The sequence below is a fragment of the Salmo salar genome, chromosome ssa07 (genome assembly GCF_905237065.1).
Source record: "Salmo salar chromosome ssa07, Ssal_v3.1, whole genome shotgun sequence".
NCBI classification, from domain to species: domain Eukaryota; kingdom Metazoa; phylum Chordata; class Actinopteri; order Salmoniformes; family Salmonidae; genus Salmo; species Salmo salar.
Genome location: NC_059448.1, coordinates 47373256 through 47445344, shown reverse-complemented (window position 1 = coordinate 47445344; position 72089 = coordinate 47373256). Strand labels below are relative to the sequence as shown.

The window sequence follows — 72089 nt, the reverse complement described above, 5'->3', positions numbered from 1 at the left end:
CCAATGAATTCAGATTCCCTCCCTCTTGCGAAGATTGCATCATCATCCCCTTCATTTGTGTCACGTCCTGACCGTAGTAAGATGTTATTTTCTATGGTAGAGTAAGTCAGTGCGTGACAGGGGGTGTTTTGTGTTTTTCTATGTTTTCTATTTCTATGTTCTTAGGTTCTAGTTTTTGTATTTCTATGTTGGTTTGTTTGGGATGATCTCCAATTGGAGGAAGCTGGTCCTCGTTGTCTCTAATTGGAGATCATACTTAAGTAGGGGTTTTTCTTCCTGGGTTTTGTGGGTGATTCTTTTTGAGTAGTGTTTGATTCTCCTCTGTGTCATGGTTTGTTGTTTTTGTCTGGTCAGTTATTTGATGTATTGCATTAGTTTCACAGAGTAAATAAAATGTGGAACTACACACACGCTGCACCTTGGTCCTCTCCTTACGACAGCCGTGACAATTTGAGGAAGATGACTGATTCAATATTTTATTAATTCAATGTTTTTTGTGTGTATAATTATTATTTTTTAAAGTTAAAATACCAACACATTATTTAGTAATGACAGAATGCATTTGACATTTTTGTATGACTTAATACAATTATTTTATCGATAGGAGTTGGTTATACATTGATAAGCACATCAAAGCACACCAAAGACGCCATTACGATAAGTAGTAAAATAAAGACTGCACTTCTAAAAGCCTAATTCACACTATAGCCTACTAGATTTGATAGATAACTTTTCCTTCATTTTGATTTCAGCACTGACTTGCCCATAGATTGATGGTTTCAACATTGTTTCAATAAAGAGTTTGGCGTTCGACCAGCCACGTGCAACATGCACGCTCAGTTACAAGACTGCTAGAGTTAGCGGCAGCCGGGCAAGAAGTATCCACCGTCACAGTACAGATGAATCCTGAGCTTCAATGTGAAGCTAACTGAAGCTTGTTAGCTTTAGAAAACCCTTAGTAGATCTAGCTTTCTTCGTAGGATAGCCCGCATGTCTTGCCATGAGGTGTTTTGACTGATATCACGTCTATGCTAATATGGCAAAGAATTTGCTAGCTATCTAACCACAACTGTAATGAGGTATTTGAAAGACAAGTGCTCACTGTGTAAATTAATTTATGCTTTCAATAAATATTGAAGACAAAATATAGTTTACACATCAACAATTAAGCCAACACCATCTGTTTAGCCCCATAGTTGTGCACGCGTTGGTTTTGTTGCTAAACAACAAACCCATCTATGGTAAGAGATATTCATATGGGCTGGTATCCTGGTAAATTTACCCGGTTCCAAATATATTCTCTGAAGTTGTCTGTTTAGTCATTAGTTTGTATTATAGAGAGCCAACTGATCCCAGGAAATGTTTTATATTTTCACCTCTGATCTGTCTAGATATAGCCACCTCCAGCAGTCTCCTGTCTGAAGAGCAGTTATTGTGCTCTATCTGTCTGGATGTGTTCACTGAGCCAGTCACCACTCCATGTGGACACAACTTCTGCAAGGAATGTATAAGACAGTACTGGGATAGCAATGACCTGTGCCTGTGTCCAATGTGTAAGGAGAAATTACATAGAAAACCTGCGCTTCGCATCAATACTTTCATATCTGAGATGGCTGCTCAGTTCAGGAAGTCAGTTGAAGTGAAGGCCACCAGCAGCCGAGATCAATGCCCTGTTCAACCCCTTGAAGTCCCCTGTGACATCTGCACTGGGACGAAGTTCAAGGCCCTAAAGTCCTGCCTGGTGTGTCAGACCTCTTACTGTGAGACTCACCTGGAGCCTCATCAGAGAGTCCCAGCCTTAAAGAGACACAAGCTGATCAAACCTCTGGAGAATCTGGAAGACAGGATGTGTAAGAAGCACAACAGACTCCTGGAGCTGTTCTGCAGAACTGACCAGACATGTCTTTGTGTGTTGTGCTTCAAAACAGACCATATGGCTCATGACATTATCACTATAGAGGAAGAGTATGAAGAGAAGAAGGTTCAGCTGGGGAAGACTGAGGCAGAAGTGCAGCAGATGATCCAGGAGAGACTGCAGAAGGTTCAGGAGATCAAACACTCAGTAGATCTCAGCAAGAAAGAGGCACAGAGAGAGATATCAAACAGTGTGCAGGTCTTCACTGATCTGGTGCGATCCTTTGAGAGAAGCCAGGCTGAGCTCATTGAGATGTTTGAGGAAAACCAGAAAGCAGCAGAGAGGCAGGCTGAAGGGCTCATTAAAGACCTTGAGCAGGAAATCAATGTGCTGAAGAAGAGAAGCACTGAGCTGGAGCAGCTCTCACACACTGAGGACCACTTCTTCCTCCTCCCCCAGAGCTTCCCATCTCTGTGCAACCCTCCACCCACCAAGGACTGGTCTGAGGTCTGTGTTCACCGTGATATTTGTGTAGGGACTGTGATGGGAGCTGTATCTCAGCTTGAGGAGGCACTTATGAGAGAGGTGAGGAAGTTGTGTGATGCTGAGTTAAAGAGGATTCAGCTGTATACAGTGGATGTGACACTGGACCCTGATACAGCATATCCCGAACTAACCCTTTCTGAGGATTGGAAACAAGTGAGACATGAAGGCACACAAAATAAACTCTCTGACAACCCAGAAAGGTTTGATTCTATTTGTTGTGTCCTGGGAAAGAAGGGGTTCTTCTCAGGGAGATTTTACTATGAGGTGACGGTTCAGGGGAAGACTAAGTGGGATTTAGGAGTGGCCAGAGAGTCCATCAACAGGAAGGGAAAGATCATATTAAAACCTCAAAATGGATACTGGACTGTGGTCCTCAGGAATGGGAATGAGTATAAGGCCAAAGCAGGACACCCTGTTACCCTCTCATTGAGAAAGAAGCCCCAGAAGGTGGGGGTGTTTGTGGATTATGAGGAGGGTCAGGTGTCCATTTATGATGTGGAGGCCAGGTCTCATATCTACTCTTACACTGGTTGCATATTCACTGAAAAACTACATCCATACTTCAGCCCCTGTAGTAATGCTGGTGGTAAAAACTCTGCTCCTCTGATCATCTCTTCTGTCAATCTCCAAAATGGTTAGCTGATTGTCATTCTTTAGAGGAGGCTATGGTATGAAATGTAATTCCACACTTTAAAAAAATATGACCTTTGTCTTGTGATCCCTCCGTCATTCTAAATATGAAATAAAAAGTTAATGTACCACCAATCTTTAAGCAGTTAAGAACAGTTTGATTGATCAATTGCTTAATAAAGTGTTTACTGAACAGTGGGCTTTTACATGTAATGCTGTACATTAGTTACTAGATGAAAGAAAGCAACTGACCTATTGTTTTACATGTTAGAGTATGTAATTGTGGTAAGTCAGAGGAACAGAATGACCCTCACCACCCCTCACACACTGTAAGACCTGTGGAGTGTTGTGGTATCTCCTCTTCTTGGCCAGAATAGAACCCTGATGATTTTGAGAAATGATTTAGACTCTGACGGTGAATGTACACTAGATAGCGGTAAATTGCCGCGTGCCACTTAGGCCGCCCATTGTGACTCACTTGTGGGTGTGCTGGCAGTATATGGCAGCATCCAGCAGCATGTTTGATTGTGCGTCAAGAATTCAGCATAGCAAGTTTGTATGAAGGTCTGGTTATTAAATGGGTACATAGTTCAATAGTGATATCCTTGAAAACGCTTTAGTGACAAATAAACTTTGCTGCCCTGTTTCCAACTGTCCACATGGCTGGGAGAACCTTTTCGATTAAGTAAATACATTTCGAAAATGAAAAAAAAAAAGATTTATTATTAGCTAACTAGCTACAGTGCAGGCTAACTCAAATGAGCTGCTAAATGAGCTAGCTAGTTGGCTAGCTAGCTATCTAGCCAACTTAACATACTGTATAGATGGCTAGCTAAGTGAATGAAATATCACCATCTACCTAACTTCATATTAGCTAGCTATCTTGATGTATTTATCACTGTAAAAAAAAAAAACTCCAAATGCATTTGTAGCTAGCTAGCTAACAGCCATGGAGGAGGGTGATAGGATAGCAGCCCCAACTGTCAGTGAAAGAGTAGGCTATTTTGGATAGGGCAGGTACTTTTGTGTAGTTCCTGTCCCTAGAAGTGAGGTTGGAGATAATAGTAACATAATATTCAGTGCTGTGTAATATGACTATAATGAAGTCTGTTTCTTGTGAGGTTTTCTGTCCTCAGATAAAGAGAGCTATGAAAGCCTGTCAACATATGAAGAGGTCCCAATGAAGAGCAGGGGTTCTCAGTCCTGGTCCTGGGGACTCAAAGGGGTGCACATTTCTGTTTTTGCCTTGGCACAGCACAGCTGATTCAAATGGTCAACTCATCATCAAGCTTCAAGTGGTATTTATGTATTCATTTGTGATGCTATCCTTGATATGATCCTGTTATTGTCACATGCTACACATGCACATGAGTGCCCATGCATCTATCAATCCAATGTTATCACTTTAGTAATCCACATTGACCTGGTGACATAAAAGTCTACTAATTACATTGTCTTCCATATTCCTACAGACACCTTGTAACTGAAGATTCCTTCAAACTATTGCCTACAGTTAACGTGTAGGGCACTGCAAGGTTGGGTGACCAGGGCCATCTGGGACTGCCTCCTGGAGGAATTCAGGTGTGTGAAGGCTACCTGTGTCCTGCATAACTTAATGAGGATGGACACGAGGACCAGGAGGGGATCTGCAGCTCGCTGCCGTGTGTCAGAGGAGAAGACTGCTGCTCTACAGGATGTTTCAAGGATGGGGTCCAACAACGCAGCAAGAGAGGCAATCCGTGTGTGGGAGATCTTCACCTCCTACTCCTTCAAAGAGGGCGCTGTTTCCTGGCAACACCATAGACTACACTATGCACAACCAAAGGCTCTTTTAAGAGCCATTCACACTGCAATAAGAGAATTCTTCCATTTACTTAGCTATGTCAACTGCAGTTATTCCATTCCCAGTTTATCTCCCTTTGATTTCTACTTCTCAGGTGAGGGTGCTGTTTAGGTAAGGGTGTGATGTCTGCACAAAAACAAAACAGACTATTTTAAATCACCCATGTTGAAAAAATGTATAACAATTAGACACCCTATAACCCACACCTACACACTCATGTATCAATCTGATTGATGGATTGTGTTGTGCAGTAAGCAGGTTTAGGTGTATAACTGTGGCTCCTTCCACCTTCAAATAATAGGCAAGAGGGCCAACCATGGAGAATAGTAAGACACTTCATTATTTCTATAACTACACTATATTGTTTGTACTTGTGTGTCCGTTCATGTTTTTCAGCATAAAGTACTCTGCAGCCACTTAGTGTGGTGTGGACACCAGGTGAGGCCACACACACAGATTCCTGTTGAACAATGTCTCTTTAACTACCTTATTTTCTCAAGTCTCTCTCCTTCACTTTATCCCTCTCTTCTCTTCTCCCTAAATCCTCTAGGTTATATCAGCTGTGTCGGTGAACCCCTTCCACATCTGAACTGGTTACATAGAAGGCACAGCATGATCAGAGGTGAGAGGTCACTTGGTCAGGTCAACAGGAAGTATTATTAAAGAGATACTTTATATTGAAATACAGATAGAGACGCAGTATTCCCAGAGTTAATGATTCAAGGTCAGTTTTGCATTTCCCCTCCTGATTATTATGATGACTAACAATGTTAGAATAAAAAATAAAATCACAAGGCTTAAACATACTCTCTCTGTTCATCTGTCTCTCATCTGCAGATATGTTTTGATGTGAGAGAGGATGCCAACCCCCAGTCCCATCATTGCCACCTCACCCGCTTTTAAAATAACCTTCGGGCTGGCTAGAAACAATTATGTAATTTTGATGAACTGAGAGAATATTTGGGTTGCACTGTGATTCATCAATCATATGCTGCCTTCCCTGCTCTTATGTTCGTACCTCTTTCCCTTTCTGTCTTTTACACCTCCTCCTCTTTCTCATAATGCACAACAGATGTGCATTGAAGTACAGATTGAACTTGTATTTATAACACTTGGATAATGAACTTCTTTCAATAAAGTGTTTCACATTCTCTACTGGTTGAAATTAAGTCTCTCATTTGATGAAATACTACACCTATCCTGTTTCAGATCAATACAGATGAAGGGCATTAGATATTGAGATGAACTGGTTTTAGATTATTTACATTTTCGTTATTTAGCAGACACTCTTATCCAGAGCGACTTACAGTAGTGAATGCATACATTTCATTTCATGCATTTTTTTTATTTTCTTTTTGTACTGGCCCCCCGTGGGAATCAAACCCACAACCCTGGTTTTATACACACCATGCTGACGTTGCAAACACCATGCTCTACCAACTGAGCCACAGGGAAGCTTCATGATGCATAGGAAGTGTAGTATACTGTTTTTGAAATTATATTTCTGTATATATGAATTACAAATCAGCCTTTAACTAGTTAAATCCTGTTTCTAGTCTATTAGTTGCAATGTGTAACTATTGATGATCCCAGGACCAAGATTGGTAAACACTGTTGAAGTGTATAATTGTAATACATACATGCAGACACAGCATCATTCAAAGACTGGAATTTGATACTCCTGGTATTGGATATGACTGAAAAATAATCTCAAAGACATTCATACCTGCACCTTGATTTTCCAAGGTAGAGTACATGATCCGTGAATATCTTAAATGTACAGGCTACAATGTGGGGATCTCATGCATGGTAATAACTACATGTATATATGACTTGCATCCTTTGCAAAAAGTTATATTATATTCTACTCAATCCATTGGCTTCATTAATGTCCTTCAGACTGTTTTGAAGTTGATACAACTGGCTATCATAGCTAGGTTCTGAACTAATATGTATACTAAACGTTTGGGTCCATAAACAGATCGGCTAGATAGCTAGCTACACATCCTTAGGCATACAGGTATTTTTATCCTCCACTGCACAATAAGCAAGAACATAGCTAGCTACGTTATTTCATCTATCTGCATTGCGTGGCAAATATCAGCAAGGCAAGATTACAAAATTGTACATTCAATTTTCAGTAAATGCTTTAGATAGCTAGATTATTTACGTCCACTGTTACACAAGACGACAGCCTGATTTGCTGGTTGTTTCAGGAGTCCCTAAAACATGAAACAACCAGAATTACAACGTCATACTTATGTCACAACACCCATAAAGCTAGCTGGCTAATATTGGCTAATGTTAGCTAGGCTTGCTAAATTGCGATTTTCGTAAATTAACTTTATGATAAAGAAATATGCATAATAGTTTGTCTCTACATTAACTAACATATTCCTGTCAACTGTAACTTTTTTGCATGATTTGTTATGACGTTATAATCACATTTGCTTCAATCCTAGTATTTTTTGTAAGCCATCTTTACTGAAGAAAGTCTCTAGCCTTGGGTCGCATAGCGTCAAATTTGTCATGGGAACCACTCGATATGATTGGTGTGAGAGAGGATGCCGCAGCAGTTGGGAAGAGTTTATATTTTTCACTGCCTCCCATGCCACCTTCACACCGCCCAAAGGTACCCGCCCTCTCAGCTTCTCACCGCTTTCCTTCCATTGAAATGAATGGGAAGCGGTGATTCACCGCATGGCATCCAGTGCTAGTGTATCATGCCCGGAACTGCTTTGACTCTTTTCATCACATGCGCTGCTGCTACTATTTATTATCTATCCGGTTGCCTAGTCACTTTACCCCTACCTAAATGTACATATCTACCTCGGTCACATCATACCCCTGCACATCGACTCAGTACTGGTACCCTGCGTACATAGCCAAGTTACTGTTACTCATTGTGTATTTATTCCTTGTGTTATTATAAACAAAATACCTTTTCTATTTTTATCTCGGCATTGTTGGGAAGGGCCCGTAAGTAAGCATTTCACTGTTAGTCTACACCTGTTGTTTACAAAGCATTTGACAAATAAAATTTGATTTGATTTGAGCATCTAATGTGTTTTTTTTGGTTATTTCTCATGCATCCCATGGAGATGTCTCATCAATTTATTTAACCAGGTAGGTCAGTTGAAAACAAGTTCTCATTTACAACTGCGACCTGGCCAAGATAAAGCAAAGCAGTGCGACAAAAACAACAATACAGAGTTACACATAAACAAACATACAGTCAATAACACAAACGAAAAGAGAAATCGAAAAATCTATGTACAATGTGTGCAAATGTAGAAGGGTAAAGAAGTAGGCAATAAATAGGCCATAGAGGTGAAAATAATTACAATTTAGCATTAATACTGGAGTGATAGATGTGCAGATGATGATGTGCAAGTAGAGATGCTGGGATGCAAAAGAGCAAGAGGGTAAGTAATAATATGGGGATGAGGTAGTCGGGTGTGCTATTTATAGATTGGCTGTGTACAGGTACAGTGATCGTAAGCTGCTCTGACAGCTGATGCTTAAAGACTCCAGCTTCAGAGATTTTTGCAATTCGTTCCAGTCATTGGCAGCAGAGAACTGGAAGGAGAGGCGGCCAAAGGAAGTATTGGCTTTGGGGATGACCAGTGCAATATACCTGCTGGAGCGCGTGCTACGGGTGGGTGTTGCTATGGTGACCAGTGAGCTGAGATAAGGCGGGGCTTTACCTAGCAAAGTCTTACAGATGACCTGGCGATGGATATGTAGTGAGGGCCGACCAACGAGAGCATACAGGTTGCAGTGGTGGGTAGTATATGGGGCGTTGGTGATAAAACGGATGGCACTGCGATAGACGACATCCAGTTTGTTGATTAGAGTGTTGGGGGCTATTTTGTAAATTACATCGCCGAAGTCAAGGATCGGTAGTATAGTCAGTTTTACGAGGGTATATCTGTCGGCATGTGGGAAGAATGCTTTGATGCGAAATAGGAAGCCGATTCTAAATTTAATTTTGGATTGGAGATGCTTAATGTGAGTCTGGAAGGACAGTTTACAGTCTAACCAGACACCTAGGTATTTGTAGATGTCCACATATTCTAAGTCAGAACCGTCCAGAGTAGTGATGCTAGTTGGACGGGAGGGTGCGGGCAGCAATCAGTTGAAGAGCATGCACTTAGTTTTACTAGCATTTAAAAGCAGTTGGAAGCCACGGAAGGAGTGCTGTATGGTGTTGAAGCTTTTGTGGAGGTTTCCAAAGAATGGCCAAATGTATACAGAATGGTGTCATCTGCGTAGAGGTGGATTAGAGAATCACCAGCAGCAAGAGCGACATTGATATATACAGAGAAAAGAGTCGGCCCGAGAATTGAACACTGTGGCACCCCATAGAGACTGCCAGAGGTCCGGACAATAGGCCCTCCGATTTGACACACTGATCTCTATCTGAGAAGTAGTTGGTGAACCAGGCCAGGCAGTCATTTGAGAAGCCAAGGCTATTGAGTCTGAGAATAACAATGCGGTGATTGATAGAGTTGAAAGCCTTGGCAAGGTCAATGAAGACGGCTGCACAGTACTGTCTTTTATCAATGGCAGTTATGATATCGTTTAGGACCTTGAGCGTGGCTGAGGTGCACCCATGACCAGCTTGGAAACCAGACTGCATAGTGGAGAAGGCACGGTGGGATTCGAAATGGTCGGTGATCTGTTTGTTAACTTGGCTTTCAAAGATTTTAGAAAGGTAGCGCAGGATGGATGTAGGACTATAACTGTTTGGGTCTAGAGTGTCTTCCCCTTTGAAGAGGGGGATGACCGCGGCAGCTTTCCAATCTTTGGGGATCTCAGACGATACGAAAGAGAGATTGAATAAGCTAGTAATAGGAATTGCAATAATTCTGGCGGCTAATTTTAGAAAGAGAGGGTCCAAATTGTCTAGCCCAGCTGATTTGGAGGGATCCAAATTTTGTAGTTCTTTCAAAACATCAGCTGTCTGGAATTGGGTGAAGGAGAATCACGGGGGGGGGCGGGCAAGTTGCTGCAGGGGGTGCTGAGATGTTGGCCGGGGTACGGGTAGCCAGGTTGAAAGCTTGGCCAGCCGTGAAAAAATGCTTATTGAAATGAACGATTGTCGTAGACTTATCGGTGGTGACAGTGTTTCCTATCCTCAGTGCAGTGGGCAGCTGGGAGGAGGTGCTCTTATTCTCAATGGACTTTACAGTGTCCCAAAACCTTTTGGAATTAGTGCTACAGGAAGCAAATTTCTGTTTGAAAAAGCTAGCCTTTGCATTCCTAACTGACTGAGTATATTGGTTCCTGACTTCCCTGAAAAGTTGCATATTGCGGGGGCTATTCGATGCTAATGCAGAACGCCACAGGATGTTTTTGTGCTGGTCAAGGGCAGTCAAGTCTGGGGTGAACCAAGGGCTATATCTGTTCTTAGTTCTACATTTTTTGAATGGGGCATGCTTATTTAAGATGGAGAGGAAAGCACATTTGAAGAGCAACCAGGCATCCTCTACTGACGGGATGAGGTCAATATCCTTCCAGGATACCCAGGCCAGGTCGATTAGAAAGGCCTGCTCACTGAAGTGTTTTAGGGAGCGTTTTACAGTTATGAAGGGTGGTTGTTTGACAGCGGACCCATTACGCACGCAGGCAATGAGGCAGTGATCGCTGAGATCCTGGTTGAAGACAGCAGAGGTTTATTTAGAGAGCAAGTGGGTCAGGATGATATCTAAGAGGGTGCCTATGGTTACGGATTTAGGGTTATACCTGGTAGGTACCTTGATCATTTGTGTGAGATTGAGGGCATCTAGCTTAGAATGTAGGACGGCCGGGGTGTTAAGCATGTCCCAGTTTAGGTCACCCAACAGTACAAACTCTGAAGATAGATGGGGGGTGATCATTTCACATATAGTGTCCGGGGCACAGCAGGGGGCTGAGGGGGGTCTATAACAAACGGCAACGGTGAGAGACTTGTTTCTGGAAAGGTGGATTTTTTTAAGTAGAAGCTCGAATTGGGCACAGACCTGGGCACAGACCTGGATAGATTGACAGAACTCTGTAGGCTATCTCTGCAGTAGATTGCAACTCCGCCCCCTTTGGCAGTTCTATCTTGTCAGAAAATGTTTTAGTTAGGGATGGAAATTTCCGGATTCTTGGTGGCCTTCCTATGCCAGGATTCAGACATGGTTAGTACATCCAGGTTGTCGAAGTGTGCTAAAGCAGTGAATAAAACAAACTTAGGGAGGAGGCTTCTAATGTTAACATACATGAAACAGTTACAGAAGTCAACAAATGAGAGCGCCTGGGGAATGGGAGTGATGCTGGTGGCTGCAGGGCCTGGGCTATATAAATACATTTGATTTGATATGGTAGTAGGTGGGTTAACCTCTACATCACCAGAGGAACAGAGGAGGAGTAGGATAAGAGTACGGCTAAAGGCTAAAAGAACTGGTCGTCTAGTGCGTTCGGAACAGAGAGTAAAAGGAGCAGGTTTCTGGGTGCGGAAGAATAGATTCAAGGAATAATGTACAGACAAGGGTATGGTAGGATTTGAGTACAGTGGAGGTAAGCCTAGGGATTGAGTGACGATGAGAGAGGTTTTGTCTCTAGATGCACCATTTTAGACAGGTGCGGTCACCGCACATGTGGGGGGTGGAATATAAGGGCATCTAAGGCATATTGAGCAGGGCTGGAGGCTCTACAATGAAATAAGACAAAAATCACTAACCAAAACAGCAATAGACAAGGAATATTGACATTAGGGAGAGGCATGTGTAGCCGGGGCTAGCAGCAGGCTAGCAGATGGGCCTCAGTGGGACGTCGCAATGGGAGAGCCTGTTGAAACCCCCTCGGACGGTTACGTCGGCAGATCAGTCGTGATTGATTGGCGGGGCTCTGTGTCAGCAGCAAAGGGTCCAGGCCAATTGGCAAAAGAGTTATTGAAGCCCAGGAATTATCTGATGGATTTCTTCAGCTAGCCAGCGGTGGTTCTAGACCATTTCAACTGGGGGGGCCAAGCTGGGGCCAGTTGTACTGTTAGAGGGGCCAGTTACATTAGACGTTATTGTTGTCATATCGTTTTCTTCACTGCATTGCAGGCATTAGCAGGCAAAAGACCATGTTCATAATCATCATCGTTGCCACTGTCTAATAACGGATGTAAAAAAAGAACGATAGCAAAAATCAGTTATGTAAAAATTATTTCATACTCCACATTTAGGGGGGCCACAAGGGGGTCCAAATTTGTTGTCACAGGGGCACTGCCCCCCCCCCCAGAACCGCTAGTGGCTAGCCGGGAGATGGTCCTAGCTCCAGGCTAGCTCAAGCCTAACTGGTGCTTGCTTCCTGACAGAAACGCTTCGGGACAGAAACCCCCTCGGTCGGTTACGTCGGTTAGACGTAGATCAGCGGTTCTCCGTGTCGGCAGCAAAGGGTCAAGGCCAATTGGCAAATAGGTAATTGAAGCCCAGGAATTGCTTGATGGAGCACACACATTTTTGGGGGGTCCAAGTGTCTGTGTGTACTTGTGTCCAAGAGTGTGTTTGTGTCTAAATGCATGTTTGTCCAGACCCAGACAGACTCTGGTGAGATGCAGAGAGCAGCACCAGGCTATGACCCAGACAGACTCTGGTGAGATGCTGAGAGCATCATCAGGCTATGCCACAGACAGACTCTGGTGAGATGCGGCGAGCAGCATCATGCTATGACCCAGACAGACTCTGGTGAAAGGCAGAGAGCAGCATCAGGCTATGACCCAGACAGACTCTGGTGAGATGCAGAGAGCAGCATCAGGCTATGACCCAGACAGACTCTGGTGAGATGCAGAGAGCAGCATCAGGCTATGACCCAGACAGACTCTGGTGAGATGCAGAGAGCAGCATCAGGCTATGACCCAGACAGACTCTGGTGAGATGCAGAGAGCAGCATCAGACTATGACCCAGACAGACTCTGGTGAGATGCAGAGAGCAGCATCATGCTATGACCCAGACACACTCTGGTGAGATCCAGAGAGAAGCAGTAATAGGCTATATCTGGAACGGTCTGTTGCTAGGTTTCCCACTGTCACCTGGAGATAAATCAAAGCGATGCTCTCCACTCAGGGAAAAAGGTCCAATTACTCTGCTCATACTAAGTGACTGTGCTGCACCAGCCTGAAACTGTGCTAAAGGTGCCAGACAAGTGTTGACACTATGTCCCAAGCACAACAGTTATTGTTAGTGACTAGCAATCACACCTATCATAGCAGAGAGATGCATACATTAGGGAGTTTTATATAAGTATATTAGGTGACAGTTAGGCTTGTTATTCAAGTCAATACGTTTTCACAGGGATTCATTTCAGTTGTCCCCAGGCTCATTTGCTACCGCATATAGACAGAGAGAGACAGAGATGGAGTAGATTAAGTTGATGGTAAACCAAATGGACCTCAAGCAGAGCTCCTAGTACAGTAGCACCATATTGAGAATGATTCAACATTGAGAATGATTCAACATTGAGAATGATTCAACATTTTGAATGATTCAACATTGAGAATGACTCAACATTGAGAATAATTCAACATTGAGAATGATTCAACATTGAGAATGATTCAACAATGATTCAACATTGAGAATGAATGATTCAACATTGAGAATGATTCAACATTGAGAATGATTCAACATTGAGAATGATTCAACATTGAGAATGATTCAACAATGATTCAACATTGAGAATGATTCAACATTGAGAATGATTCAACATTGAGAATGACTCAACATTGAGAATGATTCAACATTGAGAATGGTTCAACATTGAGAATGACTCAACATTGAGAATGATTCAACATTGAGAATGACTGAATGAGTTTTTGAGCTGCGAGCGGTCAGACTTATTGAGATGAATAGTAAAGTTAGTGACCTGAAAGCGATGTGCTTTCTGGACAAACATAGTGGGCTGGATCCCCTATTCCGTCTCTAATGTGAATATTAACCTCCTTCGTCATCCAGCTTAAGCGGAGAAAGGATAGCTTTATTTAGAGAGCACAGAGGTGCTTGGATAACATTCTTTTCTCTCCACACAAACAGCATTTACTCTGTTCACATTTTCTCAATGAAAATACCTTTTTTTCCCCCAGTTTGCGCCTGGGTTGTAAGAGAGAGAGATGTGATTTTAACCTCCATGGGGCATATTATGAAGTATTACCACCCACAATGTTCAACATTTGCACAGATATTAAAACTCTTGTATGATTCCTTCTCTGTATGCAGTTTCATTACCTGGTCCACATTCTTACACTGTACAGATATTGATAGATGTGGACAGATTTGAGTTTTTCTTTGTTTTTCCCTGCACACATTGGTCAAGTCTTGGCACCTGATAACAGGTTTCTACATTCCTAGAAAAGACATCAATAGATAATAGATTTTTCTATCAGCATCTTTCATTGTCCATTGAACAGAAAAAAATGATTTTCTTTCTAAATCTTTCTATTTGTACCGTACTCTTTGATGGTGAAAGCCAAAAGCTTAAAAGTGAAAGTATACCAACAAAGGTGCTGAGATTGTGAAAGCAGACACAGATACAGGACTCTGTTGGAGAGGTTCACACGTTGTCAGAGACAGTCTCTCCCGGGGTCTGTGGTTCATCTCCTCCCTGTGGTTATGTGGTGCTATTGAACTGACCCCTGGCCTTGGGCGCCTCTCGACGTGTCTCCAAGTGCTACTTCACTCCGCTCTCCAACTGGCCAATGGTCTCTTCCTTATCAGCTCCTGTCGTCCAGAGGGATAATTATGGGATGTTAGGGGGTGTTCTGTGGCTGATGGACAGCTACAGTTATTTGCTCCAAGGTATTTTTCTTTATGGGAACTTTCCACTGTAATGCTCATCAGACCAGTAGGAAGGAAATGGTCAGTACCATGCTAAAAGCAAGGACGACTTTGTTATTCTCTAATCATCCTCCATGAGAAAGCGATGACATGAGGGTGGTAATAAGAAGGATCTTCCAGGGGTTGATTGCAAGGCACAGTATATGAATGGCTAGCCATTAGACTAGCTGAGCTAAACATCTTATTCAGCATGCAGCAGATCATGAAATGTTTAGTGGATCATTGTTTTCCTGACAGTAAAAGTCAGGTAAGATACTAAACACTTTTTTAAATGTATCAGTAAATAGCTACATTGAAGCATATAACCACTCCTTTGGGGAATGTGCATAATCAAGAGGGCCAGCGGTAACATCATGTTCGTAGACCGGTAAAAATAAACCCATGACCCTTTACAGGTGGGGATGATGAATGAAACCGTGGCAACGGATCATACAGAAGGGTGAGCAGCCATCCCTGTCTGGTTGGGGCCACCCCAGGGACCCTGCTGACTTTCCTCAGCTTGTTAATTATCACCCTTTCAGCTGTGTTATGTAAGAAAGAAAGCACCAGGAAGCTGAATGATGAAAGGAAACATTCCTGGATAGTTTCCCCACTAATAAGGGACAATAAATTCAGCCAAGAAGTGGAAATGAATGAACAAGCGCTTGAGTCACAAATGTTTGATATGGAGAGAGGTTGAATTGCATTAGAATGCAACAGTTATTCGTGGCCTTCTCAATACTAACCTCTAGATATTGAAAGGTGCTCTTGCAGGCTGTTATAAAATAGTTTGACTGTTACAAAACAGTTTTAATTTGACTGGTCATGGGAGAGAGTAGATCGACAGGTTGATTCAATATTTGTTCTTTCCTTACTAATGAGCTACGTTCGGCATTGTTGGTTTAGCTTGTGTTTCTTGTATTTGGCTTAATCATTTCAACATCTTAATCATAATTATCATCATCCTCTTCATCTTCATCATCAATATTATGGTAATTGTTTTCAACTCTTGATTATCATCCTATTTCCATCAGGGTCCATCAGGGTTTAACACTATCCTTCACTACCATACTTTATTTATATTTGGTAAGGAAATGTAACCTTGCAGTTTGTTTTAGTAACTGGTCATTATGTCAAAGCAGGTCATGAAGTCGTCCTCTTCCTCTCCCTCGCTTCAACAGAAAAAGTAAAGAAAATTGTAGAAAGCGCAAAGTTGATGCTATAACAGAGTAGTAGAGAGATACAGGCTAGCAAGGCAGTGAGAGCTCAAGCTTCCACATTCAGGTGTGGTGGCTTCTGGTCCAGACACTCGCAACTGCCATTATCAAATCCACTGATCCTGACAGTTTCTCCTAATGGGTTTATCCTCAATGTTCTGGACTGTACATTAAAAGCATGGTCTTATTGGCTATGACAAGAAATAACCCCCCCCCCAACAATTTTTTAAAATTAATAATTACACACTACACATGAAATGGAATCCTATAACACAGACTGTTAACCAAACACAACTCCTGGAAAATGACAAACATCAGTGTCCACATCACAAGTGTTTCTAATTGTTCCTTGGTGTACACATCACTGACAAACTGAAATGGACCACCCACACAGACAGTGTGGTGAAGAAGGCGCAACAGAGCCTGTTCAACCTCAGGACGCTAAAGAAATTTGGCTTGTCACCTTAAACCCTCACACATTTGAAAGCATCCTGTCGGGCTGTATCACCGCCTGGCACGGCAACTGCACCGCCCGCAACCTCAAGGCTCTCCAGAGGGTGGTGCGGTCTGCCCAATGCATTACTGGGGGCAAACTACCTGCCTTCCAGGACACCTACAGCACCCAATGTCACAGGAAGGCCAAAAAGATAATCAAGGACATCAACCACCCGAGCCACTGCCTGTTCACCCCGTTATCATCCAGAAGGGGAGGTCAATACAGCTGCATCAAAGCTGGGACCGAGAGACTGAAAAACAGCTTCTATCTCAAGGCCATCAGACTGTTAAACAGCCATCACTAGCACATTAGAGGCTGATGCCTATAGGCATAGACCTGGAATCACTGGCCACTTTAAGGAATGGAACACTAGTCACTTTAATAACGTCTGCATATCTGGCATTACTCATCTCACATGTATATACTGTATTCTATTTTATTCTACGGTATCTTAGTCACTTAATAATGTTTACATATCTTGCATCACTCATCTCATATGTATATAATGTATTCTATACTATTCTATGGTATCTTAGTCACTTAATGTTTACATGTCTGGCATTACTCATCTCGTGTATATACTGTTTTCTATACTATTCTACGGTATCTCATTCACTTAATAATGCTTACATATCTTGCATTACTCATCTCAATATATATATATATATATATATATATATATATATATATATATATATATACTGTTTTTCTATACTATTCTACTGTATCTTAGTCCATTCCACTCTGACATCGCTCGTCCATATGTATATAGTCTTAATTCATTTCTACTTAGATTTGTGTGTATTGGGTATATGTTGTGTAATTTCTTTGTTATTACTTGTTAGATATTACTGCACTATTGGAGCTAGAAGCACAAGCATTTCGCTACACCTGCAATAACATCTGCTAATCATGTGTATGTGACCAATAAGATTTGATTTGATTAGATTTGATAAGTCGGAATATCACCTAACTTCCTTTGACAATTTGTACAACATGTGACCAGCTCATCTCCAGCTGTTTATTTTCCATTCAACATGTGTTAGAGCCAGCTTATCTGAATTCACCACAGGGGCATGTTGAGGGTGTTGCTTAGACAGATGGATTTTGATGGGGATTTTTTTTATTATTGTAATTAAATCCCGGGGCGAGGATATCAACTCTAGGGGGTTAAAGTCAGAAAAACCTGCCCTCTACCTACTCCTGAAACAAGAAATGTCTCCACTTCAGTCCAATTTAGTGCTCCGCTACAACTTTAAGCAGATCAACTTGACCTTTAGCTCCTGTGGATAAAAGCTTCTAGCTTGCTCCCTATTGGTGCCTTCAATCAAGGACATGAGACATTAGAGTCACTCTAAAGTCACTCTCAATTCATTCGCTCTCAGGCCATTGCTGTGCACCAGAGTGCAAAGGGGCAGTGTTACCATCTATACCTGCGGTGCTACCCATTCAACCTAAAACCCTTCCATGTCAATCTCCATTATGATGGATCAGTCATATCTTCTTTACACAACTGCCATAGCCATGGTCTTTAAAGACAGTCGTCATACATACAATGTATACAGGAGGATACATTCATCTACTGTACGGACAGACAAATATGGGGCGTAAACGGTTTTCATTAGGAATGAACAATAACGTACTGTGCAATATACACAAGGTACTAGCACAAACTGTACTTTCAAACTAATGCTAATTTACATAGTGTGATTGCTACAGTCAAAAAGTCAGCACCAAGTACGTTCACATGATGAGTACCCTCGTAATGACTCCATACTCAGGATTCCATATGGATTTCGGAATTAAACAGACCATTGAAGCAATTTTCTGATTATCTGCATTTCAAAACATGTGTTTACTGCTAGTACACAGCGGTCATGTTGGTATACATTATGCCAGATGGTGAGATGCTGGAGGATGGGCATGAAATGCAACACACAAGAGTGAAGTCTATTTGAGCGTATAATGGCTCTGGTATGTTAGCATGGCAACAGCATAATGGCTGCCTTTTGGGCAAGATGTGAAGTTCTAGAACATGTAATTCTGTCCTGTTGTTGTCATAAGTGGTCCATTGACCTAATAGCCAATGTGCTCAGTGTGTCTCACTGCCAACGGCAAGGAGTCACATAATACACAGCTGTGGGAGGACATGGGCACTAGATGTTTTTTCATACACTGTGTGGTAGAACCACAGACTGTACATTATAAAGGGTCAAGCTAGAGCACTGTGTGAGAGATAGTTCAATGCTGCATGCTGCTCTTAGCACTGTGCAATAAGAGCACACACACCTTCCTTTGCTTCATGCGAAGTACGTTTCCAAGATGGCGTAGCAGTTGGAAGTGTGTTTTGTCTTGTCCCGTGTAAATATCGTTTTCCCTCGTTTCTTTCGTAAATATTTCGTATATATTTTAATCTCACTTTCCATCTACGGACTGAATATACTCTCCTGCAACCCTCACCCAATGTGGTACGGATCTGCTATTTTTATACATTAGAACCGGAACCCCCTTCAGCAGCTAGCCAGCTAATTAGCTACTAGCTAGTAGTCAGTTAGCCACTGCTAGCGGTCTTCACCGTTAACTCAGACATCAGCAAGCCTCAGCTCGGTCAATACCTGCCAGTCTGCACAGCGCGATATCAACCCAGAGCATATCGGAATGCTTTGTCTCTACAACATCTCCGGATTCCTACCGCAAGCTCTGAACCTTTATACCGGATCATCGCAGCTAACTAGCTGCAATCCGAGTGGCTACCCCTGGCTAACGGAGCTAGGCCCATCTCCTGGCTAGCCGAAGAGGTCACCAGCCAATTCTTGGGCTACAATACCTCTTTTGCCAATTGGCCTGGACCCTTTACTGATGACACGGAGCCCCGCTGATCCATCATGACTGGTCTGCCGACGTAAGCGTGGTTTCAACAGGCTCTTCTGTTGCGACGTTGCCGGAGGCCCATCTGCTAGCCCCGGCCCGCTAGCCCCGGCCCGCTAGCTGTCTGAATTGCCATGTCTCCAGCTCGCCTAGCGTAGTAGCGATTACGGAATCGGCTCCCTGAGTCATCTATTGCTACTCATTGGACCCTATGATCACTCGGCTACACATGCCTCTCCCTAATGTCAATATGACTTGTCTATTGCTGTTTTGGTTAGTGATTATTGTCTTATTTCAGTGTAGAGCCCCCAGCCCTGCCCAATATGCCTTAGATAGCGCTTTGTTCCACCCCCCACACATGCGGTGACCTCACCTGGCTTAACTGGTGCCTCTAGAGACAAAAACTCTCTCATCATCACTCAATGCCTAGGTTTACCTCCACTGTACTCACATCCTACCATACCCTTGTCTGTACATTATGCCTTGAATCTATTCTTCCACGCCCAGACATCTGCTCCTTTTACTCTCTGTTCCGAACGCACTAGACAACCAGTTCTTTTAGCCTTTAGCTGTAACCTTAGCCTAGTCCCCCTCTGTTCCTCTGGTGATGTAGAGGTTAACCCAGGTCCTGCAGCCCCCAGCACCACTCCCATTCCCCAGGCGCTCATTTGTTGACTTCTGTAACCGTAAAAGCCTTGGTTTCATGCATGTTAACATTAGAAGCCTCCTCCCTAAGTTTGTTTTATTCATTGCTTTAGCACACTCCTCCAACCCTGATGTCCTAGCCTGAATCCTGGCTTAGGAAGGCCACCAAAAATCCTGACATTTCCATCCCAACCTACAACATTTTCCGACAAGATAGAACTGCCAAAGGGGGCAGAGTTGCAATCTACTGCAGAGATAGCCTGCAGAGTTCTGTCATACTATCCAGGTCTGTGCCCAAACAATTCGAGCTTCTACTTTTAAAAATCCACCGTTCCAGAAACAAGTCCCTCATCGTTGGCGCTTGTTATAGACCCCCCCCCCCAGCCCCCTGCTGTGCCCCGGACACCATATGTGAATTGATTGCCCCCAATCTACATTCAGAGTTCGTACTGTTTGGTGACCTAAACTGTGATATGCTTAACACCCCGGCTGTCCTACAATCTAAGCTAGATGCCCTCAATCTCACACAAATGATCAACAAACCTACCAGGTACAACCCTAAATCCGTAACCATGGGCACCCTCTTAGATATCATACTGACCCACTTGCCCTCTAAATAAACCTCTGCTGTCTTCAACCAGGATCTCAGCGATCACTGCCTCATTGCCTGAGTCCGTAATGGGTCCACAGTCAAACAACCACCCCTCAACACTGTCAAACGCTCCCTAAAACACTTCAGTGAGCAGGCCTTTCTAATCGACCTGGCCCGGGTATCCTGGAAGGATATTGACCTCATCCCGTCAGTAGAGGATGCCTGGTTGCTCTTCAAAAGTGCTTTCCTCATCATCTTAAATAAGCATGCCCCATTCAAAAAAATGTAGAACTAAGAACAGATATAGCCCTTGGTTCACCCCAGACTTGACTGCCCTTGACCAGCACAGAAACATCCTGTGGCGTTCTGCATTAGCATCGAATAGCCCCCACGTATGCAACTTTTCAGGGAAGTCAGGAACCAATATACACAGTCAGTTAGGAAAGCTAAGGCTATCTTTTTCAAACAGAAATTTGCATCCTGTAGCACTAATTCCAAAAGGTTTTGGGACAATGTAAAGTCCATGGAGAATAAGAGCACCTCCTCCCAGCTGCCCACAGCACTGAGGCTAGGAAACACTCTCACCACCGATATATCTATGATAATAGATCATTTCAATAAGTATTTTCTACGGCTGGCCATGCTTTCCACCTGGCTACCCCAACAGCTCTGCACCCTCTGCAGCAACTTGCACAAGCCAATTTGGACCCTATCTTTCTAAAATTATACGCCAAAATTGTTGCAACCCCTATTACTAGCCTATTCAACCTCTCTTTCGTATCGTCTGAGATCCCCAAAGGTTGGAAAGCTGACGCGGTCATCCCCCTCTTCAAAGGGGGAGACACCCTATACCCAAACTGTTATAGACCTATATCCATCCTGCCCTACCTTTCTAAAATCTTTGAAAGCCAAGTTAACAAACAGATCACCGACCATTTCGAATCCCACCGTACCTTCTCCACTATGCAATCTGGTTTCCGAGCTGGTCATGGGTGCACCTCAGCCACGCTCAAGGTCCTAAACGATATCATAACCGCCATCAATAAAAGACAGTACTGTGCAGCCGTCTTCATCGACCTGGCCAAGGCTTTCAACTCTGTCAATCACCACATTCTTATCGGCAGAATCAATAGTCTTGGTTTCTCAAATGACTGCATCGCCTGTTTCACCAACTACGTCTCAGAAAGAGCTCAGTGTGTCAAATCGGAGGGCATGTTGTCCGGACCTCTGGCAGTCTCTATGGGGGTGCCACAGGGTTCAATTCTTGGGCCGACTCTTTTCTCTGTATATATCAATGATGTCGCTGTTGCTGCTGGTGATTCTCTGATCCACCTCTATGCAGACGACACCATTCTGTACACATCTGGCCCTTCTTTGGACACTGTGTTAACAAACCTCCAAACGAGCTTCAATGCCATACAACACTCCTTCCGTGGCCTCCAACTGCTTTTAAATGCTAGTAAAACTAAACGCATGCTCTTCAACCGATTGCTGCTCGCACCCGCCCGCCTGACTAGCATCACTACTCTGGACGGTTCTGACTTAGAATATGTGGACAATGACAAATACCTAGGTGTCTGGTTAGACTGTAAACTCTCCTTCCAGACTCACATTAAGTATATCCAATCCAAAATTAAATCTAGAATCGGCTTCCTATTTCGCAACAAAGCATCCTTCACTCATGCCTCCAAACATACCCTTGTAAAACTGACTATCCTACCGATCCTTGACTTTGGCGATGTCATTTACAAAATAGCCTCCAATACTCTACTCAGCAAACTGGATGTAGTCTATCACAGTGCCATCCGTTTTGTCACCAAAGCCCCATATACTACCCACCACTGCGACCTGTATGCTCTAGTCGGCTGGCCCTTGCTACATACTCGTCGCCAAACCCACTGGCTCCAGGTATTCTATAAGTCTTTGCTAGGTAAAGCCCCGCCTTATCTCAGCTCACTGGTCACCATAGCAACATCCACCCGCAGCACACTCTCCAGCAGGTATATTTCACTGGTCATCCCCAAAGCCAACACTTACTTTGGCTGCCTTTCCTTCCAGTTCTCTGCTGCCAATGACTGGAACGAATTGCAAAAATCCCTGAAGCTGGAGTCTCATATCTCCCTCTCTAACTTTAAGTATCAGCTGTCAGAGCTGTACCTGTACACAGCTAATCTGTAAATAGCACACCCAATTACCTCATCCCCATATTGTTATTTATCTTTTTGCTCTTTTGCACCCCAGTATCTCTACTTGCATATCATCATCTGCACATCTATCACTCCAGTGTTAATGCTAAATTGTAATTATTACGCCTCTATGGCCTATTTATTGCCTTACCTACTCTTCTACATTTGCACACACTGTACATAGATTTTTCTAATGTGTTATTGACTGTACGTTTGTTTATGTGTAACTTTGTGTTGTTGTTTTTGTCGCACTGCGTTGCTTTATCTTGGCCAGGTCACAGTTGTAAATGAGAACTTGTTCTCAACTGGCCTACATGGTGAAATAAAGGTGAAATAAAATAAAAAATCTAATGCTGTCAGAGATAATAAGGACATGCTGAATGTGGTTCAATCAATGAGGTAGAAAAAATTGTAATGACATACTTATAGTAATTCCATGTAGTTCTGTAAAGAGCAAGTACATTCATATGTGTCCCATTTTCAGCTGCCTGTTATTACTGTAGGTAGTTACAGCATATTCATCATATCTTAGTCAAGACCAGGTGACTCATTTCCTTACAGGTCTATCCCTAAGCTGTAAGAACTGCTCCAGCTCCACCTGCTGGTTCTTTGTCTCCTCTGTCAATCAGAGCTCCGTTGTCAGCCGTTCTCTACTGGATGTGCATGCTTTTGCTCTACCCCGAACAAACACTTACCTGTTTCAGAGCATCCACTGGTTTGTACAAAAGGATGCAAACAGATCATTAAGTCCATGCATATCTGAAACAACAACAATTACAAGCATATCGCTACACCTCAATAGCATCTGCTAAATATGTGTATGTGACCAATAAAATTGATTTGATGTAAGCCTAATGCCAGTGAATATCAGCAGCTGATTTACTTACGGTACCTACTTTTGTATAATAATTAAATCCTTTATCTATTTAACCTGCGATTTGATGTAAGCCTAATGCCAGTGAATATCAGCAGCTGATTTACTTACGGTACCTACTTTTGTTATAATAATTAAATCCTTTATCTATTTAACCTCCTCCGGGTAATGAAAGTTCATTCAAGTGGTGATTTTCAGGAAGAGATATAAACAAAAATATGTTCACATTCCTCCAGACTTAATGGAATCTTCCATGAGGATGTGTAATAAGTGAACGATAGAGTTGACTGTAAATTAATTGCTGGATCCACCCAGTTGCCAAGGTGATAGCCACAAGGAATTTATTGTTTCAGGAATGTGTTGTTTTTGCAGTGCTGCTGGCTATGTTGGATATATTGACAGTATCAATTATGCACTGTGACTGTTAAAACCACTAGAGAGAGCCATTTAGCTTCACTCCAGCAGTGGCAGTCAGAATTGATTTCATGCCCAGCAAAGGTTAGTTGACTATACTCCACTCCGTGGTGAAGGGAGTTTCTGGTTACTCCACCAACGGAATAGAGCAGAGTCCAGCATTGTGGAATTCAGCTTTGACTACATCGATACGTCTAAGGTCAATACTTCAAAAAATTTAAATTGCGAAATGCCTACTGTGTACCTATGTTTGTCCTCTGTAGTTGCGTGCCTTTGCTAAAACCCATACATTTTCAATAAACGTTAATCAAATACAATCACCAACAGTTTCCTTGTTGAGATTCAATTGGCATATAACGTTGTTGCCATTTTAGAACAACGGCAATGAGCAAACAGTCGGGGGTTGGGAGCCTAGTCTCTGCTCCACTCTGTTGGTGGAGTCATCAGAAATGTCTTTCACCGTGGAGTTTAGTATGCTAAGCAAAGGTATGCTCAATTGGCTGTTGGTTTATTAGTTTGTATTTTATTATTATTTAACCTTTTATTTAACTAGGCAAGTCAGTTAAGAACAAATTGTTATTTACAATTACAGCCTACCCCGATCACTGCCGGTTGTGATACAGCCCAGCATCAAACCAAGGTCTGTAGTGATGCCACTGACACTGAGATGCAGTGCCTTAAACCGCTGCGCCACTCGGGAGCCCAGTAGTATCTTCCCAGTAGTATCTTCTCCTTTGACAAAAATAGGATTTAATCCTGTGTCAATTTGCCTGTTGACCACTGTTATTTTCAGAGTGCATCCAATGTCCATAACTCCCCAACTCTAAACTCATTGTACTGATTACTGAAGCCTACAGTAGAATGCTCACCAAGCTAAATTACGTTGCGTAGAGACCATCATTATCAGAACCTAAAAGGATGAAATGATGTCCTACATCATAGCCGCTCAAAGATAGAGACAAGGAGCAACACTCATAATGTACAGTTTTTGTGTAAAAACCTGACAGATATAATCTGATAACCAACCGTTTTCTAGACAGTTTGGTGGAGCAACAAAATAATATTAAATAATATATATTTTATTCCCTCCAAAATGAAAACCAATAGTCCGCCCCTGGACAAGGCAGTTAACCCACTGTTCCTAGGCCGTCATTGTAAATAAGAATTTGTTCTTAACTGACTTGCCTAGTTAATTAAAGGTTAAATATTATTATTTTTCAATCCAAAAGTAATTTTGCCTACACAGGGTTGAAATTGGATTGAATAGCAACACTATGGAGTAGTCTGTGATTGGCCTGTGTTGGCGCATGCGCAGTGGGATATACGGGAAACTTGTGGAAGTTGGGAATTCGCTATGCAGCTCTATCAAAAGGTGTTGCGTACGGCTCGAGAGAGCACTGAAAAGTGAACTTTTGGAATAGCGTTAAGGTCGCCCTTCAAGAAGTTGACGCCTGTGAAGTTATTCCTTTTGTATTGGGTAAGTTTTTAAAAAAGTTTTTTTTAATGTGAAAATTTGTATTTCAGTTATAATGGACCAGTTTTTTTTGTACTTTGACCGTGAATTGTATGGGTTAAATTTAGTCTGCGCCATTGGATTATTTATGGACAAAAACAGTAGTTTTCCTATTAAATTGAAAAACAATGGAAAACTTTTGAGACCAACTTTCTTGGAAAGTTATTTTCTCATTGACTTACGATACTGCTGTGCACAGCTGTCAGTAAGTTAATCAGTTGATGAGACCACAAAGCGTTGGCAAGCTGACGAAAACAATGAATGGGCAACAGTTTGATACATTTTCACCTTTACCACAACTCGTGATTATGGTTACAGTGTAGCAATGAGCAATAACATCACTAATATTAAAAAGTGTTGCATACCACTGAAGTTTTTACATGGTACCATTGAAGTTTTTACAATGGTCAGTGGTGTAAAGTACTAAGAAAAAATACTTGAAACTAACGTTACCACTTAAGGATTTTTTTTTTTGGGGGGGTGTGTGTGTGTGTGTGTGTGTGTGTGTGTGTGTGTGTGTGTGTGTGTGTGTGTGTGTGTGTGTGTGTGTGTGTGTGTGTGTGTGTTTGTGTGTGTGTATCTGTACTTTACTATTTATATTTTTGACAACTTACTTCACTACATTCCTAAAGAAAATAATGTACTTTTTACTCCATCTTCCCTGACACCCAAAAGTACTCGTTACATGTTGAATGCTTAGCAGGACAGTAAAATGGTCTAATTCACACACCTTATCAAGAGAACATTCCTGGTCATCTCTACTGCGTCTGATGTGGCAGACCCACTAAACACATGCTTCATTCGTAAATTATGTCTGAGTGTGTTTCTGGCTATCTGTAAATAAAATGGTGCCTTCTGTTTTGCTTAATATAAGGAATATGAAATTATTTATACTTTCACTTTTGATACTTAAGTATATTTTAGCAATTACATGTACTTTTGTTAAGTATATTTAAAACCAAATACTTTTAGACTTACTCAAGTAGGATTTTACTGGGTGACTTTCACTTTTAGTTGAGTCATTTTCTATTAAGGTATCTTTACTTTTACTCAAGTATGAGAATTGGGAACTTTTTTCCACCACTGCATATGGTATGCACACCTCCGGTAGGTAGGTTAACATTACCTTCAGTTCAGGTAATTTCATTAACTGTAGACCTATTCATAAATGGGGAGATTCATTCTTGCAATTGTGGGAGACAAGGACAAGTTAGTTCAACAATGAAAGCATCAGTTGCAATGGTGAATACATCTTTTATCTAGAGCCCATGTCAAATTCATTCATTGTGTCTTTACATTTAAGGGCTCATAGTTTAATTGGTATTACTCTGTAGTCTTACGTTGTCCAGAAAAGAGCGCTCCTTCCTGAGATATTGTCTGTGTCCTGGCTCTTGGCTCTCTCTCTCTGTGTATTGGGTGGGGTGGGGGGGCTGAAGGCATAACAAAGGATTTACTCTCAGACAAAGACCTTGATTCAGTCTGCTGCGCTCAGACCAATTACTGTATTTTAGATTATATATATATTTTTTTGTCAAATGTCCTAAGGATAGCATGCAGTCACATGTATTATACAGCAGTGTATCCAATGACTGCAACATTATCAGGCAAGGATAATCGTTTGAAATCTGTATCAGTGCTGCAAGACAACATATTCTTCACCACAAGTCCAGCTGAAAGTTGTTGTCCAAGCCAGGTACAGCTGTAAGACCAGACTTCCAAGGACTATAGTGACAGCTTTATGTTGACAATTGTGCCCTCCAACCTAATAGCAAGGAAACAATCAACTGCGTGTCTCTCCTTTTGAAGCAAAGGTTTTTCAAGGAAATGTCAATTAATCTATTTCAGCATTGTGTGCAGAAAAGTTTTTGGGACATTTTTTTATTTTCCTCAGGCAGTGTGTCCTGTCAGTTGTTTGTCCCTCAGGCAGAGTTGAGTCAGTTCCAGCAGAGGTGAAGTTCATTGATATAGCGTGGGTTGGTCCTAGTTCGTTGTGAAGAGCAGAGAGCAAAGTATTTTAGCCTACAGCTCCTTCATCCAGTGTTCAACTGAGTTATTTGACCGACCCAGCTATCCTAGCTACGTGAAGTAATAGATGTCTAGCATCTAGCTTAAAAAACCCTTCCTTCAGCTGCACCCATTCTACCAGATTTTGTTCTGAGGCCGTTCTCCACCATTCAGACCTACTTTGCCTACACGTTGACATTCCATCCATACTTCAGGTGGACTACTCCTGTGGTGGTGTATTCTGAGTGGTGGGACAGCTCCTGGGCTCTTGGTCAAACGCAGAATGTTGTGAAGCAGTTTGGGGCATTGCTGGAGTGGACCTGATCCTTGTACTTGACATTTGAATGTGAAGACTTTGTTTCTTTCATTGCATTTGTTGTTGAATTCTTATACACATTTGCATTTACAGTAGCCTAAATTCCTGACTGGAATAATGTGCTTTCTGTTCACACTAAACCTCTTTGACAAGATCTTTGGCTTGCGTCACATACCAGTAGTTGCAGGGCTCTACAGTGCGACCATTTATTCACCACCATTTTATTTGAGAAATTAAGGATTCAAGCTTTAAAACCTCAAATATTTTTCATTGTGCTCCTATATTTCTTTGTGTGCTCCTGCATTTTTCAACTTAGGAGCACATGTGCTCCTTGTAAAAAGGTCAGTGTAGAGCCCTGAGTAGTAGCTGGGAAAATGGCAGTGTGACTGAAAGGAAGACATTTCTCAAGCATGTGACAGGAAGGACTTCCTAACAGGACAAGGCGAAGGTCATCCTGAGTGCAGGGATGCTTTGGCCAGCAGCCTTGTTCACTATATAGCCTAGCCTAACTTCAGAGATGATTGTCTCTGTATTATTTGTATTCAGTCATGCCAAGCTTTCAGGGCCTGCTTCAAAATCCATATTCATTCTACAGTGGCAGCTAGTCAAACATCTGCATCATAACTACAGCTAATGATGACTAGCCCCAGGACATACATAGGAAATGCATAATTAAACTGACATTCAGTTTCTTCAGCGTGGCTATTAGTTGGAATGATGTGTATTTGTTATTGCTCTGTTCAGAATGGCAGTGTGTTGAATAATAACACCAGTCTGTTTGGAAGGGGTCTTTGAGGCCTACAAGTCACCACAACCAAGAGAACAACAAGGCCAGTCAGACATGTAGTAAGATGTCCAACACAGCATTTTCTCCCTGTACTCTGCCCTGCCTGTGACGTTGCTCCCCCCCACCCCCCAAGTGTGTGTGTTTTTGGCTGTAATTTAGTCGGGACATGTGTAAAACGGCTGTACCTTGTGTTCTCTGTCCCTCGCTTTCCATGTGACTCTGTGCAGGACAAAGAGCTGTTTGTGTGCCATGTCTACAGAGCCGCGGCCACCACGACCACAGGGGTGAAGTCTCAGCCTACTATTACTACTGCAACCTGACCACTCCAGACATGACAAAAGGACCATTAGACATCTAAGGAAAATAAGCATTCAAACAAGCCAAGGGGTTTGGAATAGTTGGATGCTGTTCAGGAATTGGTGCACGTTTAGTGTAGTTGTTTTTGTTTTGCTTTACTTCCTGGCACTGAAGACTGAAAGCACCTGAGGTTGTGTTTTTAGGTGCTGTATGACCAAACCAACATCCAGTACTACTGTTAGGACATTCATAATTTGTATGACTGAAGCATTGTGCCATATGGGGTATTTCAATTCTCTACCTTACTTTGAGCCCCTGTTAAACAACAGCTTACCAGCTGAAGGGGAGACAAGTGCATAGGTCAGTTTAGTTCTGAAGGACACATCTGTGGCACAGCTGGAACTCTATAGCTACGTAGCTATTAGTGTGTGAGAGAGAGGCTCGTCAATGGGCCAGGCGGTGTGTTTTTCTTTTCGTAAGTCTCCCCTCCCCCTCCATATCTCTACATCTGGTTGATGTCAAACTGTGTAAATAAACCAAAATAATGTCTACCCAATGATTTCAACGGCAAACCTGAGCCAAATGGGTTAGCTCTCACTTACAATGCACACATTCAATAATGAGAACTTACTAGGAGATTGAAATGTATTTTTTTCTAGTGGTAGACCTTTGTTTTGTCTGATGACTTAGAAGCTTTGATGCTTTAAAAAGGAAGAACCCGCTGGTTGTTCAGAGGGGTTGGCACCCAATGTGCAGTGTAGTGGATTGGTTGTTATCCGTCAGTAAGTGAGATTATATTAGGGGAAACTCCATGGTAATGGAATTACGCTGACAATCAGATGTTTCACTTTAAAATGTATACCAAACAAAAAAAAATACATCTCAATTGAGATGGTTTGGGATGAGTTGGACCGCAGAGGGATGGAAAAGCAGCCCAAAAGTGCTCAGCATATGTGGGAGCTCCTTCAAGACTGTTGAAAAGAATTCCAGATGAAGCTGGTTGACAGAATGCCTAGAGTATACAAAGCTGTCATCAAGGCAAAGGGTGGCTACTTTGAAGAATCTCAAATATAAAATATATATTGATTTGCTTAACACTGTTTTATTTCCCCCCATAGTTTTGATGTCTTCACTATTATTCTGCAATGTAGAAAATAGTATAAAAATAAAGAAAACCCTTGAATGAGTAGTTGTGTGTGTGTGTGTGTGTGTGTGTGTGTGTGTGTGTGTGGGGCAGAGCACATCTGGAAGAGGTTTGAAGGAATCCAGGGGGAGTACTGGTCATACAGGTCACAGAGATGCCAGTGTCGGTTACTGAACTGACACCTCATACTGAGCACTGAACTGCTCTGGAATGAAACAGTTTCAATGCCTTACCCACAGTAGAACTGTCTGTGTAGCCTAGAGCCCATAACTTTTTCTGTGGAGACTGTGGTTTTAAAACTTGCTTTGGGTGAATCTGCCAGCCACTGAGTGATATAACAGAAATGGAAAACTCTTTGCTCTTCACCATAAAGTGGTACTTTACTGGTTCAGTGAGTCATTGTGAGTAGATGGGCTATGTGGTGTTAATTCCCACTACCCGTTTTAACAAAGACACGCATTACAATTGTACTTGTTTTTCCATTGTGTCCATTGCGCTCTACTTTCAAAAGGTATGCTTCAGTTGATTTCATTAGGTCCTGATTTTAATATTAGATAAAGACCATGTTCTCTTGCTATTATTTAAATGTAAACTGCCCCTTAGAACCAACTTAGGCTGTTTAAACCAGATATGTGGCATCGGTATGAGTCTGGAACATCAATTCAAATGTATTTATATAGCCCTTCTTACATCAGCTGATATCTCAAAGTGCTGTATAGAAACCCAGCCTAAAAACCCCAAACAGCAAGCAATGCAGGTGTAGAAGCACGGTGGCTAGGAAAAACTCCCTAGAAGGGCCAGAACCTAGGAAGAAACCTAGAGAGGAACCAGGCTATGAGGGGTGGCCAGTCCTCCTATGGCTGTGCCGGGTGGAGATTAACAGAACATGGCCAAGATGTTCAAATGTTCATAAATGACCAGCGTGGTCAAATAATCAGTGGTTGTCGAGGTTGCAACAGGTCAGCACCTCCAGGAGTAAATTCTAGTGTCAAAATTGACTACAGGACAATTTTGGACATTAAGTCAGTCTCATCCAAAACTGAGTTTTGTAAGATAGTTTGTCACGACTTACTGGGGGGTTGGGTATGGATTACAATCATCATGCCCACTAACACGAGAGAAGCAGCTGTACTGATTGCACTCCATCAGCTGCCCACGCTCTATCCAATCATAGCAGCCAGAACCTCCAGACAGTGAGACAGACCTACCATTACACAGCGCCTCAGACTGGTTTACATAAGACCACACATTATGTTAAAATAACCCTGGGCCCTAAGCCCTTTATGGAGTGGCCACTTGCTGATGTGTTTGGTTGTCAATCATTTGAGTCTGCCACTTTTTGGGGCAAAATGAGAATTGAGACTGACAGAGCGCTCTTGATATATATTGTATTATCAATATTCCAAAACCCATTGGTGAGCATCTTATATCGCCCCCGCAACCTGTTTTGAAACATGATTCCCTATGAAACACTGCCAGACAGACTCACATTCTGGTAATAGATGTTGAGAAAGGTGGGAAAAAACTAGACTGCACCGAAGCACACACCTCGCCAGTGACTTGATGAGCTGAATGTGGCTCACTGTGCCTGCTAGCTACTACCTGTTACATAGCGCCATTGACAAACACAGAGTTGGAACTTAGCTAGCGAGTGATTTTTGGGCACTGATAAACAGCGTGTAGCTTGTGCTTTAAGGCGATTCCATGGTAATAGAATTGAGCATTTACTCCGTTTCTTTACTTTTAAAATGTATGCCAAACAAAAACCATTGATTTAAAAGTTTTAACAAACCATACAACACTATGCCCAAGGACTACTTTTTAACAACTTCTACGGAAAAATTTACAAAAACAAATTTTGTGGAGGAACTGTGCAGATGCAAACTTTGGTAATGGAATTATGGTAAAATCTCCTTCAGGTTTTTCTGCAATCACGTTTTCCCAAAACTCTGTTAAATAAATGCTCCGAATGAAGATTCAAAGATGCCTGCAGAAGGAATAGGGTGTCAGCTATGACATGACACATTGAGTTTGAAAAAAATCTCTCTTGGTTATTGATCTACAGTAAGTGAAGTGGATATACACCCGGTAACGAAATGACATTATGGGTCCCTGATCTGTACTACACAGAAATTATTGATGCACTGATGACATTTTTGCCAGATACGATATCTGATATTTTCCTTGTCAAAAACGATAGCGATAAACAATATTAAATATTTTTGCAGCCTTTTAAGCATTCTAGTACAGTTAAATAATTAACACACACACATGAACGCAGTGGTCTAAGGCACTGCATCTCAGTGCAAGAGGTGTCACGACAGTCCCTGGTTCGAATCCAGGCTGTATCACATCTGGCCGTGAATGGGAGTCCCATAGGGCGGTGCACAATTGGCCCAGAGTCGTCCGGGTTTGGCCGGGGTAGGCCGTGATTGTAAATAAGAATTGGTTCTTAAATGACTTGCCTAGTTAAATAAAGATTTTACATACCTACACACACACACAGAGACCACACTGACCAAAATGTTATTTTGTTGGCCTTTACAGATGTCCCCATTACCAGTAAAAAAATAAAATAATCAAAACCAAAACCTATTTCTTTCACTTGCTGTGCTGTTTCATTATTATTTTGTTCAGTCGTTCCATTCTGAACCAGGATTTAATCAAATTTTATTTGTCACATGCGCTGAATACAACAGGTGCATCATTGATTTCCGCGTAGTACAGATCAGGGAACTGACAGTGAAATGCTCAGTGGGTGAGGATGCCTGGTTAAAGTAAATGGAAAGAGTGGGAGCTCATAGGTAGGTGTCATAGGGCGGAGCACAATTTGGCTCAGTGTCGTCCTGGTTAGGGTTTGGCCGGTGTAGGCTGTTGTTGTAAATAAGAATTTGTTCTTAACTGACTTGCCTAGTTAAATAAAAGTAAGGGTGTTTTCACACTTGGTCCCTTTCAGGCCTATTATTATTATAATTTTTTTTTTTTACTCCGTGTGGACTCAGACCCCTCCAGAAGAGCCCCTGAAGCGAACCAAACTGAGTCCATCTCGAGAGGTGGTCTGAGTTCGGTTCGCTTGAATTCCATGGTCCGGGTCCCTTTTTTAGGGAAACATCCCCAGATCAGGTTTGCTTGTTATTCCAGTACCAAACACTAAACTACTGCAACACTATTTCCCCTGCCATAACCCCTCTCATTGGTGCCACAAAAGAGATAATGATGTGCAGGTTTGTGGAGAAAAGGTGTGCTGTTTTTGGAGATGGTCTGTTTGGTTCCCTTCAGGGGTTCTTTTGAGGGGTCGGAGATCACACAGCACCAAAAAATTAAGCAAACCACACTGAGTAAAACATTTTTTTTTAAATGGCTAGTGTGAAAACACCCTTAAAGAGGACTATATGTGAACACCACTGAGAGAGGTGACATTAACAGGAGAGGGATGAAGAAAGGTAGAGACTGAGAGATTGTCCAGAATGACTGTTTTAACTCTCTTGGTTTGACCACCAGTCAACAGAAAGACAAAACAGTTATGAGCTGAACATAACAGTATGCCACTAGAAGGGAGGACGGTAGCAGGTGACCCAACTGTGGTTTGACTTATAATTTCTCATTGTAGCCAGTTCAGTTGCAGTAATTCCTTAAATTGTTTTGGGTAATTGTGTTAACAATTTGGTAACGGAAATCCGAGTTTTAATCACTTAATAATTCATAGGTAAAATTGATATCAATAAAATCATTAACTAATTGCTAGGTCTAACATTTACTTGTTACTTCTGTGAACTTTCATTATCCTCCCTCACGAGGGAGAGAAATGTGAAAATATCTGAGTATTTTTTGTTGTTGTTAAGGAATTGCAAGGCACAATATTTCTTAAACTTGGAGGTAAAATGTATCCAAAACTAAATGTGTTGATATTAGTTGGCAGGGGCCTTTACATCAACATGATTGTGTTTTGATGTATTTCTGACTTTTTCTGGTAGATGTTTAAGACCCTGTTTCCATCTGTTAATCCAGAAATCAAAGACTACTTTTGCCAAATTTATAAGATGAAAAATGTTTATGCCATCATTTCACAAAAATATGGACTCTTGGCTTTCATTTTACACAATTTGATATGCACCTATGAACTTCAGATGTTGGTGCTCATGGGTCCTTTTCGATAGTTTGACAGCTTGCAGATGAGGACGTTGTAGACCTGTTCTAAGAAATCAGTCCTGAGCACACAGCCAGACTTTCCTGACTTGATGCACTGACTAGTTTTTAATGCAACTTTTTTACTTGAGAAATACTGCACCAAACACCTTAGCTGGATTTCAAATTGTGTGACTAAGACCTCCTCTGCACAAACATCTTAATTACAGATTTCTTTGTCTTAACCACTTCGTTAAAATAGTCAGAATGACTATGTTGTTGCTTCGGTGACTCATGAAGGACAAACAGTACCTGCCAGGGTACGATATGTGAATATAACACACCCACATCAAACTAGAGGTCGACCGATTATGATTTTTCAACGCCAATACCGATTATTGGAGGACCAAAAAAAGCCGATACCAATTGTTTTGTGTGTGTGTGTAATAATGACAATTACAACAGTAGTGGATGAACACTTTTTTTTATTTTAACTTAATATAATACATCAATAAAATCTGTTTAGCCTCAAATAAATGAAACATGTTCAATTTGGTTTAAATGATGCAAAAACAGTGTTGGAGAAGAAAGTGAAAGTGCAATATGTGCCATGTTAAAACCTTAGCAATTTTTTTTTTTTTAAGTTCCTTGCTCAGAACATGAGAACTAATGAAAGCTGGTGGTTCCTTTTTAACATGAGTCTTCGATATTCCCAGGTAAGAAGTTTTAAGTTGTAGTTATTATAGGACTATTTCTCTCTATACCATTTGTATTTCATATACCTTTGACTATTGGATGTTCTTATAGGCACTTTAGTATTGCAGTGTAACAGTATAGCTTCCGTCCCTCTCCTCGCCCCTACCTGGGCTCGAACCAGGAACACATCGACAACAGCCACCCTCGAAGCACCATTACCCATCACTCCACAAAAGCCACGGCCCTTGCAGAGCAAGGGGAACAACTACTTCAAGGTCTCAGAGTGAGTGACGTCACCGATTTGAAACGCTATTAGCTAACTAGCTAGCCATTTCACATCAGTTACACCTAGCTAGCCATTTCACATCAGTTACACCTAGCTAGCCATTTCACATCGGTTACACCAGCCTAATGTCGGGAGATGATAGGCTTGAAGTCATAAACAGCTCAATGCTTGAAGCACAGCGAAGAGCTGCTGGCAAATGCACGAATGTGCTGTTTGAATGAATGCTTACGAGCCTGCTGCTGCCCACCACCGCTCAGTCAGACTTCTCTATCAAATCATAGACTTAATTATAATAACACACAGAAATACGAGCCTTAGGTCATTAATATGGTCTAATCCGGAAACTATCATTTCGAAAACAAAACGTTTATTCTTTCAGTGAAATATGGAACCGTTCCATATTTTATCTAACGGGTGCCATCCATAAGTCTAAATATTCCTGTTACATTGCACAACCTTCAATGTTATGTCATAATTACGTAAAATTTGGGCAAATTAGTGCGCAACGAGCCAGGCGGACCAAACTGTTGCATATACCCTGACTCTGCGTGCAATGAACGCAAGAGAAGTGACACAATTTCCATAGTTTAATATTGCCTGCTAACCTGGATTTCTTTTAGCTAAATATGCAGGTTTAAAAAAATATACTTGTGTGTATTGATTTTAAGAAAGGCATTGATGTTTATGGTTAGCTACATTTCTTGCAACAATTGTGCTTTTTCTCGCAAATGCGCTTTTGTTAAATCATCCCCCGTTAGGCGATGTTGGTTGTCTTTGTTAGGAGGAAATAGTCTTCACACAGTTCGCAACGAGCCAGGCGGCCCAAACTGCTGCATATACCCTGATTCTGTTGCACAGAACGCAAGAGAAGTGACAATTTCCCTAGTTAAAAGAAATGAATGTTAGCAGGCAATATTAACTGAATATGCAGGTTTAAAAATATATACTTGTGTATTGATTTTAAGAAAGGCGTTTGATGTTTATGGTTAGGTACACATTGGTGCAACAACAGTGCTTTTTTTCGAGAATGCGCTTGTTAAATCACTCATTTGGCGAAGTAGGCTATGATTCAATGATAAATTAACAGGTACCGCATCAATTTTTATGCAACGCAGGACACGCTAGGTAACTACACATGGTTGATGATATTACTAGTTTAACTAGTGATTTATGTTAAGATTGATTGTTTTTTATAAGATACATTTAATGCTAGCTAGCACCTTACCTTGCCTCCTTGCTGCACTCGCGTAACAGGTGGTCAGCCTGCCACGCAGTCTCCTCATGGATTGCAATTTAATCGGCCATGATCGGTGTCCAAAATTGCCAATTACCGATTTGAAACTTGAAATCGGCACGAATTAATCGGCCATTCCGATTAATCGGTCGACCTCTACATCAAACCACACCCACAAGACAACTCTGGTTTGGCTTCAGTCATGGCCCCAAACTGTTTCTAAAAAAATATCTTCAAAACGAGGCAAAATACGGAAGTACAGTTTCCCTTTTAATGTACACTGCTCAAAAAAATAAAGGGAACACTTAAACAACACAATGTAACTCCAAGTCAATCACACTTCTGTGAAATCAAACTGTCCACTTAGGAAGCAACACTGATTGACAATAAATTTCACATGCTGTTGTGCAAATGGAATAGACAACAGGTGGAAATTATAGGCAATTAGCAAGACACCCCCAATAAAGGAGTGGTTCTGCAGGTGGGGACCACAGACCACTTCTCAGTTCCTATGCTTCCTGGCTGATGTTTTGGTCACTTTTGAATGCTGGCGGTGCTTTCACTCTAGTGGTAGCATGAGACGGAGTCTACAACCCACACAAGTGGTTCAGGTAGTGCAGCTCATCCAGGATGGCACATCAATGCGAGCTGTGGCAAGAAGGTTTGCTGTGTCTGTCAGCGTAGTGTCCAGAGCATGGAGGCGCTACTAGGAGACAGGCCAGTACATCAGGAGACGTGGAGGAGGCCGTAGGAGGGCAACAACCCAGCAGCAGGACCGCTACCTTCGCCTTTGTGCAAGGAGGAGCAGGAGGAGCACTGCCAGAGCCCTGCAAAATAACCTCCAGCAGGCCACAAATGTGCATGTGTCTGCTCAAACGGTCAGAAACAGACTCCATGAGGGTGGTATGAGGGCCCGACGTCCACAGGTGGGGGTTGTGCTTACAGCCCAACACCGTGCAGGACGTTTGGTATTTGCCAGAGAACACCAAGGTTGGCAAATTCGCCACTGGCGCCCTGTGCTCTTCACAGATGAAAGCAGGTTCACACTGAGCACGTGACAGACATGACAGAGTCTGGAGACGGCGTGGAGAATGTTCTGCTGCCTGCAACATCCTCCAGCATGACCGGTTTGGTGGTGGGTCAGTCATGGTGTGGGGTGGCATTTCTTTGGGGGGCCGCACAGCCCTCCATGTGCTCGCCAGAGGTAGCCTGACTGCCATTAGGTACCGAGATGAGATCCTCAGACCCCTTGTGAGACCATATGCTGGTGCGGTTGGCCCTGGGTTCCTCCTAATGCAAGACAATGCTAGACCTCATGTGGCTGGAGTGTGTCAGCAGTTCCTGCAAGAGGAAGGCATTGATGCTATGGACTGGCCCGCCCGTTCCCCAGACCTGAATCCAATTGAGCACATCTGGGACATCATGTCTCGCTCCATCCACCAACGCCACGTTGCACCACAGACTGTCCAGGAGTTGGCGGATGCTTTAGTCCAGGTCTGGGAGGAGATCCCTCAGGAGACCATCCGCCATCTCATCAGGAGCATGCCCAGGCGTTGTAGGGAGGTCATACAGGCACGTGGAGGCCACACACACTACTGAGCCTCATTTTGACTTGTTTTAAGGACATTACATCAAAGTTGGATCAGCCTGTAGTGTGGTTTTCCACTTTAATTTTGAGTGTGACTCCAAATCCAGACCTCCATGGGTTGATAAATTGGATTTCCATTGATTATTTTTGTGATTTTGTTGTCAGCACATTCAACTATGTAAAGAAAAAAGTATTTAATAAAATTATTTATTTCATTCAGATCTAGGATGTGTTGTTTAAGTGTTCCCTTTATTTTTTTGAGCAGTATATTTACATCACATGTAAACTGTTATGGTCTCTCCCTATTAAATATCAGTCATGTGAGACTGGAATAATACTAATTTGCTGGTCCACCTTTTTAAAAAAAAAAAAACCATTTATTTACTGTGACCTCAAGCCATGAGACTGAGAGAGAAGCAGAAGGGGTAAAAGAGGATGAAAGTTAAAGAAGTTATATGATATCTTGTCAAATTTGCTGATCTTTCATCTCGCATAGAAACTTTTGTGCAAAATCCTGTGTTTCAGAAGCATTCGACCTACTTAATTATTATGTTAAAGGAGCTAGAGCTTGCCTGCTTTTAGTGCCTTACCTCTACCCTTTCTTTATGCTCCTTATTAGTTTCATTTTCCTATCCCAGAGAGGGAACGTTCATGTTTGAATTCTTAATACTGCTGTTCCAGTTAGAAACATGTCCACGTTTTGGGTTTCCCTCTTGGGGTGTGAGACACGTTTTGGGTTTCCCTCTCTGGAGTGGGATGGCTCTCCATCAGAAGGAAATGCCTTGGGAGGAAAAAGCAATGGTACTAAAGGCGTCAGCATGTTTCAGTTCGGCAGGCGCCTAGCCGAACTCGGCTAACCAAACGAGTGTGCTCGCATACTCTCTTATAAGAAAAAGCGGAAATAGTACTGTTTGTCCAGTTTGAGATGCCGTAGCCAGTATACACTTCCTCAAACTAGTCAGAATTTATCTAAGATGACTAAAGAAATCTGTCATTGGTTTTAAGTTTTTGCTGAAGGGATCTTAGTTGCACAATTTTACATCTAAGATGTTTGGTGCAGTATTTTTCAGCCAAAATAGTCAGCATATAATTAATCTTGACGATAACGTTGTTCAGATTATTTCAGTTATTATTTGGAATGTCCAGTGAACAATGATTCTGCTTTATGTGTTGTTTTTTTTAAGGGTGTGAACCATCCAAGACAATTATGTGGGCAGCTTTATAAAACTGGAATTGTTTTCTACTGGAAAATGTTTCTGTGTGCGCAACTCCCTTTTCAGTTGCACTTCCATCGCTGGCACAATTTAATCATTGTTTATTGAGTAGTGCAACTGTATAGCAATGTGAATGTGAGCCTATTTTGAAGGGAGTATTACCCATGTAGCCTAAAGGGCCCATGATGGAAGTGGGTGACAGGACACAATGCCCTCCGTGTTGAATGTGCAGGCTCCCTCTCCCTGCCTCTAATAAAGGCCAATTATTTAATGTAGCTCTTTTAGCCCCCCCTCTCCTACCCTGAGTTATGCTTCCCTGGACAAGGAGAGGGCTCTATCTCATTACCCTCCAATTCAATTGACTTTGCGTCGTGATGATTTCATATCCTCTCATGGCCATTTTACATTTCTCTTTCAGATTGTACATTTGTTTTCGTGAATTCAATATGTAATATAACGTTAGACCTACCATGAAAGTGAAGTTGTCTGGTCCATTTAGGTGAATGAGCTGCATGTGGGGTTAGGAGGCTGGGAGTGATGCTTTGTTATGGAAGCTTGGATTTCCAGTCAAGCCAACACGCTGTGGGGAGAGATCCCTGGTAGAATGGCACCATTATTCCAGATAAGAGCCAACTCTCAATTCCCATGACTGGTCTGAGGGAATCTTTTCTGGGGTGAGAAATCACTGTTATGATTTTGCCTCTGAGAGCTCCTCTTTGTTTTTGACTTGCATGTTGTGGTTACTTACAGTTCAGTTCACTCGCAATCCCATGGTCCTAGATTTCTTTCTGGTTTTGATTCCAGTGGCACTGATCAATTGTTTTTACCTAGACAGTCAATATCAACTAAGAGCATTGGCCTACATTGGAAATCTCCATATGCAAATGCTGGGTAACAGTCTGGCAGTTTACAATCACCTTATCCTCTCTTTTCATTAGGTGGCCCAAATGCCCCACACCTGCTCCATTGAAACACCCAATAGACCATAAATTATTTCCAAGGTAATACCCAGTCATAGGCTTGAGTCTTGACCCCATTATAAAGTTAATTGCTGAGGCCGGTACTAAATGCAGTCGTCAATGGAGAAGTTGTGAGGCACCAGATTTATCTGTTGACTCTGACTCTGAGGTAGGAGTATGAGGCTAAGACACATTTGATTCAGCCAAGGCATCGGGAGAGAAATACAACAGTCAATGTCATCATACAACCGTGAATATTCATGATGGATAATGTCTTCTTTAGAAACCTTTCAATTGGATATATTGTTAAAAAGAGGAATATGATTTCATATTCATCCAAATGTACCAGGGATGCCCCCAAACAACAAATACCACTTGATCACACAAGACATGGGAATTCACTAATGTCCCATTCACATGGAGGGAGAAAATCCTACATCTTATTTGCAGTTTCATTCTACAACTAACTGTAGGTTAGAACATTATCCTTACTACCAGGAAGTGGCTTACAAATTAAGGTGCATAGAAACGCCTTTCATCAAATATTACTGTAATCATCACTAAAGTTGTAAGATCTGCTAGTGTCGTAATGTAGGTGGGTCCAGACTCTTGGGTGGTCTCTGTCCACTTTAGTTCTGTCTGTGTGTAATGTGTAGACTTGAACTTCCCACGGGGTTCATGTAATTTACTGCTCAAGTTTTAAAAGCCATTAAAATGCCATATATTTTCAGACTGTTTTTACAAGCACATTGTCTAACTTGTACTGTAGGCTGTAGTCTTCTGGGCAATGGCTGTTCAGTTTGTCATTGGTCTTTACTTGACACTTCTGTTTTCTTTCAGATTCACAGTGGGGGGGAGGGGGTGAAGATGATGTCCGACGCCAGTGAGATGTTGGCAGCCGCCTTGGAGCAAATGGATGGGATCATAGCAGGTAACGCGCAAAACTCACACTCACATTTTGAACTGTGGGGCTGATCCCCCTCAAATATTTACATAAATGCCTCTTAAATAAGCCCCTGATATCTATCCTCAGGACTAGGGTTCCCATGCTGCTGCTCTTAGGATGTGGCTGTGGTACTGGTCTGGGATGTTTCCCAGTGCAGTCCTCCAATATGTGAAAGCAAGATGTTCCATTGTTTCAGCAGTGATGGAAACAAATGATTATTCAAGGCCTACTGCTAATATGATTTGCAGGCATTGCATGCCTCATCCATGGCCTGAAGGGAGGGTGGCACGCCTGTTGGGGTGGCAATCCTACGTCTTCCATCTGTATTGTATTTTACAGTTTTGTATGTGTTTACTGTAGTGGTCATGCACGTGGCTCAGTTCATAAGAGCATGGCACTAGCAACACGAGTTGTGGGTTTTGATTCCCACTTGGGTCACATACAAAAATATGTGGACTGTAGTCACTTTGGATAAGTGTCTGCTATGTAAATGGGATATTACAGTACTGTATTGGCCAATGCAATTTTTGTAGAGCAGTGCGACCCCAGCAACTTAATTTTGGACATAGGTTTACTGTATAAGGGATGCATTTCTTGTTTTGAACTTTATGAAATATTTGCATATTGTTATTGTATTACTGGACTGTAGGAGCTAGAATACAAGCATTTCACTGCACCTGCTGTAACATTTGCTAATCTGTGTACGCAACCAATACACTTTAATTTGTGACATACATTCTGTAGCTGACAAACCATGTAAAATCTATAGCTTCACCCAACTTCAATTAAGAACAGTCAGATTAAGTAATTCTAAAATGTATTTTAACCAAAGAGAATCATATCAAAAGTAATGTGAACATTGCGTTGTGAAAGGCAATAACTTTATATGAACATGGGCTCCCGAGTGGCGCAGTGGTCTAAGGCACTGCATCTCAGTGCAAGAGGCGTCACTACAGACACCCTGGTTCGAATCCAGGCTGTATCACAACCGGCCATGATCGGGTGTCCTTTTTATGCGGAGCACTATTGTCCCAGCGTCGTTTGGCCGGTGTAGGCCGTCATTGTAAATAAGAATTTGTTCTTAACTGACTTGCCTAGTTAAATAAACATGAATTGCAATATGAAACATGTATTTTTAGATTAAAAACAAGTGTCTATGATCTTGTACTTAGTCAATTGAAAATGTGTTTAGTTTTGAACTGCCTTTTTGAGTCTGTTTTGTACTAAGAGTTGTGAAAATGTACCACATTCTGAGTGACAATTGCACCAAAGCAATAGAAAAAATGGTCAAAGTCAGACACCAGAGGGAAGTTTTGGACCTATTATTTTGTTGATGGTAGATGAGCAGAGGGGGCAGCTTTAAGAGCTCAGGGTTTTCCACTGACTTGTATAATTTATAGAATTGACTTTTCCAAGAGGGATGGCTGATCACATGACATCCTCTAGCCCCTGTTACCACAGAACCCACTGCGTTCACTCTATCCCTGGCTGCCTTTTTAGGGAAGACTTGTATATTTATTTATCCCTCTATTTATTTTTCTCTTCTACATTTCTATGAAGGTTGACAGATTATAGTACACACTGGAAACGTGGCTTTTCCAAGTCCAACAGGCCTCTTGCACCATTTAAAAACAAAATCAATATCTAATCTGTTTTTCTTTGCTTTTAAAATGTCTGGTATGTGATTTTTCAGGACACATTCAGAAATCCACATCTGCAGCGCATCACATGGGTCAATGACATCCCACCTGGTGATATTGTCTTTCATCCTCCTCGTTGAAGGGAATTAGGAGAGGATGGGAGAGGCTCAAACTTCTAACCACAGGGCTAAAACTATAGATGTACCAGTCAAAAGTTTGGACACACCTACTCATTCAAGGGTTTTTCTTTATTTTCACTATTTTCTACATTGTAGAATAATAGTGATGACATCAACTATGAAATAACATATGGAATCAGTAACCAAAAAAGTGTTAAACAAATCAAAATATGTTATTTTAGATTCTTAAAAGTAGCCACCCTTTGCCTTGACAGCTTTGCACACGCTTGGCATTCTCACAACCGCTTCACCTGGAATGATTTGTCCAGCAGTCTTCAAGGTGTTCCCACCCCATCGCTCCTTCTTGGTCAAATAGCCCTTACACAGCCTGGAGGTGTGTTGGGTCATTGTCCTGTTGAAAAGCAAATGATAGTCCGACCTAAGCGCAAACCAGATGGGATGGTGTATTGCTGCAGAATGCTTTGGTAGCCATGCTGGTTAAGTGTGCCTTGAATTCTAAATAAATCAGACAGTGTCACCAACAAAGCAACATCACACGACCACCTCCATGCTTCATGGTGGGAAACACACATCCGTTCACCTACTCTGCGTCTCAGACACGGCGTTTGGAACCAAAAATCTCAAATGTGGACTCCTCAGACCAAAGGACAGATTTCCACCAGTCTAATGACCATTGCTTGTGTTTCTTGGCCCAAGCAAGTCTTTTCTTCTTATTGGTGTCCTTTAGTAATGGTTTCTTGGCAGCAATTCGACCATGAAGGCCTGACTCAAGCGGTCTCCTCTGAACAGTTGATGTTGAGATGTGTCTGTTACTTGAACTCTGAAGCATTTATTTGGGCTGCAATTTCTGAGGCTGGTAACCCTAATGAACTTATTCTCTGCTGCAGAGGATAACTCTGGGTCTTCCTTTCCTGTGGCGGTCCTCATGAGAGCCAGTTTCATCATTTGTTTTTTGCGACTGCACTTGAAGAAACTTAAAGTAACGATGGACTCGAGTTTTCTCTTTGCTTATTTGAGCAGTTCTTGCCATAATTTGGACATGGTCTTTTACCAAATAGGGCCATCTTCTGTATACCACCCCTACCTTGTCGCAACACTGATTGGCTCAAACGCATTAAGAAGGAAAAAAATTCCACAAATTAACTTAACAAGGCACACCTGTTAATTGAAATGCATTCCAGGTGACTACCTCATGAAGCTGGTTGAGAGAATGCCAAGAGTGTACAAAGCTGTCAGCCACCCTTTGCCTTGATATTTGAAGAATCTCAAATACAAAAATATTTTGATTTGACTTTTTTTGGTTACTTCATGATTCCATGTGTTATTTCATAGTTTTGATGTCTTCACTATTATTCTACAATGTAAAAAATAAAGAAAAACCCTTGAATGAGTAGGTGTGTCCAAACTTTTGACTGGTTCTGTATATCTAAGCTTCTAACTTGCTTATTTGTTCCTAACCACCACTCTCCTAACCCTGGTCCCAACAGGCTCCAAGGCCATGGACTACTCCAATGGGCTGTTTGACTGCCAGTCGCCCACCTCTCCCTTCCTGGGAAGCCTGCGGGCGCTGCACCTGCTGGAGGACCTGCGGGCGGCGCTGGAGATGATGGACCAGGATGAGAGGGAGGGCCTCCGCTGCCAGGTCCCTGACACCACCGCTGACGGCCTAGTGGAGTGGCTGCAGCAGGGACAACTGGTAAGTAACTCCCCCTGTTCTCTTACTGTTGCAAACGCTGTTAATGTTAGTCAGCAACAACAAAAAAATTCCCCATCATGGGCCAGCCTCCTAGCAATTCGAGTTTTAGACAATTAGCTTCAGCCCCTTGCCATTTGAGTGGCAGCTAGTTAGATGCACACATACAGTGAAGGTAAAAAGTATTTGATCCCCTGCTGATTTTATACGTTTGCCCACTGACAGAGAAAGGATCAGTCTATAATTTTAATGGTAGGTTTATTTGAACAGTGAGAGACAGAATAACAACAACAAAAAATCCAAAACAACGCATGTCAAATGTTATAAATTGATTTTCATTTTAATGAGGGAAATAAGTATTTGACCCCCTCTCAATCAGAAAGATTTCTGGCTCCCAGGTGTCTTTTATACAGGTAACGAGCTGAGATTAGGAGCACACTCTTAAAGGGAGTGCTCCTAATCTCAGCTTGTTACCTGTCTAAAAGACACTTGTCCATAGAAGCAATCAATCAATCAGATTCCAAACTCTCCACCATGGCCAAGACCAAAGAGCTCTCCAAGGATGTCAGGGACAAGATTGTAGATCTACACAAGGCTGGAATGGGCTACAAGACCTTCGCCAAGCAGCTTGGTGAGAAGGTGACAACAGTTGGTGCGATTATTCGCAAATGTAAGAAACGCAAAAGAACTGTCAATCTCCCTCGGCCTGGGGCTCCATGCAAGATCTCACCTCGTGGAGTTGCAATGATCATGAGAATGGTGAGGACTCAGCCCAGAACTACACGGGAGGATCTTGTCAATGATCTCAAGGCAGCTGGGACCATTGTCACCAAGAAAACAATTGGTGTAACACTACGCCGTGAAGGACTGAAATCCTGCAGCGCCCGCAAGGTCCCCCTGCTCAAGAAAGCACATATACATGGCCGTCTGAAGTTTGCCAATGAACATCTGAATGATTCAGAGGACAACTGGTGAAAGTGTTGTGGTCAGATGAGACCAAAATGGAGCTCTTTGGCATCAACTCAACTCATCATGTTTGGAGGAGGAATGCTGCCTATGACCCCAAGAACACCATCCCCACCGTCAAACATGGAGGTGGGAACATTATGCTTTGGGGGTGTTTTTCTGCTAAGGGGACAGGACAACTTCACCGCATCAAAGGGACGATGGACGGGGCCATGTACCATCAAATCTTGGGTGAGAACCTCCTTCCCTCAGCCAGGGCATTGAAAATGGGTTGTGGATGGGTATTCCAGCATGACAATCACCCAAAACACACGGCCAAGGCAACAAAGGAGTGGCTCAAGAAGAAGCACATTAAGGTCCTGGAGTGGTTTAGCCAGTCTCCAGACCTTAATCCCATAGAAAATCTGTGGAGGGAGCTGAAGGTTTGAGTTGCCAAAAGTCAGCCTCGAAACCTTAATGAGTTGGAGAAGATCTGCAAAGAGGAGTGGGACAAAATCCCTCCTGAGATGTGTGCAAACCTGGTGGCCAACTACAAGAAACGTCTGACCTCTGTGATTGCCAACAAGGGTTTTGCCACTAAGTCGAGGTTTGCAGAGGGTCAAATACTTATTTCCCTCATTAAAATGCAAATCAATTTATAACATTTTTGACATGCGTTTTTCTGGATCTCACTGTTCAAATAAACCTACCATTAAAATTATAGACTGGTCATTTCTTTGTCAGTGGGCAAACGTACAAAATTAGCAGGGGATCAAATACTTTTTTCCCTCACTGTAGCAGAGCGAGAGCAATGATGTGGTCCATCAACTTTTGGCTCGTGAGCGCTATTTTCAGAACTGCTGGCTAAAAAGTATACAGAAGTACCGGAGAATCTCTTTCATGCCTGAGAGATTCTGAATTTGAGTGTAATCATGGAAAATGTATTGCTGACGAGTATTCCACACAAAGTACTTTAATTTAGACTAGATTCCTTTTGTGTGATTGCACAGGCAGTGGTCTGCTTTGTCTTCACAGCCTTACCTGTTATTTATACCTTTACTCCTTTGATTGTATGGCTATTGTGTGATGACATGCTTTGTGAGTAAGTGTCTCTGGAGCGGTGTCTGAAATGGTGTTCATCCTCTTCACTGGAGATGATTCACAGTGAGGCTCATGTTTTCCTCCCTCAAGCCCTTTCTTTCCCTGTGTGAAATATGAGAAGAGGAGTTCAGTTTTTGATTCAATTTCCACTTCAATTTCCACACACAAAGCACTTGCGTGTGAGAACCCTATTGACCCTCACGTGTCTCTCAAATAACATGCATTTCACGTGTCACCGGCCTTCTTTTTTTTCCCCCCGGGGAAAAATCATGTGATGTTTTTCAATGTAGGGATGATATGACACCTGAATGCTGTATGCTGGCCTTTGAGATGGAGTGGTACATCTTCCATTTGACTGGAGGCTGCTCTATTCCTAGGGTCAGGAGTCTTTCCTGGTATGGTGATAGGGCAAAAAAGTTATTCCTGACCATATTTATGGCCTCCCTAAGCCCTTGGCGATCAGCCGTCTGATGGCCTTGGTTGTTTGTGATTTCAGACCAACGGACATGGCTCTGCTATGATCTACCAGGAACGACTGTCACGGGTGGAGAGCGATAAGGAGTGTCTCGTCCTCCAGGTGTGTGTCACGAGGCCATGAACAAGCAGAGACCAGCTTTAACAAATAGGAAATACCACCCCATATTTAGAAAATGTGAACATTAGAAAAAACATTGTACATTAGAAAGGGTGCTCTGTTTAAAGTGTATTTAATAGGTAGCTGTTGAATTCAGTAGTTTTTACTTATTCGTGGTGTGAGTGAAAGACATGCATCACAGAGCATGCTCTTAGATCACTAACCCATACCCTGAAAACAACACGAAGATGACGTGGCGTATTATTGAGTGACGACTGTCCCCAGGTGAGTGTTCTCTCAGACCAGGTGGAGGTGCAGGGGGAGAAGATCAGGGATCTGGACATGTGTCTGGAGGAACACAGAGAGAAACTCGACGCCACTGAAGAAACGCTGCAGCAGGTGAGGCCCCAGCAGGGTTGTAGTGTATTATGGCTATTAGCAGGATGTTCTGTCTTATGAGACAGAACCTTGGGCTCAAGGTATCGGTCAGCCTTTTGATCCAAATGATCTTTCTGAAGGAACACTGATTAACACACTTAATACACTTCGTTCCTACTCGTTTGTGACTGAATCTGTGACTGTGTCCTGTGCAGGAGCTGTTGAGCAGGTCGACCCTGGAGGCACAGAAGCTGGAGCTGATGACCGAGGTGTCCAGTCTGAAACTGAAGCTGACCACTGTGGCGAGAGATCTCAGGGATAGTGAGGTATACGGATGCATTATGGCGATAGACTCACCCACACAGAGATATCATGTCTTTGGTAGATAATATTAGGATGTGAGTTTATATGAATCTTAGCAGTCACCCAAACATTTAATACCATGCAGAGGTCTGTCTCAGTCGGATGGAGTGGGCCCTGATCCGTCATGCAGATCCTGGCCTGGGTGGACTGGCTGGCAGGGAGTGCCAAAACACCGCCTTGCTCCAGCAGCCATTTCCTCTCATAAAATAATTCCTCTCCCCTCCAGAGAAGCTGGGAGTCTGACAGTCAGGGTTTCCATACACCTAATCCATGAGCACTGAGCAGGCCTGGGCTGGAGGAATCAGGATATTGGATCCTGAGTGTGGGTTTCCGACTCTACTATAACCTTTAGGGAGCGCTGTGTGGAAAGGCAATGTCTTCCATATATATTTAATACCGCCTTTGTTTAATGTTGGGCTTTGTTCAGCTGTAAATCACACACCCATGAGTCTGATCCATTTCGTCTTTCCTACCCACGGTGCTCTGCGGTTTTTACTCTTGTCTAAATGTATGCGTCGTGAATCATGTAGCACATTCTTGTTTAATGATGATGCATATTTCCTGAGTGCTCCGTCTATACGGTAATTGCTCCAAGGTGCAGGAGTATGTATTATCCGTGACATAAAAGCAGTTGTAATGGTAATTGACCATGACGCTTTCTTCGAAATCAAGGATCTGTCTCCATGTTGGAGTGGGATTCTCTTTCTCTCTCTCTAAATAATCTTTGGTGCCTCATTGAGGATTTTTCACTCCACAACAACATCCCCCACAGTTTCCTCCAATACTCTCAGCTGACCCCTTGGGCATGTGGGTAATGCAGTCTTTTACCTCCCCAGGGGTTGTACCAGGAAGTCAACGATCTGCGGTTCAGGGTGACCGATATGGAGAATGAAAGACTGCAGTGTGAGAAGAAACTTAAATCCACCAAAGTGAGTAGCATGGCTAAAAATCTGTCTGCAATACAAAGGCTTTAGATCAGTCCGTTCACTTTAGATTGTGCATGACATATGGTCCACAGATTAAGTTTGACAAACTCTACACTTTTTCTACATCATGTAGGTACTGAATCTATCGTTCCCTTGTGTGTTGGTTATATATCACTGCTTTCACTCTTAATACCACCTTCCTTCAGGGTTCATACCCTTTGTCTCCTCTGTCCTTTTCTCCTCATCTCTCACTCCTGCCTGGCTAACTTCTCCCCTGCAACGAGCTAACCTGTCACAGCCCTAGGAATGGAACATTCAGGCGGTTGAGGTTCACTGGAGGTGTGGTGCAGAAGTTAACACCCTGTGCTCTGCTCTTCCCTGTCTGTCCCTATGGGTCTCTAAACCTTCCCTCTGTCCATTGACCCTATCCATTTTTCCAACTTTCAGCACACTTCCACTTTGACTAAGTTCTCCTACCAGTTAAGTATAAGTTGCAGATTTCTTAACACACTAGTTTTTCATCAAACCTGCCCTGATCCACTTAATTGTATGTTAACTGTACATTGATGCTAAAATGTCTTAAACCTTTGGCTAAGTAAGCTAAACTAATGGATGGAACTGAACGGTCACAGATGACCTTCTGCTGGAGATTAACATCCCAATGGAGCTGTTCTTTCTCAGTGGAATGTGAAAGAAACTGACATGTTTACAGTGTGTTTGTATGGTTCTCTGGTTAAGACACCAGTCCTCTGGTAGAATGTATCCTCACTCTAACCTTATTCTGGGTCATACTGCCCTGCAGCACAGTTGGCATCAGACTGGGTTTTAACTTTCAGTTTGGTCAGACTCTGTCTAGCCGGGTTTTTATCTAGATCTTGGCCTGTATTCATAGTGTCTCATACGAAGAGTGCTTCTCGAGTATGTGTTTTGCCTTTGAGATTAAAATGAATGGACAGGGGATCTGATCCTAGATCAGAGGGGTATACTACAATGCAGGTTCAATGGGTTAGCCAGCTAACTTTAATAAACAACCAGAAATAACTATTGATTTTCTGAATAATTAAGAAAGCTAAATTTAGATATGTGTTTTTGGTTGAGTCATTTAGGCCATGCCCATTTTCAAGCTTACCTCTCTAAAAAATAAAACGTTATTTGTGACTATTTAGGCAATTTAGCTCATTGATCCTGCTTTGTAGTATAGCCCTTTACTCTGAGACACTTTATGAATATGGACCTAGATATGTATCTGTAGTTTAATGAGGTCAGAATGGTCCCGAACATGATCCTCTCCCATTCAGGAGGAACTGCAGACTCTTCAGAGGCAGCTGGAGGAGCTGAGGAGGCTAAAAGACCAGGCTACATTGGGAGTCCTGACCCCAGACAGAACAGATGGAGCGAAAGGTGGGAGTACTGTTACTAGACATGTGGGAGGGAGGGGGACATCACTTCACCCTCATACACACGAACAGATTTACAGCAACAAGTTTCCAACATTCCTTTTCCTAATTCGTGTGCAGTTATTTCTGCCCTTAAGTCCCCTTAAGTAATGATGGGTACCATCAAGCCATGGCCTGAGCATTAGACTTCCCCCTGAAATACAATTTTCAAAGCATCCTGTCTCACTCTCACACAGATAGAAAGGGGGATTTTGTACTTTCCACCTTACTATCTATCGTCTTATCTGTCTTCAGGGCTCATACCAAGCATGTTTAGACCTGATCTCTGACTCTTTCAACCCACAGCTGAGTCTCTTATCACCCGTTTACCATAAAGGAATGCAATTTATGTGGAGTGCAATGTATTCACTTCAATAATTTATTGGCCTTGAACATGCCCCATATACTGCAAGGTAATTGTCTGCTCAAGTCTATTCGATTAAAAGTCCTGTTGCTTAAGTGGACTTGACTTGCATGTAGGTCTTTATAGACTCAACCAGTGTGGATAGACAGCAGTAGACACCAGACAATATGTCTGTCTGTGATCCCTGTGGGGGCACACTTGTTGTTTTCCAGATGTGGACGTGCTGAGGATGAAGAGGGCCATGGAGTCCCTGATGTCAGCAAACAATGACAAGGTACTGGAGCTACTGTTTACACTGTTTCATAAAGACTGCTGTAGTTGACGCATGTGGATCTCAATGGCTTTTCTAACTCTGATCTACCATCCTTCACCCACAGGACCGGAGGATCGAGGAGCTTCAGGAGTCTATCACACGGTACAAAAAGGTCCAGGACTTGGTGAAAGGTGAAACGATGTTCAAGGAGTATGACACTAGTAATGAAGTGTTTTATCGGTATCATTGCAATAGTCCATTTCTATTTATCGAACTAGATCAATCATGTTTTAGAGTGTAGAATAATGGACTTGATAATTTTATGTAACAATTATAACTGTTCCTCCCCAGACACACTGAATGAAGACGATTACGATGACATCCAGGATGACAGATCCCCCTCCATTCAGGTCGCCATGGATACAGACCGGGCCACCTTGGCGGTTGGGGAGGAGACAGGAAGGAGCTGTGACGAGGTAACAACCTCCCCTGTCATAACAATGTATCACACACAGGATGGACCCGAGACTCTAGACTTCCTTACCAAAACGTAATGTTAGGAATGTGAGGGTCAACAGGCTTGTGGTATTGGTTTAGCTGGACAGCAACTACCTAACCAATGAAACTGTCGACTGTGCTTTGCGACGTTGACGACACATTCATTTAGCGACGTTGACTCTACGTCTTTCTTTCTCTTCCTCTCACCCTCTCTTCCCAGATTCCATCTATTGCAGTGTTTTCAGAGCTGGAGCAGGAGAGACTGATACAGGAACCAGACACAGACAGGTGAGGTTGGCTTTTCCCTGGACAAACTACACTCCCATGGACTATTTGCACATGAAGTCACTGTATTAGTTTGTCAGTATATTCATCATCTCTAGGTCTAGACTGTCGGTTAACTTTCCAATCTCTTTGCAGTCCACCAGAAGTCCCACCACATTCAGCAGGTAGCCTGGGCCACATAAACAGCAACACAGAGCAGGTAAGACGGTCCTTTCACTCCTAGGGTGATGGGGAATGGTGGGCTAACTGGAAAGACCTTAGACCTTAACTTGCTGCAATCATGGAGTTTATATACAATACCAGCCAAAAGTTTGGACACCTACTCATTCAAGGGTTTTTCTTTATTTTTACTATTTTCTACATTGTAGAATAATAGTGAAGACATCAAAACTATGAAATAACACATAGGGAATCATGTAGTAATCAAAAAAGTGTTAAACAAATCAAAATATATTTTAGAATTTAGGTTCTTCAAAGTATCCACCCTTTGCCTTAATGACAGCTTTGCACACTCTTGGCATTCTCTCAACCAGCTTCATCTGGAATACTTTTCCAACAGTCTTGAAGGAGTTCCCACATATGCTGAGCACTTGTTGGCTGCTTTTCCTTCACTCTGCGGTCCAACTCACCCCAAACCATCTCAATTGGGTTGAGGTTGGGTGATTGTGGAGGCCAGGTCATCTGATGCAGCACTCCATCACTCTCCTTGGTCAAATAGCCCCTACACAGCCTGGAGGTGTGTTTTGGGTCATTGTCCTGTTGAAAAACAAATGATAGTCCCACAAAGCGCAAACCAGATGGGATGGCATATCGCTGCAGAATGCTGTGGTAGCCATGCTGGTTAAGTGTGCCTTGATTTCTAAATAAATCACTGACAGTGTCACCAGCAAAGCACCATCACATGACCTCCTCCATGCCTCACGGTGGGAACCACACATGCGGAGATCATCCTTTCACCTACCTTGCATCTCACAAAGATACGGCGGTTGGATCCAAAAATCTCAAATTTGGACTCATCAGACCAAAGGACAGATTTCCACCAGTCTAATGTCCATTGCTTGTGTTTCTTGGCCCAAGCAAGTCTCTTCTTCTTATTGGTGTCCTTTTAGTAGTGGTTTCTTGGCAGCAATTCGACCATGAAGGCCTGATTCACGCAGTCTCCTCTGAACAGTTGATGTGTCTGTTACTTGAACTCTGTGAAGCATTTATTTGGCCTGCAATTTCTGAGGCTGGTAACTCTAATGAACTTTTCCTCTGCAGCAGAGGTAACTCTGGGTCTTCCTTTCCTGTTGTGGTCCTCATGAGAGCCAGTTTTGTAATAGCGCTTGATGGTTTTTGTGACTGCACTTGAAGAAACTTTGAAAGTGGTTGAAATTTTCTGCATTGACTGACCTTCATGTCTTAAAGTAATGATGGACTGTCGTTTCTCTTTGCTTTTTTTGTGCTGTTCTTGCCATAATATGGACTTGGTCTTTTACCAAATAGGGCTATCTGTATACCGCCGCAACCTTTCAATCAATCAAATGTATTTATAAAGCCCTTTTTACATCAGCCGTTGTCACAAAGTGCTATACAGAAACCCAGCTTAAAACCCATAACAGCAAGCAATGCAGATGTAGAAGCACGGTGGCTAGGAAAAACTCCCTAGAAAGGCAGAAACCTGGAGAGGAACCAGGCTCTGAGGGGTGGCCAGTCTTCTTCTGGCTGTGGAGATTATTACATTATATGGCCAAGATGTTCAAATGTTCATAGATGACCAGCAGGGTCAAATTATAATAATCAGTGGTTGTAGAGGGTGCAACAGGTCAGCACCTCAGGTGTAAATGTCAGTTGTCTTTTCATAGCCGAGCATTCAGAGTTCGAGACGGCAGGTGTGGTAGAGAGAGGGAGTCGAAAACAGCAGGTCCGGGACAAGGTAGCACGTCCGGTGAACAGGTCAGGGTTCATACAGAAGGCATGGTTCTATCTCTTGTCTCCCCCACATGGAGGGCGGAGTCACTGAGCCCCACTGTGACGGCTGACTGGACTCCAGACTGTCTGTCAGGATGATATGGAATCATAATAGGATTCCTGAGAAATGGTTGTTTTGACAGTTGTTACTCCACCGCCACCTGGTGGTACAACAGTAGAACTATGGAGCTGGTTATATTGGGAGATGGACTTTGTTTACAGGCATGCCAAATATTTTATTAGGTTTATGTGCTCATAATGACCCTCCCCCCCCCCTTTTCTAGACCACAATTGAGGATCCCAGCCCCCCATCCACCTCCCCATCAAACCCCACCAGTAATGAAAGCTTTGGGACCAAGAAGGCCCGCTCCTCCTTTGGACGTGGTTTCTTCAAGATGCGTGGAGGCAAGAGGACGTCCAGTGCCCCAAATCTGGGTGAGTCTCATCATTGGGGGGGGCAGGAAGGGCACGGGGAGAAGGGTGCTCATTCCTCTGCATGGGGGGGTGTGAACAATAAATATTACTCTCTGTTCATGATGTAAAAAAAACATTCACAGTTCCATACCTTAATGTGTGTTTTCTTATGTCTGTCTGTCTAGTATTCACACTAGTGACTATGTTCTATCCTTGCTCTCTCTATTCTCCATGGTTCTATGTGATGTGAAGATCGCAGCCGGAGTGCGAGTGCACCTACGTTGGGTACAGTACAGTAGTCTGCAGCGCAGAGCCCCACAGACGGGCCAGGCCTGCAGTATGGCAGATCAGGATGAACGCTGGATGTGTGCAGGGATACTAGCACAACAATGTGATCACCATCTAACGTTACTACACAACTAGACCCATCGTAGACTAAATAAAAAGGCAGTCTGTTTTTCTGAACCCTCTTGAGGCTGATTGGGTCATAGATGGTAAATGGTTACATTGTTGTGTGAAGAATCCCTAGATATGCCCCTACCTCCATCTTTCCTACTCTTCATTTTTCACTTGTATCAAGCAAGTGAAAAGTTTAGTTGATCGCTGGTGTGAGCTGGGTGGTTTTTAGTGCGATTTCTTTCCCCTTTTAAATCATATCCAGTTGTTCCTTATCCATGACGTGACACCATCTGCAATGATGCCGCTTAACTTTGCTAGCTGTCCTTCAAGATGCGCCTCTGAGATTTGTCTTTTACAGTTGGAAGTCTATGAATTTGCATCAAGAGTTCATGTCAATCAGTCCTGCATGAGTTGAGTTGTGGTGCTTTTGAGTGGTTCTTGGCATACTCATAGTGGTGGTGGTGTTTAGTGGAAGATGTAGTCCAGGAGTGGTTGTGGTGGCCATTACAGCTGTAGTCCTTGGGACAGTGTTGGCCTCGAGTTTCCTGTGGTGGTGGATTGTCAGCTATTGATCTAACGTGTGTGTTTGAATCCAGCTGAGACCGAGCGTAAGGGCACAGACCACTTGGACTTGGCTGGTGCCCCGCCACACAAACCTCAGGGAGGCGACAGCAGCCAGACCCTACCTTCCTCACCAGAGGCCAAGAAGAAGTCCAGAGGCTTTATGAAGTTCTTAGGCAGGTGGGTTCGAATGTTCTCTATATTCCCAAAGTTTAGAAAGAGGTGAGGAGATGGTATGCAAGGAATTGGGGGAAGATTAATTAAGATGGAGCCAGGGTTTTTAAATGAAACTATTGCTTTATTAACTGTAACACGAGGACAGAGGGTTTTCTGTAACACGAGGACAGAGCATGGAAGGATATTTAGGCATGTTGTGATCTGACCCCTCTAGGCTGAAGAGAAGTCACTCCACCTCGCTAGACCTGGAGGAGACAGAGACTGAGTTCAGGAGGGGAGGAGTCAGAGCCACAGCTGGCCCCCGACTGGGCTGGTCACGTGACCTGCAGCACAGCGCTGAGTATGTGAAGCTCACCTCTTGCTTGTGTGTATCTGTCTGTGAACTATAGACGTAGAGGAAGGGATCAGAAGTTTATTGGAACTAAGTCTACAGTATCACAGTTTTAGGGTATTATGATTGTGTGGTGTCAGAGAAGCAAATGGTAATGAATGATGTACTGTTTACCCTCCACGTTAAAGGTGAGTGTGCTCGCTCTCTCTCCCCTCAGTGATGTGGACGCTCCCTTTGCGCAGTGGAGTAAGGAGCAGGTGTGTGCGTGGCTGCAGGAGCAGGGCCTGGGGCTGCACGTAGCTCAAGCCCAGCAGTGGATCCGCTCAGGATTCACCCTGCTGCAGGCCTCCCAGCACGACCTGGAGAAGGTAGGATGGCTCAGTGGAGCATCCAGGAGGCGTTTCGTGCATTCTGTGTTTTAGGTTCTGTGTTGCTAGACATCTTAATGAAACTCCCAATGTTAAAGCTTAGTTGCTTAATGTTCACTTTGCTACCTGTGTCCTGACAAACATCTATTTTCTCTATCACTCTCTTCCTAACTGTACAGTATATGAGATGTCTTAAACAACCCATACATTTTTCTGTGGCAACAGGAGTTGGGGATCAAACAGCCCCTCCACAGGAAGAAGCTGCAGCTGGCTCTCCAGGCACTGGGATCAGAGGAGGATGTCAGCAAGGGCAAACTAGACCACAACTGGGTGACCAGTGAGTGACCACAGCCTCAGTTATCAAAAAGCCTTGACAATGAAAAATGGAGTAACCTTTCTGTGACTTGTGATTGATTTGAGTTGTTTTGGTGTTTGTCAGGATGGCTGGATGACATTGGTCTGCCGCAGTATAAGAGCCAGTTTGACGAGGGGAGGGTCGATGGGAGAATGCTACACTACATGACTGTGGTGAGTCTTAATTTGCAGTAGTAGGTCTAACGGGATAAAATCAATCAGAATCAATGTCAAAGGGGACGAATAAAGTCTATTAAATAACAAATCCTTGCTTTTGTGTTGTATGTCTAGTGTCATTTTATTTCTAATTGATTGACAGTAGTCATTCTCCTGACTGCGAAGAGTATGTGTGTTTGTCCCCTTCAGGATGACCTGTTGTCTCTAAAGGTGGGCAGTGTCCTCCACCACCTCAGCATCAAGAGAGCCATCCAGGTCCTCCGGCTCAACTTCTACGAGCCCAACTGCCTCCGCCGACGGCCCTCTGACGAGGTACGGTTTAGACACTTCTGAATAAAGTATCCCTTTTTTTCTTTTTCTCTCGCTTCTCTCTCGCTCTTTCTCTCCCTGTGCTTTCATATCCACCATACACATGGTCTCTCACTTCACCAGTTCAGTTACATTTCAGTGTTATTTGTATAGGGAAAATAAACTTTTCAGTTTTTATTAACACCAACTTAAAAGAAAATGTCTCCCCAGAACAACATCACGCCAGGGGAGATCTCCCAGTGGACCAATCACAGAGTGATGGAGTGGCTGAGATCAGTGGACCTGGCTGAGTACGCTCCTAACCTGAGGGGCAGTGGTGTGCACGGGGGGGTCATGGTGAGGGGGGAGTCTCCGTTTGAATTGGCTTGCCACAGACTCCTTTCAGGAACACACACGTTCATCAGCGTATACATATACTGACTGCCTTTTACCGGTGTCTGTCTCACTCTTCATTTGCATCTCTCCTTGTCTCCAGGTGCTGGAGCCTCGCTTCAACGTGGAGTCCCTAGCCCTCCTGCTCAACATCCCTCCCAACAAGACCCTGCTGCGCCGCCACCTGGCCACCCACTTCCACCTGCTCATCGGCTCCGCTGCCCAGCGCAGCAAACAGGAGTGTCTGGAGAACCCTGACTACACCCTGCTCACTGCCACCGCCAAGGTCAAGGTAGGGTCAACTTGCAGCTGGTAAGGCATCAGCTTGTTGTTAGACATACAGAGCTTTGGGGATCAGTGTAGGTTTATTGATCTGATCAGTGACCTTGGCTGTGTCCCACTGTCCCACTACTCTCAGTTGGCCTCATGACCACTTATATGTGACTGGACTGGATAGGTTTTTGTCCTGTCAGATCAGTGGTCAGCAGGAAAAGGAGGTGAGGACAGACGGCTTTTTAATACTATCGGCACACAGCCGTTTGTCCCCATTTGACTGACTCTCTCCCATCATCCTCTCTCCTCCTCCAGCCCAGAAGGCTGCCGTTCGGTGGCTTCGGGACCCTGCGTAAGAAGCGCCAGGAGGACGGCGAGGAGTACGTGTGCCCCATGGACGTGGAGATGCCCAAGAACAGCAGCTTCCAGGGGGGCCTGAGGATCTACGAGGACAACCTGGACCAGGTAGGGGACTGCCATAAACCCCTTCCACTTCAGGGAATGTGTTACCTATATGGATATAGGTACTATTATGGGTGTTTTAGTGTGGCTTTTTGTAGCCCCTTCCACTGAGGTGCTAGCTATTTAAAAAGTATTAATGATAATCATCCTTTAGGTGAGGTTAGAGCACTCCAATGAACAGATGAGAGGGTGGAATGTGGTACCACAAGAGGATAGTGTTTTACTTTTAATTGTCCATGTGAAGTGCTCTTGAACACTGTCTGTACTCCTAGATGGAGGACTCGGAAGGGGCTGTGAGGCAGATAGGAGCATTTTCTGAGGAAATCGACAACCTGACGGTAAGAAGTCATTAAAAAGCTCACATAAGGCCTCCCGAGTGGCGCAGCGGTCTAAGGCAGTGCTAGATGTGTCACTACAGACCTGGGTTCGATCCCGGGCTGTATCACAACCGGCTGTGATCGGGAGTCCCATAGGGTGGTGCACAATTGGCCCAGCGTCGTCCAGGTTAGGGGAGGGTTTGGCCGGGGGGGTTTGGCCGACCTCGTCATCAGTTGAACGGTGTTTCCTCCGACACATTGGTGTGTCTGGGTTCCGGGTTAAGCGGACGGGTGTTAACCTCTCTGGGCTAGGCGGGACGAATTCGTCCCACCTACGTAACAGCCACTTGCAGCCTGTGGCGCGATTTTCAAAACCTTAAAAATCCTATTACTTCAATTTCTCAAACATATGACTATTTTACAGCTATTTAAAGACAAGACTCTCGTTAATCTAACCACACTGTCCGATTTCAAAAAGGCTTTACAACGAAAGCAAAACATTAGATTATGTCAGCAGAGTACCAAGCCATAAATAATCAGACACCCATTTTTCAAGCCAGCATATAATGTCACCAAAACCCAGAAGACAGCTAAATGCAGCACTCACCTTTGATGATCTTCATCAGATGACAACCCTAGGACATTATGTTATACAATACATGCATGTTTTGTTCAATCAAGTTCATATTTATATCAAAAACCAGCTTTTTACATTAGCATGTGACGTTCAGAACTAGCATACCCCCCGCAAACTTCCGGGGAATTTAATAACAGTTTGCTAAATTACTCACGATAAAGTTCACAAAAAGAATAACAATTATTTTAAGAATTATAGATACATTACTCCTCTATGCACTCGATATGTCCGATTTTAAAATAGCTTTTCGGATGAAGCACATTTTGCAATATTCTAAGTACATAGCCCGGCATCACAGGGCTAGTTATTTAGACACCCACGCAGTTCAGCCTTCACCAAAATCACATTTCCTATAAGAAAAATGTTCTTACCTTTCTTGTTCTTCGTCAGAATGCAGTCCCAGGACTTCTTCTTCAATAACAAATGTAGGTTTGGTCCCAAATAATCCATCATATCCAAACAGCGACGTTTTGTTCGTGAGTTCTAGACACTATCAGAATGGTAATCCACGGTCACGAGCATATGGCGTGACAAAAAATGTCTAAATATTCCATTACCGTACTTCGAAGCATGTCAACCGCTGTTTAAAACCAATTTTTATGCCATTTATCTCGTAGAAAAGCGATAATATTCCGACCGGGAATCTGCAATAAACTAAACAGCCGAATTAAAATACTCCACGGGGGCTAATCGCGCACGCGCCTCACTCCATTGTCACCTAATGGGACACTTGAATAAGATGATAATCTGTTTCAGCCTGAGGCTGCCTCGTCAACCTTCATGATTTTCCCGCGTCCTGGGAGCCTATTGGAGCCCTGGGAATTGTCACATTACAGCTAAGATCCTTACTTTTCAATAAACAGATGCAAGACGCACGACTCCTTGTCAGACAGGCCACTTCCTGCATGAAACCTTGTCAGGTTTTTGCCTGCCATAGGAGTTCTGTTATACTCACAGACACCATTCAAACAGTTTTAGAAACTTTAGGGTGTTTTCTATCCAAACCTGAACAATAATATGCATATTCTAGCTTCTGAGTTGGTGTAGGAGGCAGTTAAAAATGGGCACATATTTTTTCCAAAATTCTCAATACTGCCCCCTAGCCCAAACAGGTTAACCTCTCTTGGGGAGGTCCCACCCACGGTTCACACTATTCAACAGCCAGTGAAAAATCAGAGCGCCAAATTCAAAACCACAAAATGTCATAATTCAAAGTTCTCAAACACACGACTATTTTACACCATTTTAAAGATACACGTCTCCTTAATGTAACCACATTGTCCGATTTCAAAAAGGCTTTACGGTGAAAGCATAAAGTTAGATTATGTTAGGACAGTTCCAACACAAGAAAAACCACAGCCATTTTCCTAGCAAGGACAGGCGTCACAAAAACCAGAAAACCAGCTAAGATTATGCACTAACCTTTGACAATCTTCATCAGATGACACTCCTAGGACATCATGTTACACAATACATGCATTCTTTGTTCGATCAAGTTGATATTTATATCCAAAAACAGCCTTTTACATTGGCGCGTGATGTTCAGAAAATATTTTGCCTCCAATACTGCCGGTGAATCAGCACTACAATTTACAAAAATACTCATCATAAACGTTGATAAAATATTAAACTGTTATTCAAAGAATTATAGATGAACATCTCCTTTATGCAACCACTGTGACAGATTTCAAAAAAGCTTCACGGGGAAAGCACACTTTGCAATAATCTGAGTACTGTGCTCAGAAAAAGACATCAAGCAATACAGATACCTGCCATTTTGGAGTCATCTAAAATCATAAATAGCATTAGAAATATTCACTTACCTTTGATCTTCATCAGAAGGCACTTCCAGGAATCCCAGGTCCACAATAAATGTTGTTTTGTTCGATAAAGTCCATAATTTATGTCCAAATAGCTCCTTGTTGTTTGCGCGTTCAGTAAGCTACTCCAAGTGTAGGAAGCGCGGCCAAAATGTCACGACGAAAAGTCAAAAAAAATTATGTTTACGTTCGTTCAAACATGTCAAGCGTTGTATATCATCAATCTTTAGGGCCTTTTTAACTTAGAACTTCAATAATATTCCAACCGGACGATTCCAATGTCTTGAAAAACGTTTTGGAACACAGCTACCCCTCACGTGAATGCGCGCCAGTGAACTCATGTGCTTTCCTGAGTCAACAACTTCCAACTTCCTTTGTTGGCTCTCTGTTCACCATAGACGCCTCAAACAACTTTCTAAAGACTGTTGACATCTAGTGGAAGCCTTAGGAAGTGCAAAATGAACCCTAAGTCACTGTGTGTTAGTTAGGCAATCACTTGAAAAAAACTACAGCCTCAGATCCTCCACTTCCTGGTTGGATTTTTTCTCAGGTTTTTGCCTGCCATATGAGTTCTGTTATACTCACAGACATCATTCAAACAGTTTTAGAAACTGCAGTGTTTTCTATCCAAATCTACTAATAATATGCATATTCTAGTTCCTGGGCCCGAGTAGTAGGCCGTTTAATTTGGGTACGTTTTTCGTACGGCCGTGAAAATACTGCCCCCTACCCAAGAGAGGTTAATTAAGAAGTGCGATTTGGCAAGTCCTGTTTCGGAGGAAGCATGACTCGAAGTTCGCCTCTCCCGAGCCCGTTGGGGAGTTGCAGTGATGAGACAAGATTGAAATTGGGGGGAAAGGGGGGTTAAATACCCCCCCCCCCCCAAAAAAAAGAAATCACACATCAAATCACTTGATGTACCTCTCAGCAAGCTGTGCTCTAGCAAAACAACCATGCCACTCTTCTGGCACTGTTATTAATCTTCTGGTTTTCCTGTGTGACTTCAGTGTGTTTTTCTCCTGCATGTTTCAGAGCATGCTGAAGGAGGATGAGTTCTTCAGCGAGGTCTCCTCTCGCTCCCCCAAGGCCAGCATCACCGACGACTCCAACGTGTGAGGGAGGGTCCCCGCCAATGATATGTATTAACTTTAGATGATTGACAGGGGGTGCTGTTTTGCAGCCACCACACAGCCATTTTGTTACTCCTCCATTGTAAAAAAGATTTTAGAAGCTGTAGAAATGCATTAATGTCTACATTTGTTTTTGACAAGTATATTCTATTAGACACCTTAATGCATACTTTGAAATGTGACCTGAACATAAAAATACAAGGGAGTACTAATGATACTGTCCCCACTACAACAATAAATACCTAAATGCATGTAATTTTGTCCTTTTAAACATTTTATAGAAGTGCTGTAGAATTCAATTCATTCCTATGGAGGAGTGCTCCTTCTGCGGAGTACCAATATGGCTGACCAGTGGCTTCATAGCCTCTCATTGGCCATTACATAGCATCAGCAATCCAGGGTTTATACACATTGGCCCCAGCTGGCGTCGCCATGCAAACACCTTGATAAGCTGTCTTCTACAACCTGAGACCACCTATGCCCTTAGACTTACGTCTTTGTCGTTTCAGCAATTTACGATCTCTCGCTCTGCATTCCCAAGTGAAGTTATACATGTGTATTTATTTAAGTTGTTGAAATGTAGCGCATGAATTGAGATTTCAACATAGACGCATTTACTTTGTTACAGAACTGTTTTTTTTATATATTTGTTTGAATATCCACAAATGAGTTCCTGTACTTACATGGTATGCCCTTGTCCTGACTTATTTTTGGAACCCTCTCACGCCTATTAGCAATTATAGAACCTAAAAGATTGGTCAACTCGCAGTGGGACACTTGGATCTGAAGTCAAAACATTGCAGTCTGGCTTAATCCATAATTTCCTCTACATGTTGTCCTCTCATTTGATGCTCCTATCTGCATGTTTTGTGTCCCAAAGTAATTCAATATTATCACTATGGTTTGTCCTGCCATGTTGAATTTTAGGAACATTAAACATGGAAGCCCAACGTTCTAGAATGTAAACATCACCACAAAGCAATAGTTTTGCAAGCCTTAACCATATCAGTGAACAATGTAATGTACTGTGTACTGTTTCTATGCATCTTTTTTGAAAATAATTGTCAATAAAAACATGGTAAAATGATGGGCTACATGACTGTGTATACTAGCCTATTACAGATGGGTGAGCTATGTACATTTTCTTATTTGAGATACTTGTGGAAGTATTTTTATTTCACTTCAGCTAGGTCTCACTGATTTATTGAGCACTTTCTTATGGGGATAGATTCTTACACCAGCCAGAACGCTACATTCCCCCCAGTCAGAAACTCAACAGCTTAGCCGACCGCATGGTCCTAAAGCACAAGTCTCACTTTGTATCAGTGATAATGTGGAGGGAACATGTCCCCTGTGACAGTTGCACCTGTGGAAATGGGATTTGAACCCACAGCCATTACGATGCATTTGTTCAACCTGGCAACTACCGTAATTTCCAGACTATTGAGCGCACCTGAATATAAGCCGCACCCACTGAATTTTAAAAACAAAAGTATTATTTTGAACATAAGCCGCACGTGCCTACCGGTACATTGAAACAAATTTACTTTACACAGGCTTTAACGAAACACAGCTTGTAACAAAAAATAAAACATTTGCACTGAGTCAATTCCTCACGCTGCTGTTTCCAACGTCTTATCGACTCATTAAGACCAAGCACCCGTGCAGCAGCTCTTTCCTTTTCCAACAGACAGATCAATCGCCTTCAACTTGAAAGCTGCATCATATGCATTTCTCCGTGTCTTTGCCATGATGAGGATGACAAAATGTCTACCGTAATCAGAATGATTAAGTCGAGCGCTCTCAGACTTCATCTAAACAGCAAATAAAGTTGTTTGACCTTAACCCGTTCGGCAATTTCATTGGTCTAATGAAAGCTTCATGCCGCCAAAAAACTGAACGTGTTTTTTTGGAGAGAAAAAAATTTGAAAGCGGGAAAAAAGTTGCAGCTTATAGTCCGGAAATTACGGTAGATCTGTCAGTCCCATGTCTCATTCAAGGCTGTGCTTAAATATTTTCACATCCTGATGTGATTGGTCAAAAGATATCAGAATTAGGCTAACTTAAGTGGTAACCACAGCTACCTATTAGACAAACAACTTATTGCATTTATTTTATTGGTCTCAATGTATAACAAACATGTTGCATAATGAAACTATTTCAAGTGCTGTAAAGACATTTAAGCACATGGAAAGACTCCAGTAACAGCTTCAAGATATCACTCTTTCTGCAACAATATGGAATAAGTACATCTGTGCAAAGTTACACTTATAGTTTGCAGTGGAAGCAAGTGAGCAGTATTATGGTCATGTCTTCAGCTGTGCATACAAAAAAAAAGTATTACTGGGTTGCTAAGGCACTCAAGTCAAGTTAAACTATACTGAACAAAAAAAACAATATGCAAAGTTTGTTTCATGAGCAGAAATGTTCCAATTGCACAAAGCTTTTCATTTTCTGTAAAAAATGTGTTTACTTCCCTGTTAATGAGCATTTCTACTTTGCCAAGATAATGCATGATTATAGGTGCACCTTGTGCTGGGGACACAGGCCAGGAGTATTTGTAACAAAGCCCTTTTGTGGGGGAAAAACTCAATCTGATAGGCCTACTTCTTGGGAGCCAATGTCATCCCGTGCCCAGTCATGTGAAATCCATAGATTAGGGCCTAATTCATTTAACTTAACTGATTTCCTCCTATGAACTAACTCTTGAGTTTATATTTTGTTCAGTATACAGGTATCGGTCACAATTAGTTTAACAGGAGGAACGTTCAAATAACATTGTTTCCTCCAACTACCAGTGATTCAATTCAGAATGATAAACCTGTTAAATCAGAAAATGCTTTGGACACCCTTCATTTCAGGATTCTGTTTTGGAAATTAAGGCATAGAAAATGGTCCACTAATTCTGCTGTAGAATGAGTGAAATGATTTCAAGCGCTGATGCAAGAGAGTTTTAATAAATGTTGGGTGTGGCTGATCATTGAGCCCTGGGGAAACCCCCTTTAACCCCGCGCCTGGGATGGCTTCTAAAAGGTGAACCTCCGGCTGCTGGCGTGGCCCACTTTGTCCAGGTTGGGGTTACAGGCAAACTGGATCATGGGAGGCGGTCCGCACAGGAGGATGAGAGTGTCGTCTCCGGGGGGTGGAAGGTGGTCCCTCACCATCTCTTCACTGATGAAGCCTTGGCTGTACTCCCAGTCTGAGTAAAGAGACGTTAAACTTTAAGTCACTCCGGACCAGACAAGATTCTTTCTTAGCCTTCTCTTAAATCTTTTAAACCTTCTGTACAGCCTTTAATGGCTTTTATTGACACTTCAACAGGGCAAACAAACATTAATTTCCCTATATCAGATCATGTTCACTGAAACATAATAGAAGTTAGACATCTCTTACCCTCAGGAGCCCTGTCCAGGGTGAACCATAGCTTGAATCGGGTTGGGTGATTAGCTGCGATCTCCTCCAATTCCGGTCGAAGCAAGATGTCTTTCTCAGTCTGAGGGAGAATAGGATAGAGAAGGTATTAGGGACTACTAGCCCATGTTTGAACTCCTTGACATCAGATTCAAACCAGATGAGGAAAACGGTGTAAACTCACCTGGTTGGCGAAGAGCAGGTGACACACTGTCTGGTCCTGGGGATCCTTCATTATAGCTGTGATGAGCTGCAGCATGGGAGTGATTCCTGAGGGAACAGGATCCAATAGAACACATGTCAACCCATCACAGATGGCCATTCTGCTATGTACAGATTGAGCATGGTGGCTTTTGTTTTACCGGTCCCTCCTGCGATCATGCCCACTTGCTTGGCAGTTTTGATCACAGGCTCCGCCTTTTTTTCTGCCTTGATGGCAAAAGCCCCTGTTGAAACACCCAATAAACAAACCAATTTAGTAAAGGAGTGGCTTGCATGCACTTCTTCACCATTGACCTAGCTCAGAGCAGTGACCACTAACCACTTTAAAAACATTTTCAGCCAGGGCGTAAATATACATAACAGTGGCAATGTTGGGCAAACGTGATGACTCACCGTTTCCTTGGTAGACCAGCAGGCCGCTGGGCCCTCTGAAATCAATAGTGTCGCCAATCCGGATGCTCTCCAGGTACTGACTCATCTTCCCACCTTCAGGAAACTTTGGATTAACGTTCTTGTAGTAAATCTGGGAAGCAAGAAGAACATTTGTTGGGAAAACTGGTTGAGCAGATGGAGGTTGAATTATAGTAGAGAAAGCTTCTTCAGCTGATTTGTGTACCTTGACTACCAGGTCTACGAAGCCTACGTCGTCATCACTAGACACAGGTGTGTACGGTCTGACCACCAGGACGCCATCCGGTTTGGCAGACAGGTATATGTGTTGCCCTGGGAACGAAAACAGTCAAAGTATGGTGGCCACTTAAATGAAGAGTAGTCGTGATAGTGCGAAAACTACAAACAGATACATTTTTGTATGATTTCAGATTCAGACCAGGATTACATTCAATGTTACACTATAATATAGGCCAATAGTGTTTTTATATAAATGCTGAAAAGTTGAACAGCGACATCAATTGAATGTACTCACCAATGGGTAGCCCAAGGACACAATCCTTTTCCCGCAGGGCAAAACGGAATTTCCTTGTGTCATGACTGATGATCTATGAGAACCACAACACAGTATTTCACAGCTGCACTGACATGATATAGATCCCTCAAACTCAGATCTTGACCTCAAAGATAGTTCCACCACGTTCTCTCACTGTTTCCCTCTAAATCAGGGCTATATTTAGACCTGGGACACCAAGTGTGAATTAATTATCAGGTTGAACAGAAAACCAGCAGGCTCCGGACCTCATAGGGCGAGTTGAATACCCCTGATATAAACCACACACACACACACTGACTGTTAGCCTTGATCCACAGTAGCAGTCTGTACAGGAGAAATAACTTAACTATAATCCAGACTGGTTGCATATTGACCTCTGCACTAAATGGAGAAACCGCAGTCTGTAGCAATACAGCAGCTGCCCAGCCCACTGACCAGCCTAATTTATGTGTTTGGTCTTTGTGCAGTTCCAGTAATGGTAAGGGGCATTTCCACAGTAACAGTGATGATTTGACTCAAACAAAACAACAATGATTACAAAGCATAGAACTCAGTGCAAATTCAAAGTTTGGTAACAGAATGACGGTTTCTGTGATCATTATGTTACTAAACATTACATCTGCACTGTTCCAAGTAAATTTGGTTTTTTTTGAGTGTGGAAATTGTTAAAAGTAGTCATTGTGCATAGTTGTATGGTTTGTTTAACTTTGCAATCATTGGTTTTTGTTTTACATAAATGTTAAGGTGAAAAATCTGAGTTGGAGCATCACTGTTTCATGGAATTGCCCTAAGTCTTCCTAGAACAGCACTGGGCATCCCAGATCAAACATGTCTTATCAAGTCACAATTGTTACTCATTATTTCTTCATCCAATTTGTTTCATTCACTCTATTATATTAATAATGTGAACATGGTTTCACCACAGTACAGAGTAATAATAAGCTGATCACAACACAGAATTCTTACCTCTTTATCGATCAGCTTTAATGCATATTTGATGTTGGGGTCCTCTAGAGTGATGGCACGTTTCTTCTTTGAGAGGAAGAGGCTCAGGATGAGGTTGATGATGTTGTCGATACTGCTCCGAATGAGCTGCGGAGATGGGAAAGTAAGGTTTGCCTTTTCAGTTGAAGTTATTATGGAAATAAGGATGTCAATCTTTACAATGTTGAACATTGTAAAGACTGCTGCCATGATTGGGAGGGGAAAATTACAGACTGTACCAATATGGAAACAAAAACAGGTATTAAACAGTCACTAGGATATACCTAATTTGTGGACTGATATACAATGCATCAGTCAGTGTGATACTACACCTAACTTGACATTAATATACTGCTCAAAAAAATAAAGGGAACACAAACAACACAATGTAACTCCAAGTCAATCACACTTCTGTGAAATCAAACTGTCCACTTAGGAAGCAACACTGATTGACAATACATTTCACATGCTGTTGTGCAAATGGAATAGACAACAGGTGGAAATTATAGGCAATAAGCAAGACACCCCCAATAAAGGAGTGGTTCTGCAGGTGGAGACCACAGACTACTTCTCAGTTTCTATGCTTCCTGGCTGATGTTTTGGTCACTTTTGAATGCTGGCGGTGCTTTCACTCTAGTGGTAGCATGAGACGGAGTCTACAACCCACACAAGTGGCTCAGGTAGTGCAGCTCATCCAGGATGGCACATCAATGCGAGCTGTGGCAAGAAGGTTTGCTGTGTCTGTCAGCGTAGTGTCCAGAGCATGGAGGCGCTACCAGGAGACAGGCCAGTACATCAGGAGACGTGGAGGAGGCCAACAACCCAGCAGCAGGACCGCTACCTCCGCCTTTGTGCAAGGAGGAGCAGGAGGAGCACTGCCAGAGCCCTGCAAAATTACCTCCAGCAGGCCACAAAATGTGCATGTGTCTGCTCAAACGGTCAGAAACAGACTCCATGAGGGTGGTATGAGGGCCCGACGTCCACAGGTGGGGGTTGTGCTTACAGCCCAACACCGTGCAGGACATTTGGCACTTGCCAGAGAACACCAAGATTGGCAAATTCGCCACTGGCGCCCTGTGCTCTTCACAGATGAAAGCAGGTTCACACTGAGCACGTGACAGACGTGACAGAGTCTGGAGACGCCGTGGAGAACGTTCTGCTGCCTGCAACATCCTCCAGCATGACCGGTTTGGCGGTGGGTCAGTCATGGTGTGGGGTGGCATTTCTTTGGGGGGCCGCACAGCCCTCCATGTGCTCGCCAGAGGTAAACTGACTGCCATTAGGTACTGAGATGAGATCCTCAGACCCCTTGTGAGAACATATGCTGGTGCGGTTGGCCCTGGGTTCCTCCTAATGCAAGACAATGCTAGACCTCATGTGGCTGGAGTGTGTCAGCAGTTCCTGCAAGAGGAAGGCATTGATGCTATGGACCGGCCCGCCCGTTCCCCAGACCTGAATCCAATTGAGCACATCTGGGACATCATGTCTCACTCCATCCACCAACGCCACGTTGCACCACAGACTGTCCAGGAGTTGGCGGATGCTTTAGTCCAGGTCTGGGAGGAAATCCCTCAGGAGACCATCCGCCACCTCATCAGGAGCATGCCCAGGCATTGTAGGGAGGTCATACAGGCACGTGGAGGCCACACACACTACTGAGCCTCATTTTGACTTGTTTTAAGGACATTACATCAAAGTTGGATCAGCCTGTAGTGTGGTTTTCCACTTTAATTTTGAGTGTGACTCCAAATCCAGACCTCCATGGGTTGATGAATTGGATTTCCATTGATTATTTGTGTGATTTTGTTGTCAGCACATTCAACTATGTAAAGAAAAAAGTATTTAATAAGATTATTTCTTTCATTCAGATCTAGGATGTGTTGTTTAAGTGTTCCCTTTATTTTTTTGAGCAGTGTAGTTTAGTCATAATGGATATGGATATGACCACATAACCACTCCCCTAAAGTTAGGGGAGTGGTTATGTCAGAGGAACACTGGGGAAACCCGAATTTCCCCGAGCTGCGCAGTGGTAAGGCACTGCATCTCAGTGCAAGAGGCGTCACTACAGTCCCTGGTTCGATTCCAGGCTGTATCACATCTGGCGGTGATTGGGAGTCCCATATGGCGGCGCAGCGTCACAATTGACACAGCGTCGTCCGGGTTTGGCCGTCATTGTAAACAAGAATGTGTTCTTAACTGACTTGCCTAGTTAAATAAACACACACACCCCAACATTGGACCAAACTGCTGCGCTCACCACTGTTCGATAGCTAGTAGCTAGCTAACTTAATAACGACATGGTAGAGCTACAGTGGCGTGCACTCCTTTGACAAGTGTGCAGAGATCTCCATGCTGGCTATTTTGATCAGAAATTAACCCGACTGTCAATCGCTTAAACTAGGTAACTCACTCCCTAGCGCCATGCAACGTGCTATCTAAACGCCCAAACATCTCAATAAGAGGCAAAGCAAAAGCTTTGGTTATCAAGTTAGCTAGTTAAGATGACAGTTTACTATATACCATATGACTTACTTACTACAGTTACGGTAGATTACAAACCTGATGGTTCACGACGAAGATATGTTACTAGCTACACCTTAGTCTACAGTACTAGTTAGCCAACCATAGCTAGCTTGTCTACCGTTCGCTATTGATTCCTTGTGCACTGTCAAATCGCACAACTGTAGCTCAGCATAAGCCAATGTAAAAATATAATATTTAGCTAACTGGCAATTATACTTACCCCAATGATGTAAGACAGCATCTTGTTTTTGACACCTTACAAGGCAACAGCGAAAAGTCTGTTCTCCCTTCGAAAAACCGTCGCGCTGTCAAAGTACTGACTCGGGTGCTTTCAAGGCAACTGGGAACTCGGAAAAAAAATACGAGGTCAAATCATGACGTAGGTAATATTCAGGTCGGAAAGTTGGAGTTCTGGAAAGAGGCCCGAATTCACGAGTTGGAATTCCGAGTTGGATGACTGTTCAAAACGATCTTTCGCACTCACTTTTTTCTCTCAAATTCACAGGTGTCTTGAACGCACTGAAGTCGTAAATCAGATATTTTTGAGTTCCCAGTTGTTGTGAACGCGTCATAAGTAATTAGTGCTCAACCTCTGCAGTTGTAAACACGCTTTTCAAAATAAGAGTCCATGCACGACCCATGACTTTGCATGAAAACTGCTTTGAACATGTCTGTCTGGCTGCAATAAATGAAGTCGCGTTTGATGCTGAATAGCCATTGTAAAGGGCAATTCCGCCACTTTTCAACCTTTTATTAATTATCTTCAGCACCAAACTAGACCTACAAATGTGAAAACAAAGGTCCTAAGAAATGCTTCTCGGTGACATCACAGTGTAGGATTAAAAGTAAATAAAAAGGTGATTTTTCAAATCCTGCAACGAGTTTCTAGTCAGAGAGGGTATTTTCTTGCTCCCCACGTCCCCGCGAATCCCATAGTGTTTGAAATCACTGTTTTAAAAATGTTTTAACTGTTGATGATGTCGTCGGTAGAACTTTTAACTTGTTTTTTTCTACAGAACATATAAATGAACTGGAACAAAGTCTCGTTGTTGTCTGGTAAATATTGTATATCTAATAAGGTGAAAGAAGTATCATACAAACTCATTCATAGAATCTACCCGTAAAGACCTTTATTATACACAGATTTAAAATAGCTATTGATAACAAATGTGTATTTTGTGGTTGTGACCCAGAAACTCTTGACCATTTATTTTGGGACTGTTCTTATGTCAGACGATTTTGGAGTGAGTTAGAAGATTTTATTTTAAAAGAAATGAAAATTAATGTTAATCTGAGAGACTCTGATATTATGTTTTATTTTGATCCAAATGATATGGACCCTGATTTAACTTTCATTGTTAATTTGTTTATCTTTCATGGGAGATTATTTATCCATAAAATTAAATGGGCAGAGGACAAACCCCTCTTCACATTATTTAAGATACAATTTAAATATAATTTTTTTAAATGATCAGTAAATGTAAAAATAAAAAAGCAATACACACCATAAAGGTTTTTGACAAATTGAAAATGTGTCTCAATATGTAACACAACAAATACAAAAACAGAAATATAGATTGATGTACTCTTGTTTGTATATTTCTGTTTTTGTATTTGTTGTGTCCATAAGAAGAAAAAAAATGTACCGTTTTTCACATATTTAGACACTGGTATTGTGCTGGAGATAATCGAAAATGAGGTTGAAAGTGCTGAAATTGCAATTTAAGCTATGTTGATTAATTTGATGGACATTTCCAATGATTCTATCCTACAGATAGATGTGTATGGAGCCAATTGACATATTAGACAAGTCCAGTAGATGGCAGCAAAGACTCGTGTAAATCATGCCTTTAAAAGTCAATGGATGGCCTGGGCTGATATAGAGTGCACTGCATGCATTTAGGAAAACTATGTAAGCAAATTATGGTAAATAGTACACTAATAAAGGTTTTTAATAGAATTGTTTGAATGAAATAGTACGTGTTACCAGATACTTTGATGTACAAGCCACCATTCTAACAGAGGGACCTCACCTCAGCAGTAAACAACATTCATACTTCACTCCAAATGCCCAAGTCTTTGTAGTGAAGAATATCATGCAGAATCAGTGTAACAATGGTCTTGTTTCTCCATCTTGTAGAGAGCTGTGACATGCAAGGTCTTCGCAGGGTTGGGTAGGTTACTTTCTAAATGTAATCCATTACAGTTACTAGTTACCTGTCCAAAATTGTAATTAGTAACATAACTTTTGGATTA

General features: G+C 42.7%; 3 protein-coding genes across 8 annotated transcripts; 2 read left to right on the top strand and 1 right to left on the bottom strand.

The window, feature by feature from the left end:
• Positions 1 to 1256: 1256 nt before the first annotated feature.
• Positions 1257 to 3040, top strand: LOC106609383 (nuclear factor 7, brain-like). Its single transcript, XM_014208168.2, has 2 exons — positions 1257 to 1272; positions 1392 to 3040. The coding sequence occupies exons 1-2, from the start codon at positions 1257 to 1259 to the stop codon at positions 3038 to 3040; spliced, it is 1665 nt and encodes a 554-aa protein (XP_014063643.2).
• Positions 3041 to 25301: 22261 nt separating this feature from the next.
• LOC106609411 (liprin-beta-1) lies at positions 25302 to 62834 on the top strand. Of its 6 annotated transcripts, none has more exons than XM_014208209.2 (26): positions 25303 to 25468; positions 40995 to 41085; positions 44368 to 44576; positions 47116 to 47196; positions 47479 to 47592; positions 47787 to 47897; positions 48771 to 48863; positions 50159 to 50261; positions 50873 to 50934; positions 51038 to 51104; positions 51265 to 51389; positions 51632 to 51699; positions 51832 to 51895; positions 53931 to 54081; positions 54313 to 54345; positions 55056 to 55200; positions 55412 to 55537; positions 55746 to 55896; positions 56122 to 56233; positions 56336 to 56424; positions 56617 to 56739; positions 56947 to 57072; positions 57212 to 57400; positions 57697 to 57846; positions 58116 to 58181; positions 61650 to 62834. In XM_014208209.2, exons 2-26 carry the CDS (start codon positions 41022 to 41024, stop codon positions 61731 to 61733), a joined length of 2706 nt encoding a protein of 901 aa, XP_014063684.2. In that variant the 5' UTR covers positions 25303 to 25468; positions 40995 to 41021; the 3' UTR covers positions 61734 to 62834. The 6 variants fall into 6 exon arrangements, 4 of the variants coding, with proteins under 4 accessions (XP_014063684.2, XP_045578075.1, XP_014063685.2 ...); XM_045722119.1 differs by having other exon boundaries at positions 56932 to 57072; XM_014208210.2 differs by lacking the exon at positions 54313 to 54345.
• A 1013-nt stretch (positions 62835 to 63847) lies between these two features.
• On the bottom strand, positions 63848 to 70357 carry LOC106609412 (NADH-cytochrome b5 reductase 3). Its single transcript, XM_014208211.2, has 9 exons — positions 70054 to 70357; positions 67293 to 67418; positions 66306 to 66378; positions 65997 to 66103; positions 65774 to 65903; positions 65521 to 65604; positions 65343 to 65428; positions 65141 to 65240; positions 63848 to 64946 (listed from the first exon to the last, which is right to left on the bottom strand). Exons 1-9 carry the CDS (start codon positions 70072 to 70074, stop codon positions 64774 to 64776), a joined length of 900 nt encoding a protein of 299 aa, XP_014063686.2. The 5' UTR covers positions 70075 to 70357; the 3' UTR covers positions 63848 to 64773.
• Between the last annotated feature and the right edge of the window lie 1732 nt (positions 70358 to 72089).

Bases quoted from the DNA above. Each gene is read 5' to 3' on its own strand.
- LOC106609411 (XM_045722119.1), top strand. From the start codon at position 41,022: ATGATGTCCGACGCCAGTGAGATGTTGGCAGCCGCCTTGGAGCAAATG. The intron at 51,105-51,264 runs GTGAAACGATGT...GTTCCTCCCCAG, and splicing joins GGTCCAGGACTTGGTGAAAG to ACACACTGAATGAAGACGAT. The intron at 55,538-55,745 runs GTATGTGAAGCT...CTCTCCCCTCAG, and splicing joins GACCTGCAGCACAGCGCTGA to TGATGTGGACGCTCCCTTTG.
- LOC106609412 (XM_014208211.2), bottom strand. From the start codon at position 70,074: ATGCTGTCTTACATCATTGGG. The intron at 67,419-70,053 runs GTAAGTATAATT...CCATCTCCGCAG, and splicing joins TGCTGTCTTACATCATTGGG to CTCATTCGGAGCAGTATCGA. The intron at 65,241-65,342 runs GTGAGTTTACAC...ATTCTCCCTCAG, and splicing joins ACCTGCTCTTCGCCAACCAG to ACTGAGAAAGACATCTTGCT.